The following is a 55,868-nucleotide window of genomic DNA, read 5'->3' as shown; positions in this document are numbered from 1 at the left end:
CCCAAGCACCGACCCCGCCAGCAGAATCAGTGTGATGGCCGCAAACACACACTGAAACCACACCATCGTAGCCATCGGATACAACGGCTCGACCTCAGCGGTTTCGACAGTGTGGTTGCTGAATTTGTGGGTGCTGGAGGGGAGAGCTGCCCGGTTGATGAGGAACTTCTGGCCCAAAGCCGGGCCAGCTCTGCCCCAGAACGGGAGGAGTTTCTCCCCGAAGGACATCTTGTAGGCCCAGCATACCCAGCAGAGGACCACAGCGGCAAAAGCGTAGAGAGCCATGAAGGCTGAGTTAACCGCCCATTTCTTTTTAACGATACTGCCGTAGAGGATGACGAGACCCGGCACACTCTGCAGACCAACGAGGGTGGCAGATATCATTTGCCATGCGTTGTCCCCCTTGTTCAACCAGTCTGGCACTGCCCCCGCCCCTCCCTGGTATGCAATCGGCACTGGGTTTGGAGGAGGACTAGCCATCATGCACCAACTGGATAAATCGAGACTACTCCAGTATTTTTGTGTGTGGAGACTGAAGGGGTTTCGATTATACAAGATAACAATACAGCACAGGGAAAAGGCGGTTTATATAAAGGAGTAATTAGGTTTTCATCCTTATTTTTACTACTCTATTGATTAAAACCTTATTACTTTTCAATTTTTGATCAAGGTCCTTTGTATTAATAATATCATTAATTATTTCAATAATAAAATATTAATTATTTCTAAATATATTCATTTAATATTAAAAATGTTACAATTAGTATATTTATATTTATGGCTAAATTTTTTATCATATATTTTTATTTTTAGTTTGTACCCATTTTTAATTTGCAACCCTTTTTTAATTTGTACCAATTTTCCTTTCAATTTTAATTTGTACCCATATATTAATTTCTTTTTGTGCCCATATTTTTTAAAGTTTTATTTGTATTGTACCCATATTTTTTTATTTATTTGTACCCATTTTTATTTTTGCTAAATGTACCCATTTTGAAGAATGTACCCATGTTTTGATACAATAATTTTTTGGTTATTTTTTATGAATGTACCCATGTTTACACACACACACACACAATAGTATATTTATATTTTAATATTTTTAATCCCACAAATTATGGTTTTTTATTTAAAATCTCATTACTATAAACAACTATAAATTTTAATTTTTAATTTAAAAAATATAGTAACGTACATAGAAATAAATTATCAATTAATTTTAGGGACTTGGATCAAAAATTGAAAAACAACAAGGTTTCAGTCAAAGATTGTGCATAAATAGGGACCGCATCTAAAGTCTCCCTTATATAAATGTGGATACCGCAGATTCTAGTACAATTCGACAAATAAAAAGAATAAATAAAACTGGTAGATAAAGAAGTGGAGATGGGGTTGAAATTCAATCTCAAGATTGGTGGATCATAATGATACGAGGAAAAGTCGGGCAGTGTAATTTCGCACAAAAGTTTGAGGTTCTAATTTAAGGATTTAGATCCTCTCTTGAGCTGGGAAAAGTCAGGCAGTGTAATTTGGCACAAAAGTTTTAAGGTTCTAATTTAAGATACTAATTAGGACGGTTTTTGTCGTATTATTGGGCCATTGGACTTTCTTTCTTTATTATAAATCCAAATAAATTAAGGACAACTGGCCTTGAAGATGCAATTCGTCCCGTGAATCTTTGCTCAAAAGTAGCAGAATCTTGTTGCCTGTATCATAAGCTGACACCTGAATATTCAATGAGATATCCCCCTTACTCTCGCTATGTGCTTACCGCAAACTAAGATCGCCTACCATGCTCTTTTATTTGGTCAAAAGCCTACCATGTTCTTACGTGAAGCATCATATGATGCTTCCCATTCTACAATTCTATTTCACATTTTTAAAAGAGCCAATACATTCTTAAAGCAAATAATTAAAATTTGAAAGAGCTTGAAATTAACTCAATGTATCTACGAAATTTTACGAGTAGTTTGATTATGTAAAAATATAACTCCTTGTATTAATTTGGGTAAAGTATGACAATATATATATATATATATATATATATGTATATGTATGTATGTATGTATGTATGTATGTATGTATGTATGTATGTATGTGTGGTTATGTCAATCCCTATTTAGTATTGAAGTAGGAATCTTATGCTAATTCTCAGAAATAATGGGTTGTAAGTTTCTTTTCATTTTATTACATTGGCTCTGTAAGGTGCTCTTTATATTACAAACTATATGATTAATATCTAAAACCATTAACATGTTTCCACCTCACTTGACAACATTTATTGTTAGTAATAATTAACATTGACAATTGCCATGTCCATGTCCATGTTGACAGACAGTGGTGGAGCCACTTAAGGACCGGGAGAGATCCTGGCTTATCCTGGAATTTTTTATTTTGTAGTTTTTGTTTGTATGCTTTTAGTTGGATACTTTGTATTCTTCGATTTATGTGTGTTTGCTCTTAAGCTAGTTTTATTGTGTTTCTCTATTAAACAAAAAAAAAAAAAATTGTCTCACAAGTATTGTTATGAAACCGAAGACATATATCAACTAGCCTTGCTTAGTCAGTTCCTTATTTTGCATGATAGAGTGTTGTTTTACAGTGAAACCACACATATATAGAATAGAGGAAGAATTTACCTTGAAAGACAATTTTTATAGCTGTTGTTTTGAGCCATGCTTATTAATTTGTGTTCAACTTCATTAGGAACTTATAAAGAAGTTCAGTGCTTACGATATAATTATCTCTCAAAAAAAAAAATTGTGACTTTATTACTCTCTTAAAATTTTTCATTCCACTACAAAAATTGAACCTTTTTCCCCCGTTAGTTATTATATTATATTTTTTTCAGTTTCTTTCATATGGCTTAGAGGCCCTTTTTAGCTTCAATTTTTGGCTCTGCCACTGCAGACAACAACTTCTTTTGTTGACAATAGTAGCTCTTGTTGACATTCCCCCTCAAATTGGTGCATAGATATCATGAATGCCCAACTTGCTTAGTGAGCTATGAAATACTGTACTTGTGACTGCTTTGGTGAAATGTCTGCTAATTGATCTTCAGATTTTACGAATGGTACTTCAATGAGTCTTGCCTCAAGTTTTTCTTTAATAAAATTTAAATGTCTATCCACCTCCACGTGTTTGGTTCGATCATGTTGAACTGGATTGTGAGCAATGTCAATAGCAGCCTTGTTGTCACAATGTAGACGCATATCATGCTTGGGCCTAAATCCCAAATCTCTCAGTAAGTTCCTTACCTAAAGCAATTCACATACTCTATGTGCCATGCTCTGGTATTCTACTTCAACACTTGATCTAGCAACGACCTTTTGTTTCTTACTACACCAAGAGACTAGATTTCCTCCAACAATAACAAAGTATGATGATGTTGATTGTATGTTAGTTACATCACCAGCCCAGTCAGCATCAATGTAGCCTTCAACGTCTAGATGGTCATGTTTTGAAAACATTAATCCCTTCCCATGAGCTGACTTTAAATATCTCAAGACACGGTTTACAGCATCTATGTGTGTTTCACTTGGTGCATGCATAAACTGGCTCACCATGCTAACTGCATATGCTATATCTGGTCTAGTATATGCAAGATATATTAGTTTACCAACAAGTCGATGATATCTCTCTTTGTTGGTAGGTATTTGATCAGGATATTCAGGTATCTGCTGGTTTGTTTAATAGCATCCCGGTTTCCATCAAAATATAAAGAACATATTTTTGTTGTGATAGAAATATTCCTTGTTGTGAGCTGGCTACCTAAATGCCCAAGAAATACTTTAAGGCACCGAGATCTTTCATCTCGAATTCACTTACTAAATACTTTTGTAGTGCTGCATTCTCTTATGGATCATTTCCTGTAACCACCATGTCATCCACATATACAAGAAGAGCAGTGATTTTACCTTTCTTATGTTTTAAGAAAAGAGTATGATCTAAGTTGCTTTGCTTGTATCCGAAAATTTTCATCGATTTGGTAAATCTCCCAAACCAAGATCTCGGTGATTGCTTTAAACAATAAAACAACTTTTTTAGTTTAGAAACGTGTTGGTCTGATTGGGATCCAGCTTGCATCTTGGAGGAAGCTCCATATAAACTTCTTTTTCTAAATCTCCATAAAGGAAAGCATTTTTGACATTGAACTGTTGCAAAGGCCAGTCAGGGTTTGCTGGATAAGAGTACAAGAATAATGCTGATCTTAGCTACAGAAGCAAAAGTCTATCCGTAGTCAATGTCGTATGTCTGCATGTAGCCTTTTGCCACTATTCTTGCTTTATATCGCTAAATAGTGTCATCTGCATTGAATTTTACTGTGTATATCCACCTGCAACCAACTGCTCTCTTTCTCTTGGGTAGGTTAGTTAACTCCCAAGTGGAATTTTTCTGGAGTGCCTCCATTTCTTCATTCATTAAACGAGTCCACCTGTGATCATTCATAGCATCCTCTACACTACAAGGAATAGATACAGTGGATAATTGATTTACAAATGCCTCACATGATGTAGATAGCCTATGAAAGAGCACATGGTTAGCAATTGGGTATTTAACCTTGGCTCTAAGATCAGGATCATATAACTGTTTAGGAATCCCTTGAGATTTTTGAGGGGGACGTTGATATTTAGTGAGCTTAATTTGACTTGACTCAGGTAATATCTCATCAAAAATAGAATTAGATTGATCAGCTACCTGTTGATTGTGTTCAGGGGCTGATTGATCGTGTGGTACTGTCGAAGAAGGCAACTGCAAGCATTCGGGACTTAACGTTGTTGGATGTGCTTTTGTGTCTGTTGTTGGAGTTGATGATTCTGTTTCTGCATGTATCGTTTGATTATAGTCATATGCCGACTTATCAACATTTTTCTTAGTTTCCAAAATTTCTGCAACAATTTTAAAGTTGCTAATGTCTTAAGTATCATCTTCAAACATAATATTCTCTTCTTGAAGAGGATACTCAGTGTTTCCTGTTGAAAAATATGTCTCTCCCTTTTGAAACTAGACATCCGCAATGATATACAGAGTTTGGGTAGGAGGATGAAAGCTTATCCCTTTTTTGTATCAAAATAGCTCAAGAATACACAACGGATGGCACATGGATCAAACTTCCTCTGTTGATGTGGATAAACTTGTACATAAGCCACACACCCGAAGACATGTGGTTCTAAGTTTGGGATAAATGGAAAGGTGAAAAGGTGGTTAAGTGTTTGGAATGGTGTTTGATATTGGAGAGTGTTGTATGGTGTACAATTTAAGAGATATTTTGCAAAACATAGTGCCTCTCCCCAAAACTTATGATGCATGTTGGCACCATATAAAGATGCACAAACCACTTCTAAGAGATGTCGATTCTTCCTCTCTGCCACACCTTTTGTTGAGGTGTATAGACACATGTGGTTTGATGAACAATACCATGCTCCTGTAAATAGTTGTGCAAGGCATGATTGACATATTCTCCTTTATTATCAGACCTGGGTGTCTGAACTTTCTTGTCAAACTGAGTTGCAACATATTGATGAAAAATAGTGAACTTGGTAGGAACTTCACTTTTGTGCTTCATTGGAAACACCTAGGTCATTCTAGTACAATCATTTATAAATGTCACAAACCATCTAAAGCCAGAGGTGGTAAGAATTCTGACAGGACCCTAAACATCATAATGAACAACCATGAATGGCACATAACTTTTATTTAATCTTAATGGATAAGAAACACGATGACTTTTTGCCAAAATGCAAATTTCAAAATGAAATCCGATTCTTTGAATTAGGAAAAAAGTTTAAGATAATCAAATGAGGGATGTCCTAATCGCATGTGCCATAACTAAATCTTCTTCATCCGGGTTGATTTATCTTTGCTTACATGATGCACTTGACTCAATCTATTGTTGTATTCTTCCGTTATGTCCAAATAATATAGTTTTCCTCTTTTAATACCACAACCAATCACAGCCCTGGTGAGCAGATCCTAGAAAAGACAATATATTGGCAAAAAAGAAATAGAGTTGTTGAGATTTGATGATGTGAAGAAAAGTTTGTCCCACATCAGTGAGGGATATGCCTTGATATGAGCTTATATGGTCTTAGGCTACTCCCCATATTGCCAATTGGTTTTATGGTGGAACCTCAACTTTCTTCATGGTATCAAAGCAAGTTGTCCCTCGTGTGAAAGCCCAAGGGCCACACATGTTCAAGCGTCCCCAGTTGTTGTCTACATGTAGGCTTGAAAATCGGCCACACGTGTGATGACGTGTTGAAATTTGATGATATGAGGAAAAGTTTGTCCCACATCGATGAGGGACATGCCTTGCTATGGGCTTGTATGGTATTGAGCTACTCCCCATATTGCTAATTAGTTTTATGGTGGAACCCCAATTTCATCAAGAGCAATTAAGGGAGTCAATAATTTGAGAAACAAATAAAAGATCGTGATCTAAGACATGATCAAGATTGAATGAATAAGTTAGTGAAAATGAGTTGTCTTTGGTAACCGGATAGATTGAACCATTGTCAATTTGGCACTGGTTGTCTGGTTGACTGTTTTTAATGAGTGAAGAATGTTAGCATCAGACATCATGTGATATGTGGCACCTATATCAATAATCCACAATCTATTACAAGTATTAACGAATGTAGAATTAGATATACCTGAGGTGTTCAAGGCTTTTGGGGCATGGTCAGATGAGCTAACATCTTGAGAAGACTCAAATGTGGTGAATGATGCTTTGCTGGATTCCTTCTTTCGTCCTTTGTGAACTCACCATTCTAGGTAGCTAATAATCTCATAACATCCTTGAATAGTATGGTTTTCCAGTCCACATTTGGTGCACTGCATAGGTGGTCGATTTTGAAATCGATCAGCTGTTGATGAGTTTATATTCTGAAGTCGAGGTCCTTGTGGAGATTGAGAATTTGTGGTAAAGAGCACGATAGCTTCAGGCATGGTGGCACTTTCTGACATGGTTCTTTGTCGGTTGCTTTCACGTTTGACATGAGAGTAGGCTCATTCAAGACCAAGTTTAGGCTCCATCTTCAAAATCTCACCATAAATTTGATCAAACTTGCTACCTAATCTTGCAAGAAAAATATAAACTCGAAGTCGCTCGATTTCTTGTTGCCTTGATGAGATATCATCTGGGTCCTTCATGTTTGTGGGACTAGGTTGATCAAGTTCTTGAAAAATCTTGGTGAGATTGCTGTAATAGTTAGCAGTAGGAGCTCAATTTTGCTTCATGGTGAATGACCTTTTATGAAGATTGTAAATTTTGGCTTCATCAGAGCCATTTGAGTAAGTCTTTTTTATCCCATACCTGCGTGGCGGTGTCATAACGGATGAACCGCTTCATCTGATTAGGTGTCATAGCATCAGATAACCAACTTTTGACTTGGCAATTTTCAGCTCGTCACGTGTTATAAAGTGGGTCTGTAACTGCATGCTGCTTAGTATCACCGCAAAGATGCCCATATTTATCTCGACCAGCAATTTTCATCTCTATGACTTGATGCCATATAGAATAGTCGTCCTCATCAAGTTTAATTCCTGCTGAGGAATTGGAATTATCACTTTGAATGGTGACGACTTGTGTGGTGGAGTTTGATTCACCTAGTGTGAATGACTGATTTGGTGGGTTTGATACTTCATCATCACTAGCCATTAAGTAGGCTTAGGATCAGTGAAGTTAAAATAACAGATCAAACTGATATGAGAAAAATGAAGAATAACTTGCTTATTATGGTGATCGAGCTTGACAATATTTATGTGGATAGTAATTAACATTGACAATTGCCATGTCCATGTTGACAAACATCAGCTTTTTCTGTTGACAATTGCAGCTCTTGTTGACACTAATTACAATTAAAAATTACATTCTTATAAAACAAACCATAATTACAGAGAAGATTTTGAATTATTTAATTTTTATTTAACACACACAACTTGATCAGACAAGTGTAACAAAATTCATCATGCCGAGGCTGATTGATGGAAGAAATATAACAAATTCACCATGACGAGGTTGATTGGTGGAAGAAATATAATAAACTTGATGATTGCTATAAGAAAGTTGAGGTTCTACCGTAAAATCAATTAGCAATATGAGAAATAGTTTAATTACTTATAAGCACATTCAAAGTCGCTTGTTTCTCCAATACGAGATTCATACTCTTAACACGTCATCTCACATGTGAAGAGTTTTCAAGCCTAACATGTGGACAATACAAACAGAATAACGTGGAGCTCGTATGAATGTTGGGCTTCACACGAGGGAGAACTTGATTTATAACCATGTAGAAATATGACTCCTTATGAATTTTGGTAAAGTATTACCATATATAGGGTTACGTCAAATCTCTATTTAAGTAGGAATCATACATTAATTACAATTACAAATTGGATTACTATAATACAAACAATAATTACGAAGAAGATTCCGAATCAATTAACCTTAGTTTAAAAGATTATATTTAGTAATTAATATAGAGTACAAGTTCAATATCGTTGCAGCGCATTCAAATTTATAAGGGAAAACTACTAAAAGTGGTTTGAAAATTTTAAATTTTAATAAAAAATCATCTAATAACTTTATTTAATGATGAGAACAAAGTTCAATACTAAACCAATCTAATTAAAATGGTCCCAACATTGTGTTCTCAATTTTACCTTGATGGCAAGCTTTTTGTTCGATTAATATCCCTCGTCATTTATGCATCTCTCTGTTATTCTATGTCTTCTCCATTTCTTACAAAACGACAAGGAAACTGAAATCCCGCGGGCCCTCCCCTTCCCTCTCGTCGACTAAGGATCAAAGTGGAGATTCTGATTCTGATTCTTCTTAGTTAATCTATCAGTAAACAGAAGTTTGTTTCGGCCGTTGATTTCAGCGGCAGCTACTAGCTGGGTGTCGTGGGCGAGCTGAGCTGGGATTCAACGAGATCGATGGCGACAGAACTGATGGATGTCGTGGGCGAGCTGAGCTGGGATTCGACGAGATCGATGGCGATAGGGCTGATAACTGACGGAGACAAGGATGCGAAGATGCAGATGGACTCAGAGATCAACCGGCGCATCTTAGCCACGACGAGGAGATAGATTAGTTACGGTGATGAAAATTAGAGAAAATAATAATTTTCAAAAAGGGATGGTCCCGAATCCTTAACATTAAAATCTTAATAGTATTCAAAATTTGATCAAAGTGTTAGGATATAGCTATGCCATGTGTCATAATTGTATTGGGGTTGTGAATGGTAGTCATAAGGTGTGTTGTATTTATAAGAGATGATTGTTGTCATAAACATAAGAAAAAAATATAACAAGATTATTTTTCTCTCTCTACTTTCTCTCTCTATTTCTCTGTGTTTGATATCTTCTTCTCTAAGTTTCTTCCATACAGTTGGTTTGTTAACATGGTATTAGAGCCGGCTATGGCTAACGTCGTCGCCTGATGATCCTGGTGCTTTCGCGTCTCTTCGTTTTTGCTTCGGTGGTTTTCGCTTGTTCGCTGGAAGTCGATTGGTCGTTGTTTCGTGGTCTCTGGTGAATCTTGGTTTCTGCAACCCTAGAATTTTGGAGTTTTCTTGCCTGGGTTGATCGAAGTCGGTTGCTCTTCGTGCAGTCGTTGTCGTTGTTGATCGTCGTCTTGGCTGGAGGTATTGGTCGAATTTCTTATCGTCTTGTTCAGATTTGTGTGGTGATTTTGTTGAATTTCTTGTTGCTCTTCAAAATTGAATTGAGTTGGAGATTTCTGTTAATCATTGGTTCTTGATTACTTCTGATTGACGCACGAATTGTTGTGTGGTGATTAAGCAGTCATTGATTACTTTTATATTGCTGTAACGATTGTTGTTTCTTGATTAAACATGGTGACCACAGCCCAATTAGCTCTTACACAGTCTCTTATTTCTTCCCTAATACCAAGTGTTGGCAATACAGTCACAGTCAAGTTAGATGATTCTAACTATATCACATAGACTTTTCAACTTGATTTACTGTTAGAAGGTAATGGTATTATGGGATTTCTTGATGGTTCTATCCCCTGTCCTGAGAAATATATGACTACTAAAGATGGCCCTGTGATTAATCGTGCTGTCATAACTGATGCCTATAAAGTTTGGAAGATTCATGATAAAGCCTTGATGACTCTTATCACTACTACTTTGTCTCCTGCTGCCCTATCGAGTGTCATTAGGTGTCAAAGTTCCAAGGAAATGTGGATTAACTTGAAAGAGAGGTTCTCGAGTATGACTAGAACAAGTATTGTTCAGATGAAAATTGATCTGCAGAATATTAAGAAAGGGGCTGAATCTATTGATCTTTATCTTCACCGCATCAAAGATTGTAGAGACCAGTTAGCTGCAGTAGGTGTTGCTATTCCTGATGAAGATATTGTCATAGTTGCTATCAGAGGTTTACCAACTAAATACAACACTATTAAGGCTGTTATTCGAGGAAGAGAAAATCTTATGTCCCTGCAGAAGCTTAGGTCTTAGTTGAAGGCAGAAGAAGTAACACTTGAAGAAAGTCTCAAACAACCTCTAATGGCTGCAATGTATGCTAATAGGTCTGGTTCCATACATGAGTTTGGAGGGTCATCTGGTACCAAATCTAGTGTGGGTAACTATGATACTGGCTCATCATTTTGTCATATTCCTCAAATGCCCCAACTAGCTCAAATGCCTAACATGGCTCTGGTGCATCAACTACCTCAACTTCCACAGTTTCAGTCACTCTTTCTTCAAGCTCCACATGGTCCTTATGCATTTGTGTCCCACGCAGGATCTGGCACTTATAATAATTTCAGGAGGCAAAATTTCAAGTACAAAGGAAAAGGGAAGAAATTTCACTCAGGTTATCAGGGGTCTGTTCAAACCAATGCTCAGTCTCAACCACAATCTAGTTTTCAAACTCCACAACCTTATAATCCTATGTTGGTCTGTCAAATTTGTGATAAAAAGGGACACTCTGCGCTCCATTACTTTTAGCGTGGGTGCCAAATCTGCAATAGGGTTGGTCACACTGCAGCTACATGTTTCGACAGGGTACTTCTCATATGCCCATGTCTCAGCCTATGTATCCGTCTCACCAGTTTCAAGCTCCTGCTTCTGTTCAACAATATCAGTCTCAACAATTTCAAGCTCCTGCTCCGGTTCAACAAATGCATCCACCATATGTGCAGCATCAGAACATGTCACAACAAGCTACATCTCCAGTTGCTTTCATTGCAAGAACCAACTTCTCACCTTTTGCACCTCCGCAAGAGTATTGGCTGCTTGATTCTGGTGCTACCAATCATATGACCTCTGATCTGTCCTGTCTACAAGCTCCTACCCCATATCCATCCACTGAAACTGTAACTGGGGCTAATGGTGAATGTTTACACATTTCACATATTGGACAGTCTTCTCTTATTACTCATTCTCATAAACTTCAGTTAAAAATAGTGCTTTATGTTCCACAATTATCTCAACATTTACTTTCCATGCATCAATTATGTAAGGACAATAATTGTCGATGCATTGTTGATGAGTTTTCTGTGTGCATACAGGACAAGGTCACCAACAAGGTTCTCTTTCAAGGACTGAGTAACAATGTTGTTTACCCACTTCATTTGCTCAAACAACCACAGATCAAACCTGGTGCTTATCTTGGCCAGAAAGTTAATACTACCCTGTGGCATTGCAGATTGGGTCATCCAACCAATTATGTAGTTCAATCTGCTCTTCGTAAGGCAGATATTTCTTTTCATTGTCATTCTGTTCCTCAACCATGTACATCTTGCTTACAAGGCAAGTTTACCAAATTACCATTCCCATTAGCATCATCTAAATCCAATGTACCATTTGAAGTCATTCACACAGATGTGTGGGGCCCTGCATCTATCATGTTTATAGAGGGTTATAGGTACTATGTGTCTTTCATCAATGAATGTACAAGATATACATGGATTTTTCCAATCATGAATAAAGTTGCAGTTTGTGAAACCTTTATTCAGTTTCATGCTTTCATTCATAATTCATTTTCTGTTACTATCAAAGTCTTACAAAGTGATGGTGGTGGAGAATTTGTTGGATCTATGTTTCAAAAGTTTCTTAGAACCAAAGGTATATTGCATCAAAAGTCTTGTCCCTATACTCTTGAACAAAATGGGTTGGTTGAGAGAAAAAATCGTCACATAGTTGAAACTGTCCTTACTTTACTACAAAAAACCTCTCTTCTTTCACAGTTTTGGTTTCTTGCTTGTGCCACAGCCACCTTTCTTATCAATCGAATGCCTACACCTGTTTTACATATGCATTCCCCATTTGAAAAGTTATATCACTCTCCACCTAGGCTTGATCATTTAAGAGTCTTTGGTTGTGCATGTTACCCTACTTCAAAACCCTATAGACACAACAAGTTGGAACCAAAAACTACACAGTGCATATTTCTGGGTTATGCAGCTCAGTACAAAGGATATATTTGCTATGCTATCCGAGACCATAAACTAATTGTCTCTAGGCATGTTGTTTTTTATGAAGATACATTTCCTAGCTTACCAGGTTCTGTTTCTAGTTTATCATCATTGGCACCGTCGATTATACCTCACCCAAATACATTTCAACATCTATCTTTTATTCCCATTCTTTTTCCCCATAGTCCATTTCCGTCTTCTTCTTCCCATACCACAGATTCTCCTTCTGTTACTCAATCCTCTTCCTCCATACCTGGTGATCTTGTCTCTTCTTAATGCTTACCTACTGAGGCCACAGTTGCACAGTCTGTGGAGCATGCTGATATTAATCCTGATGTTACTACTTCTCAAGTTCAAGCACTGCATCATGTTCCAATGTCTCAAATCAATACACATCCAATGCAAACCAGGTCGAAATCTGGCATATTCAATGAAGGCTATTCTTGCTCATGTACAATCTTTTTCTATCACTGAGCCACAGTCTTTCAAGGTTGTTGTTCAGTCCTCTGAGTGGAGACAAGCTATGGAAGATGAAATGGCCACTCTTATGAAGCAGAAAACCTGGAGATTAGTTCCTCTTCCACCTAACAAGAACTTGGTTGGTTGTAAATGGATCTATAAGGTCAAAAGTAATCCGGATGGTTTGGTTGCTCGATACAAGGCCAGGTTGGTGGCCAAGGGTTTTTCCCAGGAAGCCGGTCTTGACTATCATGAAACTTTCAGTCCTGTCGTCAAGCCAACCACAGTGAGACTTCTGTTGTCCCTAGCTGCTACAAAGCGTTGGAAATTAAAACAATTAGATGTCAAGAACGCTTTTCTTCATGGTTTTCTTGATGAAGAGGTGTATATGTCTCAGCCACAAGGCTTCATTGATCATGATCATCCTGAGTTTGTGTGTAAATTGGACCGGTCTTTCGATGGTCTTAAACAAGCTCCTCGAGCTTGGAATGACAGATTTTCCAGGTTTCTTCTTACCTTGGGTTTTAAATCCTCATATGCTGATCCATCGTTATATGTGAAACAGAATGGTTAGTCTATTGTTGTCCTGTTATTATATGTTGATGATATAATTCTCAGTGGTGATTGTGATACTCAAGTTCAAGCTGTCATAGATCAGTTAACAGCTGAATTTGATATGAAGGACCTCGGGATTTTACACTATTTCCTTGGTCTTCAGATTGATTATCGACCTCCAGGTTTCTTGGTGCATCAAACCAAGTATGTTACTGATCTTCTTACTAAGACAAACATGCTGGATTGCAAACTGTGTACAACTCTTTGTCATCCAAATCAGAAGCTGCTGAATCATGGTAGTCCTCATTTCCATGATCCGGGTATCTATCGCAGCATTGTTGGTGCTCTCCAATATTTGACATTTACACGAACAGATATTGCATACTCGGTCAATCAAGTTTGTCAATTCATGCACTCACCTCTGAACAATCATTTCATTGCTGTTAAACGGATCTTGCGGTACCTTTGAGGGTCTATGAATCTTGGCTTGTGTTTTCAACCTGGAAATATGGATTTTAAAGCATATACGGATGCTGATTGGGCTGGGGATCCTAATGACAGGAGATCCACCACAGGTTTTGTAGTATTCATCGGCCATAATCCTGTATCTTGGAGTTTTACGAAGCAGCACACGGTTAGTCGTTCATCTACCGAGGCTGAGTATCGTGCTATGGCGACAACAACTGCTGAGGTGGTTTGGTTACAACAAATACTCAAGGACTTGCATCTTCCCTGTTCAGACGTTACTCTTCTACACTGTGACAATATTTCTGCTATGGCACTGGCAACAACTCCGGTCTTACATTCTAAAGCTAAATATATTGAAATCGATTGTCATTTTGTTCGAGAACGTGTTCAACAAGGTTCCATTATCTTGCAGTTTGTTGCATCCTCAGAACAACATGCTGACATCTTTACCAAGGGCTTATGTTATCCTATGTTTCGCTCACATTGTAACAATCTTATGCTTAGTTCTTCCCAGCATAAGCTTGAGGGGGAATGTTAGGATATAGCTATGTCATGTGTCATAATTGTATTGGGGTTGTGAATGGTAGTCATAAGGTGTGTTGTATTTATAAGAGATGAGTGTTGTCATAAACATAAGAAAAAAATATAACAAGATTATTTTTCCCTCTCTACTTTCTCTCTCTATTTCTCTGTGTTCGATATCTTCTTCTCTAAGTTTCTTCCATACAGTTGGTTTGTTAACACAAAGTTCCTTAACTTAGTACACCTTATTATATTACTATTAATATTTTTATTTTTATAATTTTGACATTAATTGTTTGATATTTTATAAGATTTATAATCCTATAAATTTAAAATCCCTCATTATAATACTATTAGAAACGGTTATAATAAAAAAATTCAAACATTTTGATTTAATAAATGGATAAAAACTATGTAAAAATAAGAAATAATAAATGGCAAAAGAATGTATCCATAGTGTTAAAAAAATTGGTACATTTTACAAAAAAATAGGTAAATTTCACATATAACAAAGTGGTACATTAATAAAGAAGAATGAGTACATTATAAATAAATTAGAGTACAGATAAAAGATTAAAAAAATTATGAGTACAAATGAATTTTTAAAAAATATAGGTGCTAAAAGAAATTAATACATGGGTACAAAATAAAACTAAAAAGAAAATACTACAAATTTAAAAAAAATGTTGCAAATTAAAAGTGGGTACAAACTAAAAATATAAATATATGATACAAAGTTTAGGCATAAAACATAAATATACCATATGTAATTTTTCTATCATTGATTAAATATACAATGTCACGTAATGATATACACATGGGTACAAACACAAATAAAACTTTAAAAAAATTGGGCACAAAAAGAAACTAATATATGGGTACAAATTAAAAATGAAAAGAAAATTGGTACAAATTAAAAAATATTTGCAATTAAAAATAGGTACAAACTAAAAATAAAAATATATGATAAAAAATTTAGGCATAAATATAAATATACTAATTGTAACATCACAAAATGAATATATTTAAAAATAAAAATATTTTATTATTCAAATAATTAATAATTTTATTAATACCCAAAAACCTTGATCAAAAATAAAAAATGAATAGGATTTTAATCAATAGAATAACACAAAAAAAAATGTGAACCTAATTTTCCCTTTTTAAAAATTCAGATTCCAGAAAACGTGTAATGAGTTGTAAAGGGTATTTGCTGGATGTGACTTTTGAAAAGCATATTTATGTTGCATACCAGCTTGTAACTTTTTGCACACGCACATTGATTTCCACGTATATGATCGATGGGACATGGATCCTCTTCGGATCTAATTATCCTAATCCTAGGGATCCATCAATCCGGACCGTTGAAATTTGATCCAACGGCTACAAGTAGAGGCTCATTTTAAAAGTTATAATAACTTTAACAGCTGGATCAAATTTCAACTGTTCGGATTGATGGATCCCTATGATTAGGAAAGGATCCATGTCCTGATCGATGTATTTAGTGTGTGTGGCATATTTGATGTATGCTGAATCTTGATCACTAGTTAGACCATCTCCAATCGAATGAGGGTCAGATGATACTCTTTGTCCTTATAACCCTTCAAAAAATTAATATTTTAATGAACAGTGTAGGGTCATATTTCTTACCATTTCCAATCGAGGGGCCAGAAGCCTATAGGCCAAACATAGCATTGTGAAAAAAAATCATCTCCAACCGAGGGCCAAACATAATTTATTATTTTAATTGAATTACTATGGTTACTTAAATTAAATTACCTCAATCATTAAGGAACCAGCAAGAGGGTGGAGTCGAGAAATTTTGGACTCTATCATGATGTCTTGCATCATATTACACAACATGATTGTAGAGGATGAGCGAGATGGATATATTGATGGAGAGTCTGATGACGACCAAGAGGATCCAAATAGGTCAAGAAGGGCTCGTGCAAAATATATGATGGGTCTAATTTGCCTTTCAATCCAAGAACTGGTATTATCTCTTTGAATGAGTACATGGGGCTGTAACGACCCAAAATTTATTTCGAAAGATAATTACTAAGATAGGCTCAAAATTAAACCCTTGTTAATTTGCTACCAATTACAACAATTATTTTATTTGAATTTAATTACTCACAAAATCTCTAACCAAATTTATTTACCAATAACATAAGATTTATTTTTAAATTAATCACCAAATTTCTTTTCTTAGACAAATTTTCAATAAAAGATTAATCTTAGTTATTTTATGGCTGCATCTAACCTTCTTGTTAGACTGCCTACGTACCATACGAAGGAATCAAGCCAATCGTAGTTCACAATTCATTTTTAATCCATTTCCAAAAATATTCAAATAACAGAAATATCCAACATTAGTTTTAATAATCGAAACACATCAAATGGATACCAAATATGTATTTAGAATATCGAAATTTGCATAAAAAGAAAGCATCATCCCACTGGCCAAGCGCCGCTGCAGGTGGCGGTTTCTGGCGAACGGAAATCCAGTTTTTCGACAACCTCCAAAAATTACCAAATTTTACAGGGTTATAGAACACAACAAGGGGAAGAGTTTTTATACCTAGGCCGAAGTCCAATTCGACTGGAAATTACCTGAAATCCGGTAGGGATCACCGGAAACCCTCGAAATGGGTTCTTTTCGATTCAACAATTTCTGAGCTCCGACGCCTTAAATATCATTTGGGATTTGTTACTAAGTTCAAGGTGAGTGAATTGATGATGGTGGTTAATGACGGAAAGCACGGAAATGACGGAATCGACGACGTGGCTCCAGGACACCCACGACGTAAGTTCGTCTTGAAACCGGACCAAACTAGCTCAATTTTAGGTGGAAAATTGAAGAGGGAGTAACGACGTGATGATTGGTGGTGGTAAATCATCTCAATTTGTCAAAAAATCGATGAATTTCATCGAAAAATATACCAGGTTGAAAATGGGTCGCGATGGGGGAAATTGGTCGCCCCAATCGCCTGGTTTCCCTATTCCTCTTTTCCTCATTTCTCCCTTCTTGATTGGCCCGTCCAATCCCTCATTTCCCTTCTTTCTTTCCTTTCCTCTTCATCATAGCCACACACGTGGCATCTTAGATTTTGCTGGATCATTCCAGATAAGTGGTCAAATGACCATTTTGCCCTTAATTTTGCTCGTTTATATCTTCTTTGTTATAACTCCGTTTCACAAATGGTTTTCGCCTACATGCTCATGAGATCAAGCTCTATCCAAATATGCCAAGAAATACGACAAAACCTATAAGGATAAAATACGTGCTCATATAATTAAATTTAGCCAACTAGAGGCATTTTCATCCTTTCACTTTTCAGAAAATTATTCGCCATAATTATAAATGTGTCGTAACTACAAATACGACAACCAAAATACTTAATTTAATAATGACATCCAGGAATGAGATTTCACATGTTCCCCCATTTAAATTTCAATAACCAATTACATACTTAAAATAATCAGGATGTTACAGAGGCGTCATAGGATGATACGTTCCCATGCCACAAACAATTACCTACAACAGGATCTTGTTGCACATCTTTGGGCCAAAAGAAGCATGGAGTAGGCGTTTAAATTTTATGTTTTTAAAAATGTTGCTTAAGTTTCATGTTGTTAAATGGTTTTTTTTATGTTGTTTAATGTTACTTAATGTTATTTAATGTTGTTTAATGTTGTTTAATGGCTTAGGAAGTTATAGAGAAAAAATAGATTTTTTAAATTTTTATAAAAGAATTTGTAAAAAATAAAAAATAATAAAAATAAAATCAAATGTAATGGCTAGCTGGCTGGGTTGGGCCAGCCGGTTGGCCATTTTCTCCTTTTTCGGCCCAGTGGGGTCCACGAGCCTTTTGTCCTAGCCCTCGGTTAAAGACGGTTTTCATATCTTTTCGGCCTTTTGGCCTTCTGGCTGGATCAGTTGGAGATGGCCTTAGTCTTTCAAGTGTGTCTTATGCTGAATCAATTTTGACTTAAGTTGCTGCTGGCTGTTTCATAAACTTTATACATTTAACTAGTGATACTGGGTCTTATTCTAACACTAGAACTTAAGGCATTAAGTGTCACAGCCCGTCCCGAAATAAATTAACGACGACGTGAATTGACCATTTTACCCTCAAATGTGAGCGTTATGGTGTGTTATGCATGTAAATGGTGGTCCAAACTTGTATTTCCCTAATTATTGGAACAAAAAATTAGAAATTGGTTTTGTGGTTTTGGTTGGTGACCACGTGGACCACTCACACATACACAAAACTCTCATTCTCTCTTCTCTCCCGTGCTCTCTCCCTCGGACTTACACTTCAAGCATGGATCGACGTTAAAAAGGTAAGATTTGAACTCCTTGCATGTCCCTGAGTTTATATATGCTATTTTAAGACCTGAAAACCTCAAAAACCCCGAGAACTCTAACCTCCGATTTGAGGTATTATTCATGTAAACGTAAAATCTCATGTTTTTGGGGATTTCAAGCTTATAGGTAGCTTAAGGATGTCCTCACGAGGCTAAGAGTGGTTCGTTGGAAGAGTTTGGACGTCGTAATAGCGAGAACGATGAGTTGCAGGTTTGGCCGGAATATCGTGGAGTTTTCCGGCGAATATTCCGGTGACTCGTCGGGGAAGAAATTAGAGTTAGAAATTTTTCCAGAAACTGGCGAATAGTCGCCGGCGTCCGGTGACTCGTCGGGGAAGAATGAGCATATTTCGTGGTGAATAGTCGCCGGTGTCCGGTGACTCATGAGGGAAGAATGAGTATATTCTGTCAGTTTTGACGGAATATGCTAACGGAGTAAGGTAACGCCGTTAGTTTTTAGACGGAATATTCCCTAACGCCGTTACTGCCACAGTCAGTGTGCCAGGTACGTGCTCGCGAGTGGGTGGTCGGAAAATTTTTCTAAAAATATGGGGATGTTCGTGGAGTTGTGTAGATTACGTTGGTATATTCAAACACCCCATTTGAGCATTGTATGAGAAGTTATTAGCTAGTTTTGGTTATGTCTTTGAATTAATGTTTGTTCAGTTAATTCGCATATAGGTGAGACTTATCCCGAGGACAAGCGCAGTCAAGGGCGACTCGGGGGTTACGACCATTCAACATACATGTGAGTGGGCTTTTGTTTTTCAGTATATAATTATATACTTGATCTTTTCCTAGAAAATGTGTTTGAATGATAGTATACCTTGAATGCCATGCATCTAAATTTATATTTCGTATATAAATTAGTATAAGATGCTTATATATAATTGTGGTGCTATAGACGCTCAGGTAAGTACCAGGTGAGTTATGTTTTGTGATGAGAATTAATGATTAATGGCATGTGATTGAATAACGTTAAGCTTATAAAATTGCACCTAGGATGATTGTGATTTAGCCAAAGATATGGCACAGGCCTGTTAGTACAATGTCACATCCCGCACCATATGCTCATATTGGATCCAATTTAGGTGCATAGTCTTGTCGTACAGACCTTTACTATGATTTCGACTCGTAGGTGACTAGCGATTTATCGCCCAACTATTATAAGAAAGTAGTATTGAGCATAATTATATTACACCCAGTCTTGTCGTACAGATCTTTTCATTGGTTTCGACTCGTGTGCAATATAGTGCTGTATAGGTCATTGTATTGACTCCGGTTAGATTGACTATTGAGCTATGAATTCAGTCATACAGACTTCTATAGGGGTTCCGGCTAATATGTTATACTTCCATGAATTTATTCTCACCTGAATTACTTACTCTGTTATATCTTGGCATGGCATACTTATGGTTATGAATATGTGAAGCATGATTTGAATTGATATATTTATACATATATTTACGCATATGCTTATATTATATTTCTGGGAAAATATACATGTTTTATGGCGAGGGGTTAGAACTGTTGATAAATGAAATGGTTTTGTAAAACATTTGTTTTTTGCCTACTCACGTTTTCTGTTTTGTGCCCCTCCAGGTTTTTGGTAAGCTTGCAGTTGGTGGCCTTAAGGACTTCGACGGTCCTGACATATTAAAATAGTTGTAGGACATCTTATGGTACTGTATAATTAGTACTTATCCTACTGGACTGCACCTAGACTTTCTATGCTCTGAATATGAGTATTTACACTTGTATTTCACTCATAGCACTTCTTGTTTATTAGAGCACATTAGTAGCTTTTGGTTTTAATTTAGTCGTATATTTCTTATCTTAATTACTTCCGCACTGTGCACATGGCTACGTCACCCTCACGTGACGGCCAACATGCCTCGATCTAGGTCAGGGTGTGTCATTAAGGCACCTAAATTAGGTCTTTATCTTGCCTTGCCCTAGTTACTGGCCTTATTACCTTGCTTTGTTTCTGCACTTGAATAACGGATACAACAATGCATTTATTCTACGAATAAAAAGATTTGGGCTAAGCATACGAGTGGAAATGAGCGTGGTCATGTACAATGTCAAACAAAACTCATAAAACTATGGTTTTGTAAAATATAAAATAAAATGAAATATTTTCTTTCTAACGAATACTACTTTAAAAGGTTCCCACGAATTAAAGCATCAACGTAAGAATCTTGCTGGCAATCTTGTCATGGGAGAAAAGATAGCAAACAAGAAACTTGGTGTGTTGTCTAAACTTTTACGTCTGACTTTCCTTATCAACATTGTAATTGTACCACACATGCTCAAATGAGTATTAGGACATACTTTGCAAAAATGGCTGCTAGGACATACTTTGCAAAAATGGCTACTATTGTTGGAAATATTTACATCAAGGTTGTTGCACATCACCTCAAAGGTTTGTTCATGCATATGCATTTCATGTTTAACATACTGATGCATTTTGATTAGTGACCTTGTCTCGTCAGAATTTCTCGTTGTTGTCCAACTAGCTGAGCACGCAATTTAAGATAGTCCACATGGGTTGATTGAAACATTTTATACGGAATTGAGCTTTTCACCATTGATCTGCTCAGATTGGTTGTGTTGATGCACAAACCCGGAGGGGTCTTGGAACAACGTAAATCCGACCGTGAATCTGCAAGAAAGTAAATAAGACAAGATGTATCGTGGTTCACCCCAATGTTTGGGCTACGTCCACACTGATATTGTATTTCTCTGTTTGTGAAATGATTGTAAGGGAGAGAGCCTCTGTATGTGAGGATGAGGCTTCAAGTTTGTGAGGGTGAGGAGGCCCTTTTATAGAATAAAGGCTCCTCACTTATTACATATTTGCCCCTCCATTTATTACATAATTACATTTGAGTCCCCAAGTATTTATAGGAGGTCTAAATACGGAGGCCCTAAGTATGGTACAAACAGTAGTCCCCCAAGTCTTCAGTCAAGAGAGTCTTTTGGCTAGAGACTTGAAATTCAGTCCATGTGTGGGCCGAAGTAACTAGATGTCGTCTTGAACTGATACTTGATATGAGGTGGTGCTCAAAGTGAAATGATGCTCAACTAGAAGTAGCACATGTTGCGAGGCTGCTCGGTTTGTGGCTTATGTTGCCTTGGTTGTCTCGGCTTATGGCGTTTGAAGGTGAGGGAGTCCATTTTATAGAATAAGGGTTCGCTCCTCAATAAATGAATGATAGGCTAGAGTTGATGCTCTCTAATGATGGTGAGGGAGTCATTTTTATAGAATAATGGCTCGCTCCTCAATACATAAGTGATGGGTTATGAGTGATGCTCGCGGCGAGGCGGTTGCTCAGCATGCGGCGATGCTCTCTAATGAAAGTGAAAGAGTCCCTTTTATAGAATAAGGGTTCGCTCCTCACTACATATGTGATGGGCTAAGAGTGATGCTTACAGCGAGGCGGTTGCTCAACAGGCGACGATGCTCTCTAATGATGGTGAAGGAGTCCTTTTTATAGAATAAGGGCTCGCTCATCAGTACATAAATAATAGGCTAAGTCCCCCAAGTATTTTTCATGAGGCCCAGTTGAGGCCCAATATATGGTACATAATGTAGTTCCCTAAGTCTTCAGTCAATAGAGGCTGTTGGCTGGATACTTCAAATTCAATCCATGTACGGGCCGAAATGGCGGTTGTTCGGATGCGATATTTGTATACATGCACTGAAGCTTTGTAGGTGAAGCTTTGCAAGTGAAGCTTTTGAAGCTGGAGCGTTTGTAAATGAAGCTTTTGAAGCTGGAGCTCTCGAAGCTGGAGCTCTGTGAATGAAGATTTCGAAGCTAATTGACATGAGTGATGCTCATGAATGTTTATGTTGATTGACATAAGTGATGCTCATGGATGTTGACATAAGTGATGCTCATGGATGTTGACATGAGTGACGCTCATGAATGTTGACATGAGTGATGCTCATGAATGTTGACATGAATGATGCTCATGAATGTTTATATATGATTGACATGAGTGATGCTCATGAATGTTTATGTATGATTGTCATGAGTGATGCTCATGAATGTTTATATATGATTGACATGAGTGATGCTCATGAATGTTTATGTATGATTGTCATGAGTGATGCTCATGTCTAATTTTGGAGTACTGGACGTACTTTTGATCACCTAGTGGGTGATAATAGCGGCAGGCTGCCGAATAATTTTGGAGTACTGGGCGTACTTTTGATCACTTGGTTGGTGATAATAGCGGCAAGCTGCCGAATAATTTTTTGTAGTACTAGACGTACTTTTGATCACCTAGTTGGTGATAATAAAGGGTATGGCTCTTTTGGGCATATGAGCATTTGCCTTCCACATAACATTCCAGCCCATTATTTTGGGCTTGCTGTTTTTTTTTATTACCCTCTGATGGGGTTATACAGATGTCTCCGAAAGATAAGAAAAATAAATCTGACCCTCTACTCAATGGGTCACGCCCATAATTCCTTTTTCTGCATGCCATCACTACCGTAATTATGTCTGCTTCTTTTTATCTTCTTTTGCTTTTGCTTTCTCTCTGTTCACTGCATCTTCTTTTTGCTTTTGCTTTCTCCAGACATCCTTTGCTTTTTCTTTTCTCTTTCCACTACGTCTTCTTTTTGCTTTTACTTTCTCCAGACATCCTTTGCTTTTTTCTTTTTATTTCCCGAAAGAGGACCCATAACACATGATTATCATTCAACTGTACAAATATGGAGTTCTAAGTGTAAAACTCGTCGGCTTGACTCAATGCCTCCGCTTCATAACTCGGGCAATCAGGTTTGGTGGTGTCGAAAACGACGAACGTCTGCTGAAACATCGACAGCACGTCTTTCAAGTCGTTCGAAACTCTTGGAATCCCTCTTTCTTTCCCTCCGCCAAACACGTCATCCGACGACAACTCGCCGGAGCTCCGAGTCGAGTTGTTCGAGTTCCTTCTCGAGGCCTCAGTTCATTTGCCAAGACTCGATCTAGAATAAGCCATTGAACAGGGATTGAATGGAAAAAGCCCCATCGCCGCCCACTTGATTAAGGAATTTAAAGGAGGAGCCGTCGCCGACGTCGTTATTGGAGGGCTCAAAGTCATCGTTGTTTCCCAAAGACAATCCTATGGGACCAAAGCCGGAGTCGGAAGCGCCTGATTTGGACATCATGAGTTGGTGCTGGAGCATCATGGTGACAGTAACTGTGGCTGATGCAGAGGCAGACTTGTTAGCGCCAGAACCGGCGCTGATCTGCTGGCTTGAGCTGTGATAGAGACGAAACAAAACAAGAAGAAAGCCATAACAACAAGGTGCTTGCATGGAATTACGATCATCGATAGGAATTAAAAAGCACTACTGCTGCTTTCAGCTAAGCAAGCTAGTACAGACAACAGTACGAATTGATTTTGATCAACTAATGGAACCTCGCGGGGGACTACTAGAGCTTCGAGACATCGACAGCCATGTCAACTTGGCACTGAGGGCACCGGAACCTCGCGATGCCATGAGGCACATTAAGGATGGCCTTGCAATTAGTGCAGGGAAGCTGGTTCTTCGAATGATCAATGCCGTGAAGCGCAACATGGGGCAAAAGGGTGGCAGAGGAGGCGGAGCGCGGGCCTGGGCTCGGGTCATCAGCTCGGGCGGCAACATTTGGGGCAATTTGCCGCAACCTTATTATTTGCCCTTAATTTCCCACTTTCTTCTCATGCTTTGATAAGTGACAGCCTTTTCTCTGTTGCAACTTTTGCTAGCACAGCATCTCAATTGATGGAACTCTCCTTACTTTTCTCTTCGGTAATAGGTTCCGAAGGCTTGTCAACAACAATAGTAAGGGCTTTGGACTCATCAGGCTCGGCCTTGCTTTCAAAAAGAAGAGGTTGTGGAATTTCATATTTGTCCTTGTGGGACACAGGGTCTTTTGGAGCTTCCACAAGTGGCTTCTCTTTCTCCACCGGAGCCGTAGTCAGAGTGGGTGGAGGATCCGAGGGTGACTCGAATTCTAGCTTCTTGGATTCATCTACCTCTGCCATGTTGATTGCTAAAGTTGGTTTAAAAGTGGAAAAAACCTCATAGTTTTCAAAGGGAAGTTCACTGTAGTCTTTATAGTGAGAAAATTATAGAAGCAACGGAAAAAAAAAAAAAAAAAAAAGATAGGACTGGTTTCTTGGGTTTTTCTGGGAAAGCTTTGGGTTGTTGGGTTTTTGCAGATTTTGCAAATTCACGGTGGAGGTGAAAAAATGAAAGAGAACCGACACAACTTTTCGTATTGATTCCCACAAACGGCGCCAAATGTTGATGCAAAAAATCGGAGGGGTCTTGGAACAACGTAAATCCGACCGTGAATCTGCAAGAAAGTAAATAATACAAGATGTATCGTGGTTCACCCCAATGTTTGGGCTACGTACACACTGATATTGTATTTCTCTATTTGTGAGAGGATTGTGAATGAGATGGCCTCTGTATGTGAGGACGAGGCTTCAAGTTTGTGAGGGTGAGGATGCCCTTTTATAGAATAAGGGATCCTCACTTATTACATATTTGCCCCTCTATTTATTACATAATTACATTTGAGTCCCCCGAGTATTTATACGAGGTCTAAATACAGAGGCCCTAAGTATGGTACAAACAGGTTGTACATTTAACAAGTGTTTCTTTGCACCTTTGTTTGTAGAAATCAAAGGATTTGTTTTAATAAGATTAGAGGATTTCATTTCCTTTTTAAATAGAAAGTTTATAATTTTGAGAGGGTTTGTTTTTCCTCTCTATCTTAGACCTTCCTAGGAGCATCAAGCATTCTTTCTGGGTAATATTCTTCTTTGAATATTTATAATTCTTTGAAAATGCTTGTTTAAATCTTCTTATATGCTAAATTATTTTGGCTAGGAAATTTTACATTTTCAAAGAGTTTTTTTAAACCTTGGATTGCCTCTTGTGTTCTTCATCAGAAACCCTAGCCACAAAACCATGTTCATGCATTAAACACCCAATCATTGCAGAATAGGGTTGCATTGTTATTCATGGTTTTGTTTTCATTTTGTGGTCAAGTTCTTCCAGTTTCATCTTTAAACTGACCCATTTTTTTGTTCTTGTCAGTTTCTTCTTTCGACTGTTTGACTGGAGAAACTGACCGGTCATTGAATCCAGATTTGATTAGATCATTATCATCATATCATTTTGCATTTGTTGGTATTGATCTCAGTGTTATAAGGTGAAGAGTTTGGGAGGAGTTGTCATCTCGTAAAGACTAGAGACGACTCTATTTCGGTGCCACAAGGTAATGAGCTCATGAGGAGCGACCACTTTGTGAAGACCGAATGAATCCTCAACTCGTGCAAAGTAAGGTTGCACAAAGGTAAAGTTGATCCGTAGATTAGATCTAGAAATTGAGCTTTGTGTGGATCTTTGTATGAACCTTATCTTAGTGGATTTGACTCAATGGATGGTCCCTCATTTTTTTACCTAGAGGTGGGTTTTTCTAGCCAAAAACTTATTGCGTCTTTTGTCTCTTAAACTTGTTCACATGTCTTATTTACTAGTATATGTTTCATGCATCCTTTGAGTTGTTAATTGATATGTGTTTGTGACTAAGTTTACACTGCATATTATGTGCTATGTAATGAATTGTTATTGACTAGGAAAACTTGTAGTGAATAAGTTTGATTTGTAATTTGTGTTTGGTTAACTGATGAATCTGTACTTAGTTCATTAATAAGCTTGACTAGTCAATCCGACATATTTTAATTCATCATTGCTTTGTCACTGTTGTTTGAATTGATATGTAAATGTGTTCAAGTTTAGGATTTGGTGTTGTGAAACTGATTTGGGCAGACTCTGATTAGTTGGATATACTGGTCAACCTTGACCTGTTTTTGCAAATACATTTTCTATCACTAAGGCAAATGAAATTTAGATGCAAAAGTTTAATTGAGGATGTGGTTTTTTTTTTTTAAGATTGAACATGAACATGAACTGTTGGATTTTATGTTGGAAATATTGGCGATACGGATGCTACTTCTCCAACAACAAATCACGTAAGATAAATATTAGTTTATGATACTTTTCGTAGCCACAATTAATTACTTAAAATAAACGAATACAATAAAATACTCATCTTTTACAATAAACTATTAGTTTTAATGAGGCAATCGCATACTTATAAATAAGTGCATGTTTATTTCTAACGGAATGAGGTTTTTGTCAGGGACATGGGTTGGAGAAAAAAATTATTGATTGTTAGGCTTTTAATTCAGCTCGTGTGTTTTAATGTTTGTTGGGCATATGACATATGAATAGTTTTGTTCTTATGATTAAATATTACGTTTTTTTTTTTGTTAAATAATAGTTTATAGTGGTTTTTGGTTAAATTAAACTTAGTCCAAATTTTTTTTCATTAAAGCTCCCAATTTAAAGAACTAATGTGAATGTTTACTATCACAGCATACAAAAATTGTACGTATGAGCTTGATTAATTAATAGGGGTGTGTGGAATAGGGGTGTGTTATCCCCACACCTTTTTTTATTTCTCATACATTTCTTATTAATTTATGTCATTTAATATTCTTCAATTCATTTGATCCGATGATTAAAAATTAAAAGAATGTGTGAGAAGTAAAAATGGGTGTGTGAATATCACACTCCAATTAATATTAGTCAAAATAACATTATGAAAACCTAGATATATATATACAAATGGATGACTTTGTGTTACTAGCTCTAACTTTATCTAGTATACAAATGACTGAAAACAAGAATATATAATTTCGTGATACTATTCTAGTATTTTCCTTAATTATCTATAGGCTAGAGTGAGTTAGGATATATCAACGTTGACTAGGCAAAATGAGGACTATGTATGTGGGCTGGTACCAAATTTTAGTTAGGACTTGGGAGTCACACAAACCTATTGAATTAAAGGAAAATTAATGAAAATGGTTTGAAAACTTTCAGTTTTAATGATAAGGACAAAATAAAAGGTAAAGTGAATAGTACCAGGTTTGACTTTTAGTGTAAAAATATGATTTTTCATTAAAGTGAACAGTACCACAGGCTTTTCGTTAAAACTCCCTTGAATTAATTGTATGCATGAAAACCCCAAAAGTAGTCTATCCTGGATTAAGAAGAATATGGCAACCAAATTAAGCGGAAAACCATACGTTACAGCTAGCTTAGCCGCAGCTAAACAACTAATCAACTAACTGAACTAGTTGCTAAACTCCCGAAACTATAATTTTATCATTCACGTGTACTTCCTCTTTAATTAGTATTGAGCGCTTATCTTCGATGCTTTTTCTTTTTCTTTCGTTAGTTCTCTGTGTTTGCTTTTGCCTTGGACTAGTTGCATATGATGAAACCCTAGCTAGCTAATTAATCTCTTGAGTTTAATTAGAGAACAGATTTCATAGTAATTAATAATGGATTCTCCGGTTCAAGAACATGGGAATGGTTGGGTGGTACTGGAGGCAAATCTAGAAACTATAAGGGTCTGTTTTAATAAAACGTTAACACACACCACTAGCTTGTGGAAGGCTGAAAATGCCTTCCTTTCAACTCTTCCTCTCTTCTTCATCCAACAATCTGTCATCATGTCCGTTTGTTACCTTGTCAAGCTTCTCCTTCCTCCTTTCCACCAACCTCGCATCATTTCTCACATTATTGTAAGTTGTAATTCTCTCTTCTTCTCAATATATTATCTCTACACATGTATGTGTGTGTGTGTGTTTATCTCTCCTCGATTTATTTTTTTATCTAATGATCTGCATTCACTCTAGATCTGTGGCAGCCGCAAGCTACCAATATGCATCATTACGTATTCATGCATACACTTTTCATAATGTTAGGGAGATTAAATTTGGAAACTAAATTTGCAAACTAAATGATGTGTAACCAATATGAATAAGCACATTTATCAACATTTAAGTAATCAACCAATCATCAACTTCCATATCCTTTAGTTTTCAAAATTTTGTCTCCAAATTTAATCTCCCTAGCATTACCTTTTTTTTTAGGTGACATGCTGATGCAGGTAGTATTATTGGTGCTACTATGTACTTACTGTCACATCTCAGCCCAGGTCCACCACATCCCGGACCCGTTCCACCACCATAGCACAATATTGTCCACTTTGGGTTTACCATTCCCTCATGGTTTTGTTTTTGGGAACTCACGAGCAACTTCCCAATGGGTCACCCATCTTGGGAGTGCTCTGGCCTCCTTCTCGCTTAACTTCGGAATTCCTACGGAACCCGAAGCCAGTGAGCTCCCAAAAGGTCTATTGCTAGGTAGGGATGGGAATATACATTTAAGGATCACTCTCCTGTGCGATGTGGGATGTCACAATCCACCCCCCTTAGGGGCCCGACGTCCTCGTCAGCACACTTCCGGCCATGGATTGGCTTTGATACCATTTGTCATATCCCGGCCCGTGGTGGACCACTTCCCGGGCCTGCTCCACCACCGTAGCACGATATTGTTTGCTTTGGGCCCCGACCACGCCCTCACGGTTTTGTTTCTGGGAACTCAAGAGCAACTTCCCAGTGGGTCACCCATCCTAGTAGTGCTCTAGCCCCCTCTCGCTTAACTTAGGAGTTCCTATGGAACCCGAAGCCAGTGAACTCCCAAAAGGCCTCGTGCTAGGTAGGGATGGGAATATACATTTAAGGATCACTCTCCTGAACGATGTGGGATGTCACACTTACGCTATCAAAAGAGTTAAATTCCTTTCTATAGAAAATTAGCATGTATATAATTTAATGAAAATGAATGAATATACTAAGCACTCATTAATCATATTGAAAGGGTGGTGTGATTTTGGGTCAATCTGTGTTTGAGGAAACGACGTTTAATGCGACTACGTATTTCCATTCAAATGCACGATGACCACAGATATACTTTTATTTTACGGCATGCCATGTGGCACATTTTAAGGATTCAAATTTAGTATTTCTAGCATTATAAAAAAATCGATTATGAAGAACCGCATCTGTTTAATTTAGTAAGTTTCACAACAAAGATAGGTTAGGACAGATCAACGTCTTCGTTGACTTGGTAAAATGAGGAATGTATTATGTGTACTTGCCTCTTTAATTAATTTGTATTGAGCTTTCATTAGCTGTCTTTTTGTTTGCTTTTCTCTTCGATCCCAACTAATAAGGAGCTGGCTATGATGAGGAAATAATATTATGGTTATGGTTGGGGTATATGTCTATACCAGTTCCAAATGATGAAAACCTAGCTAGCCATTTTTTATTACGTACCGTACGTACGTAATGCCTGCTCGGGGTCAACGACGGGGCAATGGTTGGGTAGTACTGGAGGCGAATGTAGAAACTATAAGGGTGTGTTTTAATAAAACTTTGACACACACCACTGGCTTGTGGAAGGCTGAAAATGCCTTGCTTTCAACTCTTCCTCTCTTCTTCATCCAACAAGCTGTGATCATGTCCCTTTGTTACCTTCTCAAGCTGCTTCTTACACCTTTTCACATTCCTCGCGTTATTTCTCACATTATTGTAAGTTGTAATTCTCTCTTCTTTTTAATTATCTCTAAACGTGTGTGTGTATTTATATATGTCAAATATATATATATATATATATATATATATATATATTATGCATGAGGCTACGTACATATCATATAGAAAGTTAACGTTCCACCATAAAATCAATTGGCAATATGAGGAGTAGTCCAACCTTTTATTAGTATTTGCAAGGTTTCTCCTTTCACCAATATGTAGACTCTTTTACCTTCACATCCTCGTATATCCTACATTAATATGTCATGCATGCACGCACTTTTCATTATTTTCCTTTTCTACATGCTGGCAGTTTGTATTGTTGGTTCTAGTTGTACGTACACTATCAAAAGAAATTCCTTAATTTAAATAGAAAATTATCATTTTATTTAAATTTAATGTAAATGAATGAATACGAATTGAAGCACTCATTAATCATATTGAAAGGGTGGCGTGATATTGGGTCCATCTGCGTTTGGGGGCACGGCGTTCGCTCGCAACTACGTATTTCCATTCAAAAGCACGTTGACCATGGAGACAATGGCCAACCTAGGGTTGATTTACTACATGTTCGTCCTGGGTTTGCAAGTGGATTTCAAGCCAATATTCCACGCTAGAAAAAAAGTTTTGAGCATTGCCGCTGCTGGTATTCTTCTTCCCCTACCTTTTGGCTATGCCTTGTACAGAGTCCTAACACGACAGGAGGATGGTCTTACTACTGCTACTAAACTAAAGGCTCGTACGTACGGTCCTATATTCTGGGGAATCATTCTTGCCTCCACCAACTTCGGGGAACTCGCCGGAGTACTTGCACACGTGAAGCTCCTCCACTCTGACGTTGGACGAACGGCCTTGTCTGTAAGTGTTATCAGCGACCTCATCTGTTGGATTCTTCTTGTGGGCACAGTGGCCTCAACAAGTGACGGTTATCAAGTTTATACGGTCTTATCCACCTCCGCATTAATAATATTTTTAGTTTTTGTGGTTCGTCCTACCTTGTCATGGATGTTTTCTAACACCAACGACGCTTCTAACGACAATGGTACATCATTCTACGACATGGATCCCCAAATATGCTTCATTCTAGCCGGGGTTTTATTTTTCGGGTACTTAAGTGATGCATGCGGGGCACACTCCATTCTCGGAGCTTTCACAATGGGAGCCATAGTGCCAAAGGGAGAGCTCAAAAACGCAATTATACAGAAGGTTGACGACTTTGTGTCAAACGTTATGATGTCCCTCTTCTTTTTAGTGCTTGGGATGAGAACGCATGTCCAAGCAGTCATCCTTGACCAAAAAGACATACTATTTGTCTTGCCAGTTATTGTTTTGGCTTCTCTCGCTAAACTTGTTGTAACCTTCGTCGCTGCTATCATTAACAAAATGCCAATGCGCGATAGTTTCGCCCTCGGACTTGTCATGAACACCAAAGGCGTAGTCTCACTAATAATCCTCAATTCTGGCAGGGACTTAAAGGTATGTACGTACATTCGCGCATATATATAACTAGTTATCCTCAATTCTGGCATCCACTAATTTTAGATTTTTCCTCTTGAGCATATCTCTTTTTCAACAGGTTTTGATTGTTTACATTAATGCAAGTGTATGGGATTTGATTAATTCCTCTTGTTCATAGATTTTTTTATCAATATATTTCTCATATATATGCAGCAATTTGATTTTTGTGACTGGTTTATAGATTATAGATATAGTGTTTGATTAACGTTGGTACATATATAATCCATTTAATAGGAATCAAACTCATGAGATGTATTACCCATGTAATACATTTAATAATTGAACTGACCCCTATTATTAGACTAAAATTTTCCGGCTCACTATTTGAGTTTTATGCTTAAATTAACGAGAATCAAACTCAAAATTTCCGACCAATTGATGAAGACCTTTAAAAAGACTATAAAAGTCTCTAGTTTCTTATAAAAAAACCAAGGATTTAGTTTAGTATGTGAGAAATAAAAGGGGCTATATCATGATTGGCGACAATTGTTGATTTGAATTCCTTTTGTGCATTATATATCAAATTGTAATGTTTGTCCCAGTCAATCTTATATGGCTGCATATTTGAATTTTAGGCTTTGGACCACCACACATTTTCAGTAATGATGGCTGCGGTTTTTGTAATGACGGCTGCTGTTGGACCCATTTTGAACCTGATCTACAAGCGCAATGGGACATCTAAGCAGTACAAGCATAGAAGCATAAGAAGCATTCAACCAAACTCGGAGTTTCGAATCCTTACTTGCATCCATTCGACAAGCAATGTTTCCGGCGTCATCAATCTCTTGGAGGCTTCAAATCCCACGAAGCAATCCCCAATTTCTGTATTTGCCGTCCACCTGGTGGAGCTAAGAAGTCATGCTTCGGCCATGCTCATAGTGCACGACACATGCAACTTGAATAGGACAACCAGTGCGAGCAGTACAACTAAAAATCAAAATCACGCAAAGCACGCGCACTTTTCGACATCGTCGAACAACATTGTTGCTGCCCTTGAAAAATTTGAGAGTGAGTGTGAAGAAGGCAGCGTGTCTGTCGAGGCACTAACGACTGTGTCTTCTTACACCACCATACACGAGGACATTTGCAACCTTGCCGAGGAAAAACAGGCAGACCTTATAATTGTTCCTTTTCATAAGCAATCCACCATTGACGGAGGAATGGACAGTGGAAACGCTAGTGTTAGAGACGTTAACAGGAATCTTTTAGAGAATGTACCCTGTTCTGTGGCTGTCTTTGTGGATCGTGGCCTCGGCGATTTATCTGAAACTAAAAATGGAAATAACGGTCAAGGGCACCGTCACCACCGCTGTTCCATGCTTTTTATTGGCGGCCCAGACGACCGCGAGGCATTGGCTTATGCGTGGAGGCTGGCTAGCAATCCTATTCCAAACCCTAATATCAGGTTAACTATTGTACGTTTCATTGTCGGTAAGGATGCAACAGTTGGTTCCGATCTCCTTCTCAATAACGATAAGAATAACGGTGACCATCACGAGGAAGAAAACAATAAGATTTTGCAGGACGTAAAGGGAAACGAGAAAGAGAAGCAATTGGACGACCAATGTATAGAGGGCTTTATGCTCAATGCTAAGAACCATCCTTACATAAAACTAATTACGGAGGTAGTGAACAATGGAGAGGAAACCCTCCAACTATTAAGCGACATGGCAAGTGACTATGATCTTTATATTGTGGGAAGAGGGCAAGGAGTTTCCTCACCACTCATCACTTTTGGGCTATCTGAGTGGGGTGACTGTCCAGAGCTAGGGCCTTTGGGAGATACGTTGGTGTCGTCCAGATTTGTTGCCAATGCGTCGATTATCATTGTGCATCGAGGTGCTTCTCTTGTGGATGAATCCACTGATCAACATCTTACCCAGCAGTCTATGCATGTATGACACGGCATTTTCTAAAATATATAGTGCATCAAATTGCTTTATCTCGAGTCTTTTGTAAACCCTAAAAGTCGTTGAGTTGGTGATACGAAGATGATGGTTTCGACTTTCGAGTGTACATATATATATAACATAAAGGGAGTTTTAACTTTTAATGCAAAGTACTTCAGACAATAAACTTTTATTAATAATTATTGAACTTTTTAGTTTCAACTATTTGTATAATTCAACATAAGAAACCAAGTACAAGGGAGAAGCTCTTATAGAGAGCTTGAGAGTGACTTAAAGGCTAAAAAGACAAAGCCTAATAATAGGCCATATAAAGAACCAAAAAGTATAAGCTAGCTAACGTGCAGCAAATGTATAATTACAAGTTTCAAGGGAGACATAAGACCATGAATTAAGGAGCAAATTAAGGAACAAAGGAAAAGTGGCGTTACATCACTTCCATCACAGTCAAGTACATCACTCACTTCCATCACGTCCAGTACATCACTTCCAATACCCCCCCCCCATCAAGTTGGATCAAGAGGGTTAATTAATCCAAGCTTGCACAACAACCGTTGAAATTGGGTAGAGTCTAGAGCTTTCATGAAGAGATCAACAAGTTAAACATGGCTTCTAGTGTATACAGTGTTGATGACATTGGATTGAACTTGTGTACGAATGTAATGACAATCAACTTCAATGTGCTTCGTCCTTTCATGAAATACCGGATTAGAAGCAATATGCATTGTGGCCTGGTTCTCACAAAACAACGACATTGGTTCCTTGCTGGTGAAGCCAAGATCAAATAGAAGACTCTTCAACCATATAAGTTCACAAGCTACTGCTGCCATGGCCCTATATTCAGCTTTAGCACTGGATCTTGCAACCACGGTTTGTTTCTTACTCTTCCAAGTGTCCAGATTACCTTCAACAAAAGTACAAAAACCTGTGGTGGACTATCGATCAAGGGCATTACCAGCCCAATCAGCATCAGTGTAGGCCATGATGTGAGTGGACCCATTTTTCTTCATGAGTATGCCTCTACCGACCGGACCTTTGAGATATCTAAGTATTCTCTTGACAATCTCCCAATGAACCGATGTAGGAGATTGCATAAACTGGCTAACAAGGCACACTGAGTAAGCAATGTCAAGTTAAGTAATCGTGAGGTAAATAAGTTTTCCAACCATGCGCTGATAAAAACCAAGATTGGAGAATGGCTCACCTTTGGCATCCAACTGAAGTTTGCTAACAAGGAGAGTGCGAGCAGGTTTACACTCAAGCATGTGTGCTTCATCAAGAAGATCAACTACATACTTTCTTTGATTTAAGAATAACCCCTTGGAAGAAGTGGCCATCTCAATGCCAAGAAAGTATTTCAAGACTTCCAAATCTTTAATGGCAAATTGTTGGTGTAGGGAGCACTTAAGAGCATTGATTTCATTCACATTGTCCCCCGTAATTATAAGATCATCAACATATATAAGCATAACGAGTTTCCCTAGGACACCACTGCGAACAAATAAGGAGGAGTTAACATGACTTCTTTTGAACCCTGCAACTTTAAGAACTGAGCTCAATTTGGAATACCAAGCTCGAGGGGATTGTTTGAGTCCATATATAGCCTTATGGAGCTTGCAAACTTTGTTAGGTTCACCTTCTTGTAGGTGTCCAGGATGTAGCTTCATGTACACATTTTCTTCAAGATCACCATGGAGGAAAGAATTTTTTACATCCATTTGAAACAAGGGCCACTCATGATTGACTGCCACTGATAGCAACACCTTCACTGTGTTCATTTTGGTAACCAGGGCAAAAGTCTCCTTGTAATCAATATTGTAAGTTTGTGTGAAACCACGGGCTACCAATCGAGCTTGTGTCTCACAATGGTACCATTGGAATTGAATTTTGTCTTGTACATCCATCTACTCCCTACAACCTTCTTGCCTTTGGGAAGATCAACCACACTCCAAGTTTGATTTTCATCCAATGCCTTGAGCTCTTCATACATGGCTTCTTGCCACACAGGTGTACACATGGCTTCTTGAAAACTTCTTGGCTCAAGATTGTTTGACAATTGGTTTAGAAATAATGCATGGAAGGCTGACAATTTTTGGTAAGTAATAGCTTCAGAGATAGGGTACCTTGCAGAGTACGTAACGTACTCTTGTAACCTTAACGGGGGATGTCAATCTCGAGCAGGGTTCCTTCTTGGTGCTATTACTGATTGTGGAGTTGCAGCTTGTGGTTGTGGTGCTGAAGCACTGGGTACTTCCTCACTGACCACTTCATCAATGTTGGTATTAATGATAGGGTTTGGGGGGTTTGCATGAATTTCTCCAGGAGTAGGCAGTGGAAAGGTGTCCATTAGACTCTCCCCCTGAGGATTATTCTCAGAATCCTTGTGAAAGAAATGAGTGACTTCATCAAACCGAATATCTCTAGAGACAACAAGCTTCCCAGTGTGTGAGTTATAACATTTGTATCCCTTTTGAGAACTAGAGTACCCCATAAATGCACATTTCACAGCTCTAGGTTCTAGTTTATCACGATGAGTAGCTTGGATGTGGACATAACAAGTACATCCAAAGATCCTGAGATGAGTCAAATCGACAGTTTTTCCTTTCATGACTTCAAAAGGTGACTTAGCATTCAACACACGAGTTGGAAGTCTGTTAATGATGTAGGTTGCAGTGAGAAGTGCTTGGGACCAGAATCTCTTGGGAACTTGCATCTGAAACATAAGGGACCTTGTTTTCTCCAACAAATCCCTATTCTTTCGCTCGGCTACACCGTTTTGTTGTGGTGTACCAACACAACTAGTTTGATGCAAGATGCCATGATTGCTCAAGTAATTGGACATGTTATTGGATGTATACTCGGTGCCATTATCTGACCTTAAAGTATATAATTTAGAGGCGAATTGATTGGTTATTAGTTTGTTAAAGTTTTTGAAAGCTTCAAAAAAATCACCTTTAAACTTTAAAAGATACAACCAGGTAACCCTAGAATAATCATCAATAAAAGTGACATAATACTTGTATCCATCGAATGACTCAACATGAGAAGGTCCTCAAATATCTGAGTGAACAACTTCAAAAAGCTTACTAGTTCTAGACTGAGAGGATACAAAAGCCAGCTTAGTGGATTTTGACATTTGACAGATCTCGCACTCATGTGTGCTTTTACAAAAATTTGGAAATAACTTAGACATCACTGTTTCTGAGGGATGAGCAAGACGTTGGTGCCAAAGTTGGTACTCCTGGGCATGACTTAGGTTGGCAATGGGATCCTTAACAAGATTGAACTTCTTTAAGAGGTAGTATAGACCATTTAAGAATAACCCTTCACCAATCTTCTTCTGAGTGACTCGATCTTGAAACACAACGTTATGATTAGAAAATATGGCAAGGCAGTCCAAAGTGTGCGTGATTTTTCCTATAGACAAAAGTTGGAATGGAAATGAAGGTACGTAAAGTGCAGTGGACTCTACATCATTACCCATCAACCTAATTTTTCCTTTTCCTAGAACAGGTTCCCCTTTACCATTTGCTACAGATACATGAGTAGGATTAGATCATTTTTTAAACTCATGTAGACAAGATGTTTTATTAGTTATATGATCAGTGGCACCTAAGTCTACAATCCAAAAATCATGTGTGAGATGTGCATTGAGAGCAATGACGAGTGCACTAATAATACCTGGGATATTGTCGTGTGTTGTGGTATCTGAACCTTCCAAGAAGCCAGCGAATTTTCCAAGCATGGCAATGGAGTTTTCAGTGATCATCTTTTCACTCTTAGTGGTCCCGTTCTTTCTTTGGAGAAAGGTAGCAAATTCATTAATCAAGGAAATCGGATTTGAAGTGAAGTTTTCCATCTCATCAGCTGAACACTTAGTTGCACGGAGGGTTTTTGAAGCAAACCCTTTCCCATCTTTGATCATTTTCCCTTCCCTGTCAAACTTAGGTTTTAACTCAGGATGTAAGATCCAACATTTTTCCCGTAGGTGCCCCTTAGTGTTGCAATATGTGCACTTCCAGTCAGCCTTCTTCCCATTAAAAACTCTTTCACCACAGATTTTGTGGTTGCTAGTGAGAACCCTAGCCTCAGAGCTAGACTTTGGCTCAATATGCATTACCTTTCTTCGAGTTTCTTCCCTTTGAACTGCATGACACATGCTGATGAATGATGGTAATTCTGGAGTCATTAGCAAATGACTACGAAGATCTTCATACTCAGCTCCCAAGCTTGCCAACAGTTGAAATACTTTATCTTCATCAGCCCTCTTCAAGAGCAAAGCGGATTCGGTTGTGTGTGGACGGTTTAGACCAAGCTCATTCCACATAGATTTCATGCTTCCAAGGTGCTGAACGAAGGATTGGTCACCTTGCTTTAGGCCAGCAAGACTCTTCTTCAGTTCAAATACACGAGTAGCATTGTTTTGGCTTCCATACATTTCCTTGACAGATTCCCATAGTAGGTGTGAAGATCCTGAATAGCTGAAGAACTCCGACAACTTGGGCGCCATCGAGTTGAGAATCCAAGACATTACGAGCTGATCATTTGAATGCCATGCATCAAAAGAGAGTGAGGTGGATTTTGGAGACTTGATGGTTCCATTTACGTACCCTAGCTTCGATCTTCCTCCTAGGGCAAGAGAGACGGCTCGTGACCAAGGCAAATAATTGAACTCGTTCAACAATACTTAGCACAGTCGTTGGTTTGGATTGATCTCACCGTGTATCATGTTGGTTGGTGTTAAAGGTTGAGGAACTTGTATCCTTAGAACCGAATGGATTGTCTTCTGCCATCTCAACAAATGATGAACATAAGGAAAAATGAAACAAAAGAAAAACAACTGAGACAGGACCCTATGGTTCCTGCTCTAATACCATATTGAACTTTTTAGTTTCAACTATTTGTATAATTCATCATAAGAAACCAAGTACAAGGGAGAAACTCTTATAGAGAGCTTAAGAGTGACTTAAAGGCTAAAAAGACAAAGCCTAATAATAGGCCATATAAAGAACCAAAAAGTATAAGCTAGCTAACGTGCAGCAAATGTATAATTACAAGTTTCAAGGGAGACATAAGACCATGAATTAAGGAGCAAATTAAGGAACAAAGGAAAAGTGGCGTTACATCACTTCCATCACGTCAAGTACATCACTCACTTCCATCACGTCCAGTACATCACTTCCAATAATAATAAGTAAAAAAATAATGGAACGTAACAAATTATTAAGTTGGAGTTTTGGGGCACAATGATAGTATAGTTATTAGGTTAAAGTTTCTTCATAATAAAATTTTTATGAAGAAATAGTTTTCGGTGCCACCAAACTTTAATGTATTTACAATACTGCCGCTATTTCTTGTCCTTGTGATTAAAGAAAGTTCTTTTTTTTTTTGAACAAATGATATTATCTACACTAAGGGGAAAGAGGTGTGTTTAACTTCACAATGGGCTAGCAATAATGTGGTTCAAATTCGCCTTTGGCGAGAATCAAACCTAAGACCTCTCACTTACAAGTGAAGAATAATATCACTAGACCTTAAGTGACATTAAAGAAAGTTTGTCACAAAACTGGGGGACATGATATACTATAACTTTTTATATCTATGGATGCATCCAACTTCACCTCACAATGTAAGAGTTCGAATCATACGCACAACATCCCCCTACTAAACACGTCTAACAAGAATGGTGATTTTATTCCAGCAAATCACCCTCTAATCTTACAAATACACAAGTGTAGTATAATCTTGAAATTTACTTGTGTATTTGTTTTATGCCATGGCAAAACTCCCTCCTACTGCGATTGTTCTCTGCAAAGTTTTTTTTAATACAAATATCACAAAGAACATACGAAATTCAAATAGAAACCCTTTATTGCATAATAACACAAAATGGGAACAATTCGGGTTTCAGGAATTGAAAATTGATTGGTCAAGAGGTGGGAGAGACCCGGTGTTGGTGGGGAAAGAATTATCATTTAATAGATACGTTGAGAGTAGGGTTTACGATCGGAGAACCTAGCTGTTGGCGTGTGGGGGTTCTTACCAACTTGGGGGACCGACTGATGGCTTCACTACGGCAATTCATTTTTCCGAGGGCCAGAAAGACTCATAAAGGCATTTCAGCCTTCCGCTGACCATTCCAAGAATCGAACCCAAGACGTGTAATTCTCACTTCAAATGACATTGTGTTATTGGACCGGAACATCACAATGATGATTTTAGCTGGTCCGTCTAAGTCCTTAAGTGTAGGTGGATCTATATGGAATTTTAGCCTTTTTTATTAAACACAAATTTTATCCAAACTTTTTTAATTTATGATAATTGTAACTAAAGTACTAATGTTGGTTCTAAAATCTGACGAGGTCCAATTTTACCAATGTGTGATTTATTCCTAGTGTTTCTTTCGGTCTAGAAGACTTAAGAGAAAAACGTCTGTAGACGTGTCTCCATGGCCGTTGGATTAAGGAAGAGAGCTTAGACGAATGTAGAAGGGAAAATATAGAAAAGAACTGTGGCTTCCATATCAACTTTTGGCTCAAATGATCATTCATATGTTGGCTAAAATTTCTATACAAGAATAGTATTTTGGCTATTCTTACAAATTTTCCGATGTTGTCTACAGAATAATATCCTCAACTAGTATTAAACACAAGGTTAAAGCTGATACAAACATTTAATGCAGCTTTTGCATTAGTCTCATGGTTGTAAAATGATCATTTAGAAGGAACATCAAGCTGCTACTTCAACCATCAAGCCGCTACATCGGCCAATAAAATCAAATTACAAGCTATAAACTGGAGATGGATCTGTCTGGCTCTCTACAAGGACTGAAACTAAAATCTCGTGCGGTGAGAGAACGAATGAATGAAGAAGTCGCTCCTAAAACTATGGCTATTGACAACTGCACAACACACTGCTCAAAATTTGAATAGAAAGCCGAAAAAATATTGGCAAAACATATCTACTTGATTTTACTTTAGAGTCATGCCAGAGCATTTTTACAATCCCAGCATACCTACGGTTTTCAAGCTGGAAAAAAAGTGATGAATTGAGGTGACCATTTCACACTCAAGTCATGAGATGCAACCAAGAACTCAATGTCGGAAGCTTATTCCATTACTTGAAGTAGTCTTGCCGAAGAACTGTGAGGAAATTAGGGGTTGAGCCATCCTCATCCTTCTGCTTCCATTCCCCGTTGCTTTGTATGTACCATGATACTTTCGGAGATAATGGTGTGTACAAATCTGCAAGTTTCAAGAGAAATGTAAACATTGTTTTACAAAATGCAGACTACTGCATATGGAATTGAAGCCTGCAAAATTTCAACTCAAATGCAAAGAATTCATCCAGGACTCATATTCTTGCATGATGGTGCAACACTGCACATTTTACTTTAAAGATGTGCATGACAATCCTAACCATTTCACCATCACAATCAAAATCGTTGTTGTTCTCAAGTATGGTTTGCGTGCATTGATGCCCTGATGGATTTCAACATATTACTCTGGTAAACCACTACACTTTGGCCTTCCCATTTGAGCTACTAGACCCTGCTGGTTATATACTACCATCTCATAAATAATGGTTAACAAACCGTATATATTAAGACCTCTATTATTGAGTCAATAACCCAATAAATATTTTTTGATAAGAAACAAAATTAACAAAAAGAGAAAGAATGTGCACACAGGTGACAAGGAATACCATGAACATTTACCTACCTAAAGAAACAACGGAATAGAAGCCAACTAAAAGTCTAAAACACCATAAGAACAAAACTGAATAACAACAGCATCCCAATTAGAGGAAGCCCTAGTTTGGGAGTGAGGTGCTCAAAAAAAAAGCACCCATGAAAAAAAGCTGTGAGGGTTTTAGGTGTTTGGTAAACTGAAAAAAAAAAGGCTTATTTTGGAAGCTGCTGTGAGAATAAGCTGAAATCAAAGGAAAAAGTTGAAGCTGCTATTTGCAGCTTTGGAAAACTGGCTTTTTTTCAAAGCACACGGAGCTACAGTGCTCCTTTAATGAAAAAACCAACCATCAGACTTTTTTTTTTCCAAAAGCACTTTTACAAAAAAGTTTACCAAACACTCTGCTGATTTATTTCACAGCCGCTTATTCTCACAGCACAGCCGCTTATTCTCACAGCAACTTTTTTTCAAAGCACAGCAATACCAAACCATGGAAGGGCCATTCCTTAAAATCTAAGGAAACTACCCCACAGGATGCCAATAACCCTATGGACTGGTGGTATAGTCCTGCAAACATAAGTCTCTCAACTCTGAAACACTGGGGAAAACGAATCCTGACCCTGAGTATGGATCTTATTGAGTACGAGTCCCATATTGGTTGGGATAAGCATTTAACAAAGCTATACATACCTATTTGGTCTCTCAGCTTAACAGCTAAAGCTTTTAGGTTGAACACTTCAATAGATCTTACACTATTTGGTTCCAGATTTCAACATTTAAACTCAGACAGAAAATAAAGGGGAAAATTTTCGGAGGTAATTGTCAACTAATAGGATAAGGCTCTGCATCATACGTTAAACAATAGCAGTACTGCACTAAGCTTCAAATTACAGGTCAGTGCCTAGTTAACACTTAAGAATCTCCGAATAGACATGCAATCGGATACACAAGATACAAACCTGTAATTAAAGGTGGATCTGGCTCTCTTGTACTATGCAATATAACAGTCCCAGATAACACAGTGATGAAACCACAAAGTTCTGATGCTATGCTGCTCACACTTTGACCCGAATAATCCTACCAAAAGGGTATACATTTTAGATTTATAACATAATGGTTAGTCTCTCTCTCTCTCTTGCTCACACACAAACACAAATACAAAAACACACCATGTTGACGTGATGATACCTTAAACATTATTGCACTGGCAAGCATTGTAAAAGATGTGAACATAGCATAATAGATCGGAGAAACAATTGCTGTGTTGAAAGTATCCAACGCCTGCAACCACAAGAGAGTGAAAACCAGCTAAAAAGTTACACATTTATGACCAAAACAGAAAAGATATGCAAGTGGTTTATACAGGTGATGAATGCAGCACTTAATGCATTCACATGCTTACACAAAAAGAAAATATTAGATGAAGTTCATGTTCAGTTGGAGGGGGGACAGATTTCATTTATTACCAATCTGATACAGATAATTTCTGCTCAGACTACTTTTCTTTTATGAGAATGTGAAACAAAGATTTTATTGAATTCATATGTAAAAGTTCAATGCAAAGAACGAGATGTGCACTGTACACAGAGCCAAAATTCTAGCAGTCTTCTGGTGAAATCACACAACAATAACATAACCTCCCCCTCTTAAAAGAACTCTCCAATTTGTCCAAAGGGCTGTTCAAAAACAAAATGTATCCCACATCATCTCACCCTCTCCCCTTAATTATCAAATATCCTCCTAATTCTTTCCAATCAAACTACCCAAAACACAGCTACCACAGCACACCTCTCCCCAAGACTTCCTTCTTCCTTCCACACAAAACATATGTGTCTTTTGCAAATATTCTGTAACTGACGTTGGTTAGCTAACAGTATGTTAACAGGGGATGTTTGTGTTATAAAATTCAAGCATCAAGCAGTCGTACTTTGACTTATGAAGGTGCAAAGTTTATTTTAAATGCATTAAACCTCAGGGTGATCTTCCGTTATTCTAGTTCATGTACAATGGTAGCTTAAGATCCAAAACCCTCATCCTTCAACAATCTATAAATAAACAGTTTGCATCCCAAGGTTTAGTAAAAATTTAAAAACCCATTGATTAAGGGCCTAAACATGATAAATAGTCCGCACAAAGACTAACAAATTACAAGCATGCAACCACATTTAGAAGCAATCACAATGGCCCACTTTTTTCACACAAAAAACCCCAATTAAAAAGTAATAATAGCATTGGTTAATCCTTATAGCCCAGGGTTTAGCTCACAAATTTTAGGCTCAACCCAAAACCCAAGTTCTAAACCCTAAGCCACAAGCTCTGCCTACCCCACCCCACCCCCAGGTCCACAACAAACCTTATAGCCCACGATTTACCTCACAAATTTTGGGCTCAACCCTTCATGATAAAAGAAACACATATACATAGATACACACACATAATCATTAAAAAAAACAAAAAAAAAAGAAACAGAAATGAAAAGGACACAAAGCTGCCATGATGCAATGTAATAGAGCATACCAAGACAGGACCATGTTTAGATAATTCAATTGAGTGATGATACAGGTAACTGGAACCATTCCAAAAATCCATGTTTGGAAGTATATTAGGTGGTTTGTGCCCTCTAATGTGAGTTTTATTGAGTGATGATATAGGTAACTGCAACCATTCCAAAAATAGAAATGACAAGGACACAGAGCTGCCATGATGCAATGTAATAGAGCATAACAAGATACGGACCATGTTTAGATAATTTAATTGAGTGATGATACAGGTAACTGCAACCATTCCAAAAATCCATGTTTGGAAGTATTTTAGCTGGTTTGTACCCTCAAATGTGAGTTTTATTGCAATCCCAATTGCTTTTACACTCATAACCTGCAATAGGGATAATTAATCAAATGGGCAAGCCAATGTTACTTTAAAAGTGAAGTAATGTAATTTTTTGTGCATGGTGAAGAAACCAAAAATTGATGAAATCGTTATATCTTAACTAAAATTTGGCAAGAATGCTAGAATAACTCACTGTTAATGATCCTATTATAGAGCAGATTCCTATATAAATCAGTATATTGGTTTGGCCATGGCGGGGAGCACAGTACAACATCAGTACTAATGTCACAGCTACCACCGAGGCTGTATACAAAAGAAATGCTGAAGGCAAGAAAGCGAACAATTAGAAGAGAAGAAGAAGGAGAAGAAATAAGCAGCCATTAGTTAGTAACCTTTTAGGAGCATACCAGGTTGTATTGCTAATTCCCAGATTTCTTGGACCGAACTGAGAGATTGCTCTTCAGGTGAATGGAGTACAATCTCAGTTGAACCCACTATACATAAAAGACACCCCAACATTCCCATTTTCTGGAGTTTCTCCTTTAACAAAAAATGCGCTAAAACAGCACTACGCATATTCATCCACGGTTGAAATTGTCAGAAATATGGTTTGACGATTGAAACGTACAAAAACATAGGTACAATCAGATATGCAATAGAATTGGGAAACGGAATGTACCTAACAATAATACTCAATGCACCTAGTGGTGTTACAAGGACAGCAGGTGCGTAAACGTATGCTACCAAATTGGCCATCTCTCCAATAACCACTGTCAATTGTCCAAAATTACGATGATCATCAACATGCAATATTCAACATCCAACCCCGTCTAGCAGCGGAGAAATGAATTGAATAAAAGAAAGGGTCAAATTTTCCAACTGAAATGAAATAGTGGGAATAAAACTTAACCGCAATCTAAATGAAATTTCGAATAGCATTGCATATCCCAGGTCATAAAAATCTTGAATTTCTTCAAATCATCATAACAGAGCCTTATAATTAATTAAATTAAGCAGAACAACTGAACAAGGAGCAAGGAAAACTTACTTGTTACCATTCCTATCCACCATAGAGACTCCTTCAGATACCCATATCCTCCCACACCTTTTATACATTAGCAACGAAAGCGAAAAAACAAGGAAAATTAACAATCAGACACAGTCAAATCATCATAAATATAAAAAAGAAAATGCCTTGAGAAACATAAATAAATTGAAAGAACATACTGGCAGCAGGGCCGTTGACGCTGGCCCGGATGAGACCCTTCTTCTTGATGATGAAGCTGGAGCCAATGAAGGCGCTCGAGACGACGGCCAAGATGAAGCCCTTCAAATTGCTCGAGTACATTGGCTTGGTAAATTTTTATTTTTATTTTTTTTTTTTGGAGGGGGAGGGTGATAATTTGGAGCTATGAATTCAGAGGAGTAGCACGGAGTGGAAGGAGTAGTAGGCGCAAGGCAAAAATGCCAAATTGGTGGGATTGCGAGTGGAAGAGGGAGCCGGAGCCGGAGCCGGAGCCGGAGCCGGAGCGACACTCATTCTACATACAAGAATTCCCAATTACCTAAATCGAAACCCAAAACCTCGAAATTTCTTTCTTTTTTATTCGACTCGGAACAAGAAGAATTGGGAATTGGGAATTGTTGATGGAATTGCTACGCTACTCCTAGTGTGCGGTTTGATGCTTTGACGAGACGAGATGCATCTGATTTGTGGGAATTGTCTCTCTCGAATGTGAAACAAAGAACGATGGCGTGCTTTCTCAGCTGCAAGTCCTCAGCCCCTTCTTCCCGAATCCCGCCCTGTCAATTGTCATTTCTCAACCGGGCTATATGCCATTGTCGTACCCATTTTATTATGAAAAAATTTATTTGAACCCTAAACCCTAACCCGCATAACATTTTTTAACGTCCAACTTAAATTATAAATTAAATTTATCTTTTTTACCTGTTGCATAATTACCATCAAGTACAAGATGAAATTAACATTAAAATTAAAATTTATCAATAAACTCACCCCTAATAATCAAACTCTATCACCATTTTTACAAAACACTACAATACTGATAGTAAACATAGACAAAAACACTTAAAAGAACCTTCAAATGGTGGTCCATAAAGGATCTGAACTATTGAGCAAGTCAAAAGCCGAGCTAATCGATTTCACAAGCCATGCAAATTTGATTTCCCAAAACCAGGTCACTACATAATATACTAGGAGATCCAAAGGATAAGTTGAAGAGAGAGTTCTCAGTGAATGTTGTAGAGAAATGGATGCAACATTTTTGGATCATGGCTAGTGGTCTCGAGGAGAAGCGATTCGATCTGGCCTCTTGAGCTTCGAATTGTGGAGAAGGGAACTTTCAAGAAAATTTTGGAACAGTTCAAGTGAAAAACTGATCATTTTTTCAAATTATTAACTTTCAATAAGCCAATAATAGATAGAACATTTTTATATGTACCCAAATTCAAGCTAGTTAGCTATAAGGGTTTTTTTTTTCTGTTAGATCCAATTTTATTTGAGATTTTATTTTATAAATGGGTGTAAAGATAATTTTACACTTTGAATTGGGTTTGGAAGGATAGTTTAGTTAATAAATTTGGGTTTGAAGAGATGTTAATTCTTTAATTGCAAATAATATGGGTGTAGAGAATAAGTTAGGTGTAGAAAGAGGTTACATATGTCACAGCCCGTCCCAAAGTTTTACACTCGTGATTGTAAATTGATGGAATTGCCTTTAAACGTGATTAAGATATGTGAATTATATTGGTGACATATATGTTCCTAAGTTATTTGGAGATGGAATTTTGTGATTTGGGGTTAGGTAGGACCACACACCTCAAATCCCTCCCTATTTCCCGTACCCTGTCTCTCTCTCTCCTCCCTCACAATCTCTCATTCTCTGTCTCTCTCCCTCTCCTTCGAACTCACACGGACAAACTCCAAAACCACCCTAAACTTCTACCAACGACGGATTTAAGAGTACCATCATAATCCTGAAGACCATACGATCACGATGGTACCCATTTCAAGTAAGTTTGGCTTCGAAAAACCCTAGTTTCAAAGTTCCCGTGAAGAGCATTGTTCATGATCTTCGAATTGACCTTGTTTTAGGTGAAACCAAGCTCACAGTGAGCTTAAGGAAGTCCCAAGGAAGCTCGGAGTGCTTCGTTGGCATGAATTGGACGTCGGGATCACTTGGTTCGAGTTTGGCCGAATTTTGGAATTATTGGAAAGGTATGATCTCGTTGTTTTTAGGCCTTAAAACCAGTCCAACGTGATAGTAGGTGTTTAGGGCTTCATTTTGGTATAAGGTACGAAACATTTGGACGAAAAACGAAGGAGAATAGTGAGTTTAAAGTTTTTCCAGTTTTCCGGCGACCGGAGTCCGGCGAAGGACCGCCGGAGAAGAATGGAGAATATTCCGTTATATTTAACGGAATATCCTAACGGCAGTAACGGAAAAAGGTTAAGTTTAACGGAATATTCCGGGGTTTTAACGGAATATTCCTGACGGCGTCAATTGACACCGTCAGTGTGCTTGGCACGTGGCTGCGCGTGGGGGCGCGTAGGTCCGTGCCACGTCAGGCGCGTGGGGGCGCGTGAGGACTCCAAAAATTATTTTAAAAATATGGGGATGATCCTGAGGTTGTGTAGGTCACGGTGGTATATTCATATACCCAATTTGAGCAATATATGAGGAGTTATTAACTAAGATTTGGGTTAGGCGTTAAATAACGTCAAATTGGTTACTTTGTATAGGTGAGGTTTATGCGGGCATCGGGCATGGCCAAGGGATGCTCAGGGACTTACGAGACGTCGATGTAATCTGTGAGTGGGCAGTTTTGTTTTCCGTATATATATATACTTGACGTTTTCCCAGAAATTGAAATTGAATGAAAGTATGCTTTAAATGCAATGTATAAAATTATATGAAAAGTATATTGAAATGTGAATTGAGATGCCATGCATAAAAGTATATGAAAAGTATATAGAAATGTGAATCGAATTGCCATGCATGAAATGATATGAAAAGTATGAAATTGAGATATGATGCATATGAATGAATGGTGCGGCGGACGCACAGGTGAGTATCAGGTGAGTATTTAAATACTGATATGATGATGTTAATGTATATTGAGCTCAAATCCTGCACCATGGTTTAGTGCTTATAGTATTCACCGCATCGCACGCTCGCCTTGGATCCAAGTAGATGCTGGTCGCACAGTCCACGCGGAGTGGGTGCGACGGGCCAGTCGAAGAGTGTTAGTGAGATTTCGACTGGTGGGTGACCTTAGATTATGTGCACAGATGATTGATGAGAAAGCACTAGAGCGTAACTTGTGTGCAGAAGGCCGGACAGGTCACAGAGGTGACTCCGGCAGAGTGAGAGTGATAGATTTTGAGCTCTAGGTTCAACCGTACATGGCTATTAGAGGGCCTCCGGTTGATTACTTTCTTGCACCTGATATGATTATTGTTGATGCATCCATACTTAACTGTTGAATTAGACATGGCATGGCATGATTGATAAAGAAAAATGTTGAGATAGTAAAAATGAAGTTTGAGAATATATATGTATATTTATATTTTACATTTCTGGGAAAGTATACAGGTTTTACGGAGAGGGGTTACAACGTTTTGAGAAATGTTTGGATTTGGAAAAGAATTGTTTTACTGACCCACTCAATTTTGGTTTTGCGCCCCTCCAGGTTCAGGAATCACAAAGGTGTGGTGACTACGAGGAATTCGACGGTGTTCTGACAGATTGGACAAAATTAGGACTCACCTTCGGGTGTATCAACTTATAAATTGTATCTTAAAGCTTCCGTACTGTGCAAATGGTTACGTCACTCTCACGTGACGGCCAGCATGCCCTCCTTCGGGACGGGGTGTGTCAGTTGGTATCAGAGCATGGTTGCAATCTTGGACATCTTGAGAAGTTCTAGTGAATTCTGTCAGAACTACACCGCCTCGTAGCAAGCCACGTAGTTAGAGGAACTTAGTCTCCCTGATTTAGCGGTTTAGGGGAAACTATTACTATGGTGATTCAGTCTATTGTCTAAAGGGACATTTTAAGATGGGTAATGAGTTGAACTTGAATCACCTTATGAAATGATGAACCTGAGAGAGCGAAGTAACGGTTTAACCATTTGGAAAAGATGTTTCAGATTATGCAAGTCAAAGGAAATTTCCTTCTGACAGGGGGTCGAGACGACTACCTGGTTTTGGGTATGAATTTGTATCCTGGTGGAAACAGGAGTATGATGTGTTGTCACAGGAGGAACAACCGATTTAAAATTGTTTAAGGACTTGTTTAAGGAAAAGTTTATCCCTCCGGCATTTATCGATGGTAGTAAACAAGAGTTTACAAATATGAGACAAGGAAGGTGATGATCGAGGGATATTATAGAAAGTTTTCAGACTTGCCTCGTTCCATCCAGATATGGTTGTTAATTTGGTGGAGGTGTTATGTTGTTTTAAGCTGGGTGGCAAAAAGGGAAGTGGTATTTTGGGTGACCACTATCCATTATACTTCTTACCAGGAATATACGAGATGCTGTTGAGTCTTGAGGACTCTGAGAACATGATCAACGAGAATAAAGAAGAATAAGAAATGAATGGGAATTAAAAGAAGACGATAAAGTTAATGATTCGTCTTATCAAGGATATAGAAAGATTCAGAGCTTCGAAAGAAGTGAAGCTAGAGTTAATTCTTCCAGCTGAGGTTTTAATGTCGCTGGTCAGAGTAAAAGTGATGGATATACTGGTAATCCCAGATATTTGAGACAAGGTGTCTCGAGTAAAGGAAATGTACTTTGTGCAGCAGGTACAAAATTAACACTTTGGGAAGTGTGAAATTAATGAATGTGTTTATGTGAACAGAGGGGACACAGAATTGTGAATCGTCCCTAGAATCAGTTGTACCCAACAGTTTTCTATGACATCGTAGTGTCGATTCAGCAAGTTTATGAACTTAGTAGTTTGGTCGGATTGACCGTGGGTACAGAGAGATTTGATGAGTTATATGTTCAGCCGTACAGACCATGAGAGATGGATCTGGCTGACGCATGAGAAATTGGTGAGTTATAGGCTCGGCCGTACCGACCACGCGGAGTGGATCCGGCTGACGTATTATTGAGATAAGAGTTGAATCAGCCGTATTGGTCATTCTAGTTGACTTCGGCTGATATATTTCTTATTATGTATGTTATTACCTAGAGAGTAGTAAATAAATGTAGTAGAGACGAGTGTATGTATTTTGTATTGAGTGACAAAATAGTAATGTTATATCTTTGAGAGTGGTTGCCTACTTATCGAGACAACGATGATTTATCAGTATTGCGGGCTGCAGACCGTAATATTAATAACTCATTCGTGGATTCGTTAAGCAAGCAAACCGGTAGGTTATTTTATGTTAGTGTTGTACTTATTTAGAATGCTTAGTAGTAATAGAGTATGTATTGTATCAGTTAATTCTGTTCCATTAGATTGGTTGGTTATAATTGTGACTAGATGGATTGTTACGGGAAACCAGTCACTTTCCATCGATCTGGATGATCAGAGGTTACCTTAATGAGTGGGCATGCAAAGTGAAGTGAGTTCAGCCATTATTTATGCTGTGAAAGCAAAGAGATTGTTTTGAAAGGCTGCCCAAAAATACTTAGTTCATGTGGTACTAAAGGATGTTGCTCGGAGAAGTGTGAAAAAATGAAAAAGGGGTTAGACTTTTCTTGATGTCTTCCTTGAAAGTATACCTGGATTGCCTTCAGGCAGAGATATGAGGTTCACTATTGAATTGTTGCCAGGTATAAATTTATATTGGAGATTGGTTCAGGATGAGTTAAGGGAATTGGAAATTCAGTTGAAAGAATTGGTTGATAAAAGTTTTATTCAACCTAGTACAACGCTTTGGGGGAACCCCAGTTCGTTGGTGAGGAAGAAAATGGATTTTTAAGGCTATCCATTGATTATAGACAATGGAATTGGTAACGATCGAGAACCGTTATCCATGATAGTGTACTGATGTTTAGTTGATAAGCTCAGAGATGTTTGTGTAATTTCAAAGATTGATTGAGGTCTGGTTATTACCAATTGAAGATTTTGAGCGACATTGATCATAAGATGGTTTTCTGGATTTATTATGATCTTTTATGAGCTTTGGTGATGCTATAAGAAAACTCATGCTGTTTTAGGAGTTTATGGATGAAGTATTCCACGAATGTCGTGATAGATTGATATCATTTTTCATTGACGATATTCTGGTATACTCTAAGCCAGAGCAGAGCATGTAAATGTATTAAGTCGATGAAGCAAAGATTGAGAGAACGTTGGTTGTATGCTAAGTTTAGCAAAGGCTAAAGTTAAATGAATCAAGTGGCATTCTGAGAATTGTTATATATTCTTAAGGTATTCAAGTGAATCCTTAAAGGATAGCAGAAATTGAGAATTTGGAACAACCACGAGTCGTAATTGAGATTTGGAATTTCTTAACTTACCAGGCTATCTTGGATGGTTGTGAAAGATTTTTCAGTCATTGCTTTGTCATTGACGAGACTGTTGAGAAAAAGAGTTATGTATGAGTGGGAAGGAAATTGTGAGCAAAGGATTCAACAACTGAAGTATTTCTTCACTCATGCACGTATTTTAGTAATCCCAGAGAATAGTGGTAATCATAAATTTTTAGTGATGTTTCTTGAATGGTATTGGATGCATGTTAATGCAAATGTTAGGGTGATTGCATATGTTTCATGACAAATGGAACCTCATGAGATGAATTACCCTACTGGTGATTTGGAAGTCACGATTATCATCCTTGCTGTGAAGTTATGGAGACATTATATGTTGATAAGAAGGCAAGATTTTACAAATCAAAAGAGTCTCCAATATTTGTTTACTCGGAAGGATTTTGATATGAGGCAACAAAGGTGGATTGAATTACTTAGTGATTATGATTGTACGATCAGGGTGATCGTGAATTGTTGTAGCTGAAGCACTTGATGAGAAGACTCCAGTAAGAATTAATGCTTGGTACGCTTGCCAAGAGTATCATCTTGTGGATTGAGAACCAACGGAAGAAAAATTAAGAATGTAAGATCGAGAAGAAGTTATACTTGTTAAATTTCAAGTTAGGCCTGTTTGGTAAGGTCGTACTCGAAACTTAAATGTTTGACGAGGAAATTTAAGAATTAACCAAGGTAGAGAAAGAAGGGAAAAAGAATGAGTACATGATTCGTGAATCAAATGGTATGTGGATACAAGAAAACAAAAAGTATGTGCCTAATGTTGAGGATTTAAAGCAAGCAAATATTGGACGAAGTTCACTGTTCAACTTCTGCAATATTCCAAAAGTAATAAGGTAAATGGTTTTATATTTTCGAAGTGTTCACCATAGAAAAGTATAATTCGGGTTGGAAAGGAAGGCAAGTTAAATCCTAAATGAATCGGACTTAGCGTGATCATCGAAAGGTTGGTGAAGTTGATTATAGAATTGAATGGCTTCCAGAGTTGTCGTAAGTGCATGATGTGTTTCATGATTCGATATTTTGGAAATTTCACCACGAACAGAAATGGTGAGATTTGGAAAAAAAGACAAAATAAGTTTATATACATCAGACTGTTTTGATCACTAAAGGAATCGATAAAGTTGCATACAAGTTTGTGATGCCTTCAGAATTGGCTAAGGCACATAATGTATTTTGTGTTCGATGCGTTGTCACTAGGTGGCAGATTTGTCACATGGGATTCTAGTGTAACTATTGAGAATTAAACTGGATCTAATTAGTAAGGAGCTAATGACGACTTTGGATTGGAAAAAGAATGTACTGAGAATTAAGGCAGTGTAAGGGGTAAAAGTTTTGTGAAGAAAATCATTCGGAGAAAGAGAATCGGATAAGAGAGATTTACCCGAGGACATTTTATGAGTATTGGTGGATTATGATTGTATGAAATTTCGAGGACGAAATTTTATAAGGTGGGTAGATTGTCACAGCCCGTCCCAAAGTTTTACACTCGTGATTGTAAATTGACGGAATTGCCCTTAAACGTGATTAAGATATGTGAATTATATTGGTGACATATATGTTCCTAAGTTATTTGGAGATGGAATTTTGTGATTTGGGGTTAGGTAGGACCACACACCTCAAATCCCTCCCTATTTCCCGTACCCTGTCTCTCTCTCTCCTCCCTCACAATCTCTCATTCTCTGTCTCTCTCCCTCTCCTTCGAACTCACACGGACAAACTCCAAAACCACCCTAAACTTCTACCAACGACGGATTTAAGAGTACCATCGTAATCCTGAAGACCATACGATCACGATGGTACCCATTTCAAGTAAGTTTGGCTTCGAAAAACCCTAGTTTCAAAGTTCCCGTGAAGAGCATTGTTCATGATCTTCGAATTGACCTTGTTTTAGGTGAAACCAAGCTCACAGTGAGCTTAAGGAAGTCCCAAGGAAGCTCGGAGTGCTTCGTTGGCATGAATTGGACGTCGGGATCACTTGGTTCGAGTTTGGCCGAATTTTGGAATTATTGGAAAGGTATGATCTCGTTGTTTTTAGGCCTTAAAACCAGTCCAACGTGATAGTAGGTGTTTAGGGCTTCATTTTGGTATAAGGTACGAAACATTTGGACGAAAAACGAAGGAGAATAGTGAGTTTAAAGTTTTTCCAGTTTTCCGGCGACCGGAGTCCGGCGAAGGACCGCCGGAGAAGAATGGAGAATATTCCGTTATATTTAACGGAATATCCTAACGGCAGTAACGGAAAAAGGTTAAGTTTAACGGAATATTCCGGGGTTTTAACGGAATATTCCTGACGGCGTCAATTGACACCGTCAGTGTGCTTGGCACGTGGCTGCGCGTGGGGGCGCGTAGGTCCGTGCCACGTCAGGCGCGTGGGGGCGCGTGAGGACTCCAAAAATTATTTTAAAAATATGGGGATGATCCTGAGGTTGTGTAGGTCACGGTGGTATATTCATATACCCAATTTGAGCAATATATGAGGAGTTATTAACTAAGATTTGGGTTAGGCGTTAAATAACGTCAAATTGGTTACTTTGTATAGGTGAGGTTTATGCGGGCATCGGGCATGGCCAAGGGATGCTCAGGGACTTACGAGACGTCGATGTAATCTGTGAGTGGGCAGTTTTGTTTTCCGTATATATATATACTTGACGTTTTCCCAGAAATTGAAATTGAATGAAAGTATGCTTTAAATGCAATGTATAAAATTATATGAAAAGTATATTGAAATGTGAATTGAGATGCCATGCATAAAAGTATATGAAAAGTATATAGAAATGTGAATCGAATTGCCATGCATGAAATGATATGAAAAGTATGAAATTGAGATATGATGCATATGAATGAATGGTGCGGCGGACGCACAGGTGAGTATCAGGTGAGTATTTAAATACTGATATGATGATGTTAATGTATATTGAGCTCAAATCCTGCACCATGGTTTAGTGCTTATAGTATTCACCGCATCGCACGCTCGCCTTGGATCCAAGTAGATGCTGGTCGCACAGTCCACGCGGAGTGGGTGCGACGGGCCAGTCGAAGAGTGTTAGTGAGATTTCGACTGGTGGGTGACCTTAGATTATGTGCACAGATGATTGATGAGAAAGCACTAGAGCGTAACTTGTGTGCAGAAGGCCGGACAGGTCACAGAGGTGACTCCGGCAGAGTGAGAGTGATAGATTTTGAGCTCTAGGTTCAACCGTACATGGCTATTAGAGGGCCTCCGGTTGATTACTTTCTTGCACCTGATATGATTATTGTTGATGCATCCATACTTAACTGTTGAATTAGACATGGCATGGCATGATTGATAAAGAAAAATGTTGAGATAGTAAAAATGAAGTTTGAGAATATATATGTATATTTATATTTTACATTTCTGGGAAAGTATACAGGTTTTACGGAGAGGGGTTACAACGTTTTGAGAAATGTTTGGATTTGGAAAAGAATTGTTTTACTGACCCACTCAATTTTGGTTTTGCGCCCCTCCAGGTTCAGGAATCACAAAGGTGTGGTGACTACGAGGAATTCGACGGTGTTCTGACAGATTGGACAAAATTAGGACTCACCTTCGGGTGTATCAACTTATAAATTGTATCTTAAAGCTTCCGTACTGTGCAAATGGTTACGTCACTCTCACGTGACGGCCAGCATGCCCTCCTTCGGGACGGGGTGTGTCAACATAGGTTCAAATAAAATTTCCCTTTTATTATTCAAGAGGGTTGGTGGTTGAATTTTAGTTTAATTAGGGATTTACACATAGTACTCTTCAAAAGAAACGTATAATGGGGTCTCGAGAAATTTATTGAAGGATTCTAAAAAAAAAATGAGTACGAATAATATATTCAAGTAATAAAGAATATGTATAAGAAATTCATTTGAGGATTTTAGAAAAGAAATTAGTAAGAGTATACATATACCCAAGCAATAAAGAATATGTATGAAGGAGTAAGGAATGTAGCAAGAACTCATGAGGGACAAACTGAAAGCTTTTCTATAACTTTTTTTTTCTTTTTCATGAGGAACAAATTGAAAGCTTTCCCATAACTATATGGTTACACAATT

At 38.0% G+C, this 55,868-nt stretch overlaps 4 protein-coding genes and 1 long non-coding RNA gene across 6 annotated transcripts in view; 3 read left to right on the top strand and 2 right to left on the bottom strand.

Annotated features, from left to right (window-relative positions):
- The window catches only part of LOC103456299 (ammonium transporter 3 member 1-like), a 5,114-nt gene extending 4,506 nt beyond the window's left edge, over positions 1 to 608 (bottom strand). Inside the window, exon 1 of the mRNA XM_008395994.4 lies at positions 1 to 608. This exon is cut by the window's left edge and continues 180 nt beyond it. Within this exon, the coding sequence (XP_008394216.3) occupies positions 1 to 483 (483 nt within the window). The 5' untranslated portion in view covers positions 484 to 608.
- A 30,260-nt stretch (positions 609 to 30,868) lies between these two features.
- On the top strand, positions 30,869 to 31,973 carry LOC103400290 (cation/H(+) antiporter 23, chloroplastic-like). Its single transcript, XM_008338942.3, has 2 exons — positions 30,869 to 31,813; positions 31,914 to 31,973. Exons 1-2 carry the CDS (start codon positions 30,869 to 30,871, stop codon positions 31,971 to 31,973), a joined length of 1,005 nt encoding a protein of 334 aa, XP_008337164.3.
- A 487-nt stretch (positions 31,974 to 32,460) lies between these two features.
- Positions 32,461 to 33,756, top strand: LOC139191670 (cation/H(+) antiporter 15-like). Its single transcript, XM_070812659.1, has one exon. The coding sequence runs from the start codon at positions 32,461 to 32,463 to the stop codon at positions 33,754 to 33,756; it is 1,296 nt and encodes a 431-aa protein (XP_070668760.1).
- Positions 33,757 to 40,423: 6,667 nt separating this feature from the next.
- LOC103456298 (probable magnesium transporter NIPA6) lies at positions 40,424 to 46,172 on the bottom strand. 2 transcript variants are annotated; one of them, XM_008395992.4, is made up of 9 exons: positions 45,507 to 46,172; positions 45,328 to 45,384; positions 44,959 to 45,049; positions 44,687 to 44,847; positions 44,473 to 44,600; positions 44,187 to 44,324; positions 42,639 to 42,731; positions 42,410 to 42,527; positions 40,424 to 41,006 (listed from the first exon to the last, which is right to left on the bottom strand). In XM_008395992.4, exons 1-9 carry the CDS (start codon positions 45,625 to 45,627, stop codon positions 40,879 to 40,881), a joined length of 1,035 nt encoding a protein of 344 aa, XP_008394214.1. In that variant the 5' UTR covers positions 45,628 to 46,172; the 3' UTR covers positions 40,424 to 40,878. The 2 variants fall into 2 exon arrangements, with proteins under 2 accessions (XP_008394214.1, XP_008394215.1); XM_008395993.4 differs by lacking the exon at positions 44,187 to 44,324 and having other exon boundaries at positions 45,507 to 46,131.
- A 1,868-nt stretch (positions 46,173 to 48,040) lies between these two features.
- LOC139192247 (uncharacterized) lies at positions 48,041 to 49,213 on the top strand. Its single transcript, XR_011576268.1, has 2 exons — positions 48,041 to 48,111; positions 48,993 to 49,213. It is a non-coding gene; the product is annotated as an uncharacterized lncRNA (long non-coding RNA).
- Positions 49,214 to 55,868: the final 6,655 nt, after the last annotated feature.

The sequence above is a fragment of the Malus domestica genome, chromosome 15 (genome assembly GCF_042453785.1).
Source record: "Malus domestica chromosome 15, GDT2T_hap1".
NCBI classification, from domain to species: Eukaryota; Viridiplantae; Streptophyta; class Magnoliopsida; order Rosales; family Rosaceae; genus Malus; species Malus domestica.
This window is presented reverse-complemented; position numbering and strand designations above follow the sequence as displayed.

Bases quoted from the DNA above. Each gene is read 5' to 3' on its own strand.
- LOC103456298 (XM_008395992.4), bottom strand. From the start codon at position 45,627: ATGTACTCGAGCAATTTGAAGGGCTTCATCTTGGCCGTCGTCTCGAGC. The intron at 45,385-45,506 runs GTATGTTCTTTC...AATGTATAAAAG, and splicing joins CGTCAACGGCCCTGCTGCCA to GTGTGGGAGGATATGGGTAT. The intron at 41,007-42,409 runs GTTTGTATCTTG...TGAAACTTGCAG, and splicing joins AGATCCACCTTTAATTACAG to ATTTGTACACACCATTATCT.
- LOC103400290 (XM_008338942.3), top strand. From the start codon at position 30,869: ATGGAGACAATGGCCAACCTAGGGTTGATTTACTACATGTTCGTCCTG. The intron at 31,814-31,913 runs GTATGTACGTAC...CTTTTTCAACAG, and splicing joins ATTCTGGCAGGGACTTAAAG to GTTTTGATTGTTTACATTAA.
- LOC139191670 (XM_070812659.1), top strand. From the start codon at position 32,461: ATGGCTGCGGTTTTTGTAATGACGGCTGCTGTTGGACCCATTTTGAAC.